Genomic DNA, 72089 nt, shown 5'->3' on the forward strand with positions numbered 1-72089 from the left:
CATCCCTCCCCAAATGTCCTTGGCCATGATACATCCTTGCCATTGTTGATAGCATGCTATTTGGCATGACTGGTCTTCTATCCCTATAGACCCACACATGATCTTTCTCTCTAGGTGCACAACCTGCTTTCACCCAATCTCTCATTTCTTCATCTCCTGCCTCATCCTGCAGCTATTTTACTTCCCCCATGTTCCCACCTCATTAGTGAACATTAAGGAACAAGAAGATATTTCTCGCTCTTTACTCCGGTTAATGGAATGATTGTTTCTTGCACAGTATTGTGCTTTGTCATTGGCGAACTTATTTCCCACAGTTACAAAATCATCACCATGACCATGAGCAGCACATTTTACAACTGCTAGTTCTTTAGGCAGCTGTATCGCCTCTAGCAGTTTTCCAACCACTTCAGCATTCTTTATGGGAGTTCCACTTGAGGTCAGGAAACCTCTTTGTAGCCATAGCTGGCCAAAATCATGGACAACTCCGAAGCCATACTGGCTGTCAGTCATCACAGTCACTCTCACACTCCTCCCAATCTTGCATGCTTTTGTCAGTGCCACCAATTCTGCCACCTGAGCGGATTTAACTCCTTTCAAAGGTGATGCTTCCACAACTTCCGAGACTTTACACACAGCATATGCAGCACTCAACACTCCTTCATCTGTTCTCAGAAAAGATCCATCCACAAACAACACATGATCACTTTCGGGCAGTGGCAGATCTCTTATGTCAGGCCTTGGCTTTGTACAGTAATCAAGTACATCCAGACAGTCATGATCAACGTCATTTCTCACTCCCACACATTCAGCATCAGGCAACGGTGTCGCTGGATTCACATTCACGCATCTCTCCAGGCTTACATTGGTTGCACCAAGAATGACTTTCTCATATTTAGTCAGCCGACTATGATACATGAACTGTGTCCGGCTCCTTGTTAAAAGGATTGCTACATCATGAGGTACAAATACCCGTACAGGGTATCCCATTATGATTCCCTCACTTTGTTCCAGACTTTTGCAGGTAGCAGCTACTGCTTTCAGGCAACCTGGTAAACCCACAGCCACTGGGTCAAGAGTTGCTGAGAAATAGGCAATTGGCCTCCTCAGACGTCCATGTTTCTGGATTAACACTGAAAGTGCACATCCATTTTTCTCTCACTACCATACAGCTCAAATTCCTTTTCATAATCAGGCATTCCTAGGGCAGGAGCTTCACATAGTCTGTCTTTTAACTCTCTAAATGCAGCCATTTCTTCTGGGTTTAGCTCTAATGGGTCTTTCACCTCACTTTTGGTCAATTTAATCAATGGTTTGGCAATCAGGGAAAAGTTACTTATCCACTGACGACAGTAACCCACCATTCCCAGGAACATTCTCACCTCTGTTTGTGTCATTGGGGCTCTCATTCCTCTAATGATTTTAATCCTATCAATGGTCACTTTTCTCAGGCCTTTCTCAATATTATGTCCCAGATACTGGACTTCTTTCTTACAGAACTGCAATTTGGCTGGAGATACCTTTAATCCTCCATCTGCCACGTGATTCAGTAATGCAATGGTGTCTATTTCACAAGCTTCACGTGTTTTTGATGCCACAAGTAGGTCATCAATATACTGGACCAAGACCGAATTTTCAGGCATCTTCAGACTTTCCAGAGATTTCTTTAGCAATTGATTAAATATTAAAGGGCTCTCTGTATACCCCTGTGGAATTCGGCACCATGCCAAAATCCGTTCTCCAAATCTAAAAGAAAATATTGGCTGGCTGTCATGATGCAATGGGACTGAAAAGAAAGCATGACACAAATCAATTACCGCATACCATTCTGCATCATGGGGAATCTGATACAAAATCACTGATGGATTTGGCACAATAGGACAACATGGCACAACAATCTTGTTAATTTTTCTCAAATCCTGTACTATTCTGAACTTTCCATTTGGTTTCTTCAGTCCCATTATTGGTGAATTACATGGGCTGCTCAATATTTCTCTTAACACCGCCTGCTGAATCATCTTTTCAATTATGGGTGTTATTCCTTCAATTATTTCAGGTGTCAATATGTATTGCGGTATGTTTGGGTAAACCACTCCCTCTTTTACAGTAATCTTTACTGGATCTAAATTTCTCAACAGACCCACATCTTCTCCAGTAAAATCCCAAACTGCTGCTTTCACTGTCTGTTTCAATTCTGGGGGTAATGCATCTGGATTAAATATTGCATATGTTCCCAAAGCCTCACATTCCCTGTTATCCATGGTCATTCTGTATAGAACATCCTCATCAGGTGTCTCAAAGGTTATTCCATCTGGAGTACAGAAAATAGTGCAATTCATCTTGCATAGCAGATCTCTGCCTAGCAAGTTCACAGGACTTGTGTCACACACCACGAATCGGTGCATGTCTGAAAATGTCCCTATTCTAACCCTTACTGGTTCAGTAAGTAGAGTTTTAATCTGTGTGTTGGACACACCAACCACTTGGATTGCTTCGTCCGAGAGAGGAAGATTCTTTATATCAGCTGACCTGACAGTTGATCTCGTGGCCCCTGTGTCAACTAGAAAAGTGACAATTTCACCATTAATTTTCCCATCTACAAAAGGCCCTGCCTGGTCTATTTCAAGAGTTGCGCCAAGTACGCACTCCTCTTCCTCTCTTCGGCACCGTCAGAAGTCTCCCTCGGAGTCGCTTCCCTCATTTTTCAGCCAGTACTGAGAAACTGCGCTTGCGCGTTTTGGTTTGATTACCTGCTCTTCATCGTAGAATCCCGACTCTTGGCTGTACTTCTGAGATCCTCTTCTCTGTGGCAAGGGTGGTTTTGGCACCTGATTCTGCTGCTTATCAGCCTTCTGCTGTTGCCGATGCTGACCACACCCCTCACTCTGCACCTGTGAATTCAATGATGGATTATCATCATTAGTAGACGGTGGATTCTTACACTCGGATTTCCAGTGCCCCAATTTTCCACAGTTGTGGCATGGGAACTTTTTCTTGGCTTCCTCGATGTTCCCCTTTCCTTTTCCTGGCCCAAACCTGGGTTTATTTCCTGGGTTATTTGCCTGTTCAACCAACTGAGCTTCTTGTCTTTCTGCAACTTTCACCTGTGCCCACATTGCCTTTTCTTTTAGCTTCCTCTGCTTTGCCTCAATCTCATCACTGAAGTATTTTGCATGTCTCAGAATCTCATCAATCTTCTTACTCTGCCAGTCTACGGTGTGCTGCCTTATCATGTCACTGATTTCTGGCCGCAAACCGTACACAAATCTATATACAAAATGGCTCAGATCCTTGTCACCCAGGTGTTCATCTCCACTGAACTGCTTAAAAGCTAGTATCAGTCTTTCATAGTAAGCATGGACTGATTCTTTCAATTCTTGATGTGTTCGATCTATTTTAACCCAGTCTGTTTCCTTGGGGGGTACTTTATTTTTCAAGAAGGCCATAACCTGCTCATATTTCTTCATTACCTCCGGATCTGGAGCTCCTGTTTTTGGATCTCTTGGGTATTCCTTAGTGGGCCAGTCTATGACTATTTTACATTCTGCCCACAGGTCTGCTGGTACAATTATATCAAACAGACTATTCAGGTCAATCCACAGTACTTTTGACAGCTTTACAAATCTGTCGACCTGTCTGTACCACTCAACGGGCTTTTCCCTTAGTCGAGGGAAATCATTTGTAAATGATAAAATATCCTGTCTGGTCCATGGGACATGTACGTACCCACCTCCTGGAATCTCTCTCATGGGGTAAGCTGTCACTGCCTTCTCTTTTTCTTTCAAGGGGAATGCCGAGTAAGTTCTATCTGCCCCATCCTCTCGCTTTCGGTACCATCTGTCTTTCCATCTTTCTACATCTCCCCATTTCTTCAGCAAAGCAATCATTTCCTTAATCTGTCCTGTTCGGCCTGCATTGTTCAGATTCTCAATGTCCTCATCTGTAAAATCCACTCTGTAAGGCTTTTGTAAAGCTTTTACCTTGTCCATGTCAATTCCCAATTCACTGGCTATTCCTTTCAACCTGACATGTATGTTCTTTGCTCTCCATGTGACACTCTTGCACAGGAAGAGGATCTCCCCTTCCTGATAATTCTTCAGCGTCTCTGTAGGGAGTGTTCCTACAATCATCTCTTCCATATCCAAAAATAGCCTAGCTACATCAATTCCCTGTGATTCCTTTTCTTTTCTTTGTAAAGTTTTCAGCCAATCATTCAAATCTTCAGCAGTTATCACAGATTTTTCTGCACCCCCTGGTTCTGTCACTCTTTGCGGTTCTAAAATTGATCCTCTGTTCCCTTCCACACATCCAGAATTCAAACTTGAGTTAGTCTGCACACTCAATTCTCCTCCACATATGGTATGTCTCCACTGATTTTCTCCTGTTCTCCACTGGGTTTCTCCTGCTCTCATTTCTGCCTGCTCCGGAGGAACAATCAATCTATTGCCCACTTATGGTACAGTGAAACCACTTTCGCCCGTCCTCTGCTTGTCAAAAATCGGCATAACTGGGCCTATTGTCACGGGCACTGTAACTGCCTCAAGATTTTTAGTCAGTTCTCTGATTTTCTCTGTCAGTTCAAAAGTAGTTCTTGCTAGTTCTCTGGTCTTTTCATCCTCAAGTTCATTCTCTCTTTCTATCTCTCTTTCTCTCTCTCTCTCTCTCTCTCTTTCTCTCTCTCTCTCTCTCTTTCTCTCTCTCTATCTCTCTCTCTTTCTCTCTCTCTATCTCCTCTGTCGTTCTTACAGGATATAATCCCTCGGTCATACTGGCATCACGCCACCTTCTCATCCGGTCATGATGGGTTTCGCGATCATACTTTCGCCCAAACATGTACCTATAGCTACCCCCACCCCTCTGCTTTTCTCGTTCATGCATTTCATCTTCCCATTCAGTCAATGCCTCAAACTGCGTTGGCCTAGGCAGAGGCTCTAGATTCATCATCTGCTCCCGTAAGTTCCTCAGTATGGCCAGATTGAATGAACCATGTTCCGGGAACGCTAACACTCCATCATCCTTTGTATACTTCACCCAGTTATCTAACCAAATACAGGTATGATACCCATACTTCGCAACCATGACGGATGCCGAGGTTCTTATCGGGGGTAGTAACTGTCCTTCCCTAGTTACTATATCTTTATCCTTGTCGAACCAGTTCTTTACTTTACTAAGCAAGGATTTCTTCTTCTTTTCCTCAGCCTGGTAGTACATTTTTCTTATTTTTCACAAGCTGTTTGCTCTTTCTACAACTGTACGATCTCTTGTCCAATTGCAGCGCGACTCACACTAACGCACCAATCCTGGAGCGTCTACATCACTGACTCAGTCCGCGAATCCCAGCGCGACTCACACTAGCGCACCAATCCTGGAGCGTCTACGTCACCCTGTATGTCTCCCAATCCTAGCGCGGCGTACACTAACACACCAATCACCGTGCTTCCACTCTTCTAACCCTCTGTCCAATCACATCGCGGTCTCCCTGACATCAGCAGTCGCTGCAGACACTTCTGCTCCTGTCTCCTGTCCTTCTCGTCTACCCCTCCTTTACAAGACTACTCGGTAGACTTTGTTTCAACTTCTACGAGTCCGTTAGTCATAACATACAAACATCTCCATTGTCTGCTTTGCTAGCCACAGAACAGCAAAGACCTTTCCCACGAGAATTCTGCCTTTCCCGAGAGCAGCGCTTACCTCTGCCCTACTACAGAATCGTTACTTCCGTTGATAAAGTAGCACATCCCTCTACTTTACCCTTCTAACAAGCACCAATTAACTGTTTTTCTCCGGAATGCTCCTAAGAGTTTCACAATTAGCTAAAATGCCTTCTCATTCACGCACTTTCACACCAGAAAATGTAGTACATTCACACAGAATTCTGTCTTTCCCGAGAACAGCGAACAGTCTGTCCTACTACAGAATTATATCACACGTTAACAAGGCAGCGCTTACCTCTGCCCTGTCCTTCTAACAAGCTCCGAGAATACCTATTACCTCTCCAGCGGTAAGCTTTAACGGAATGCCATGCGGATCCCTGAGACCTAAGACCAGAGCTTCACAGATAACCTTCGCTATCATACACACTTCTTTCACACCGAGAATACGTTTCTAATGGCAACACTCGGCGATGCTACCTCATCGAACCCAGACAATGCGACGCGCAACTTCAATTGTCACACGTTTTCCCCTGTCTGCATACAGGGCCAACAATCCTGCCTTTTTCCGAGAGCAACACTCCCTCTGCTCTACTACGGAACTGTCACCGACTCCCTACATCCCAGAAGCCGTTCACAATACATAAAACTCAACACGACTCCAACATATAGTGTTAGTACAAATTGCAATCAATAATCAACAAGCCTATATACATGCAATTTCGCCAGACCAAAGACAATAGTAAACCATCAGTCTGCTACCAAGAAACTGGTGCAGATCGGAGCTTCCGAATCCCCTCTACTTCCACGGACGGAGTGATCTCACAGTCACACACACATACACACATCATACGCTGGTGGGGCCCATTACACCAACATTCATCCTACCACTCTTATCCGTGCCATGTATAAGGGGAAACACACCTTTTTATTAACTATCCGATCTGCCTGTACTTTGAGGTCAATGGCATCTACTCTGTTGCTTGTAAATCTAGCGAGTACATTTCGAAGAATACACAAATAAATTCAATAAACATGACCAGAAATAATCACACGACACAGAGATTCAAACAGAATTATTTGTTTATCTAAAAATTGTAAGAAAAGCCAATCAAATGCAAATTAATTTCTCTCATATTTACCTATTCTGTCTAAATGTCAGATCCTAAGTCAGAACCGGTCCTCTGTAGAAGAATTAGAGTTTCCTGCCGTCATGTAGAGTCATCGTCCTCTCCGTCAGCATAGGGACCTCGGATCATCAGCTCGGGAAGAAGTGGCGCTAGACCTCTCTAGTCTGCTAATATTTATACTAAAATTTACATTCTGTAAGGTTACAATTTATAATTCAGAACGGATGAATGGCGGAAATAATGTCATCTTGGTACATTTACGCTACTGTGCGAGATTTTCTCACACTCAGATTGTCCCAAAGAATGAATAGGAAAATTGAATGTTCATGACTAATTCGATACATCCACGGATGTTTAAAAAGATAATTTGTATCCCAATGGTGGGATCAACAGTTCATAAGTTCAGTTTTCACTTTTCGCAACATCTTCATGTTCAGGGGCTCTTGGCAGCCATCCCGGATTTGTCATCATGATCATGGCTTTTCAGTTTTGTCGAGTGGGCAAGGTCACAGGCAGCGCGAAGCATCCTTGCAAAAGTTTCCATCAACTCAAATGCAGGCTGCGGGTGGTAGCCATCTTGTAGTAGGCCACATTAGTCAACTTAAGTAAAAATAAACATAAAACAGAATTACTGCACGGAAATGATTAAACAGTGTTATACCCCAGCTAATACCCTTATGTGTATGTATTTACCAAGCCATTTGCAACATCAAAAGCCATTAATGCATATTAATCTAAGCACAAACACAATAACATCACATAAGCAACATCGATTTCTGTCAGTTTGCTCACCAACTTAGTTCACTTATTATCTTAGCCATGCAATAGCATTCCCACGTGTAATTATTTTATTAATAAGGTTGGTTAGACAACATTCGACAAACTTTTAATAATTAATAATTAATCATTGGTACTTTTAATTATAACATGCGAAAATGAAACAGGTATTCGGCTTTAAAGTAAAAACCCTGCTCCATCAGAGCACCAGCCTCTAACCCACCATCCTGCCTGGAGTCCAAGATAAACCAGGGTTAACAATAAAGTCCTTTCTTTAGGTGCAGCCCATAGATGCTGCAGGTCATTTTTATGAGGTAAACAAGTCATATCACAATAGGCCATCTCTTCCTCACCTGTTGAAACCTAGCTATATTCTAAATATATCAATGGAGTACAGTTGCGCTGTGAAATATTCTCGGCAAACATAACTGAATAAGAATTACGTAAGTCTCACAATACATACTCCTGCAAACAATTGCTTTGATATTGCTGTAATGCACTGGGAAATAAGCCAGTTTCTGCCTCCAGGTGACCCCAGAACCTTAACGGTCAGACCAGGAGTCATAAGTCTCAACTTCTAAGGCAACAAAGTTGTTTACTGTCCTGACTTGGTACTATTTTTACTGACTGCAAAGGAGTTGCCACTTGCTTTTGAATATATTCATACTCTATCATCTGACCCTGACTCATATGCAGGGTTTCAAGTTCCAGGATGCCATTCTTTTTATTGTTTGAGCCCTCTTGCTGAGGGTGCTTGCCATTGGTGTTGTCTGTGCTTGCTGTTAGCTGAATCTTGGTGCTGGGAAACACGTGGATATTTCCCACCATCGTCCCCATGGAGAGCCTTGGCATTCCTAGGCCTTAGTTTCATGTGAGATTTATACATTGAAATGTCTTGTAATTTATGAACTAAAATATAGGGTCAGAATCTCAGCAACTCACAATCTGTTCTGGTGACTAAAAGTTCAGACTGGGGCAAAGTTTTCTCATAGAGATTCCTGCTCCTTCCACCTCCTGTCTTGTCAGGCCTTGTTTACCACTTCTCTACACAGTTTAGCCTCTCCACATAAATCTTATAGATGTTGAATACCCTTCCATAACGTGTTTATATCTAGAACCAATGTTCGCATTATTGTTTTCCCATTTCTGTAGGCTTTTTAAAATCTTATATATGCCATTTAAATAACTTTTACTGTTCTGTTTTGTTGCAGTGCCTACAGAGGTTTCACAGTCCTTTAGGAAATAATAGAGGATGAGGTGGGGTGCTCCTAACCACTAAATCTGTGCTTTTAAGTCACCACATCTTAAATCTCAACTACCTATAAGCTTGTTGTCTTTTGTCTTGCCCATAGTGACAATGCAATCGAGGGCAGCTCTACTTTCACAATGCGAAACCATACCTAACTCTCCAGATAAACTATTCCAGCTCCCAAGTACATCTCAGCCTACAGCCCACATCTTTTAAAGTTGCCTTTGTCTGCTGTCTGCCTATTGTATCAACCATCTATCTCCCCTCAACATTCATGATCAATACCACCATCATTGTGGAATGTTGAGTGAGACTGCCCACAATTAAAACATAAACAATGGGTTTAACATCATCAGTTCTTAAAATGTCTGACCCAATGTACGGTGTTGTCTAATAATTCATCATGCTTCTAAACTTTGATGATAAAACAGTCTGGAGTAGCAGGTCGTAGAAATGCCTTAGATCTGAAGAGAGACAAAATTAGTAATTGCTTGCCAATTGGTCAAGGCGGCCATTCATTTTGGTTGTTGTTTGACCAATTGTCTAGTCGTAGTAGCACAGTCTACTCCATTAAATCTGAGCTCACCATGTTTTTTCCTGAGGGAATTAGATGGTAGCAATGCTGCAGTCTTGAACTAGTCTTTCAAGTGGGTGGATGCATGAACTTATATAAGGGAAACATACAGGAAAGTGCAGGTCAGTGAGAGTTCACTGAGCAGCACATCTGATATGATTTTGGTGTGACCTTAAAATATGTACCGGAGTGAAGATCACATCATGTTGAATTGCGTGCTGTAGAATGTTTTGGTCTGAATTCTTGAAGGTTGCAAACAATAGGAACCAGACTTATGCCGTTCTGAAATGTTTATTTGGTTATTGAATTTATTAAGCACTTGAGATGGCAATCAGATCTCACAAAAAGAAAGGCTGGATTCACATCAAGACTATGTCAATCAGTACATTCACAACTATTTTAGTCTTCAAAACAACTGTTCAGGAATGCTACATATAGAATCTGTTTAAGCAGAAATGGAAGCTAGTGCTTTTGGCAAGGAACAAAGTAGAGAATGGAGTTTCAGTATATAGGTGCCAGCTGAGCATAGGGTTACATAAGGGAGGGTAAACAGGGAGGAGCAACTTGGACTGAATGATTTGGGAGTTGGAGCAAAGTGAACAAGAGAGATCAAAAAATGTATATGGGGCCAGAAAGCTAGGGATGTGAAAGTCCATCAATATGTTTCAAAACCGAGAATTAGAAGGAGGCTTGATGCTGGAGAAGAGAAGGATAAGGAAGTGAGATGCAGAACTAGTCGGGAAGTTTAAATAACACATTCATTGTTAAATTGAAAAATCATAAAATAGAGGCAAGAGAGTAGGCAGCTATCCCAGGAGAAGGGAGGAGGAAAAGCCCAGAAACGTAAGGCCTCCTTAAAAGCTCCTGGGTAAAAATGGGATGCTAATACCAGACACAACATTTCAAAATTCTGACTAATAATACAACCTCATTACCAGGGAATAACAAGTTTTGCACACACAGGAAATATTTGCATGTTTTCTGGCATTACCAGGCTATTCTACAGTCACTTATTCCACCTGCTGGATGCAGGCCCAAAACACAACATGGACACACCACATTTTTACAGGTAAAACTGACCCTTTTTTTTTGTAAGCACCTAGCTATGGATTTTGAAACATAGCTCTACCAGCACCAGGGGAAACCTAGCAAACCTATAAAAAATATTAAACTGGACACCCAGCAGAATCCAGGATTGTGTGACTTGTACCTCACTCATGTGGGGGTGCCAAGTGCCCATGGCAGGGAAGGGCCACAAACATAATGTGGAGACATCACAATTACCTATCACAAAACGACCTGGTTTTGCAAGGGTGGTCACCTGGGTTTTCGGCCCCGGGCTCGGCGTCCATCTAGGGAAACCTACCAAACCCAAACATTTCTGAAAACTAGAAACCCTGGGGAGTCTAGGGAGTTATGGCTTGTGTGGTTCCCTCCCCCCCACGTTTTCCTACCCAGAATCCCCTGCAAACCCAAAATGTAGTAGCTGCAAAAATCACTTTATTCTCAAATTCTATGTGGGAAAGTTATGAGACCACTGGGCTGACACAAATTTCCTACCACCCAGCATTCCCCCAGGTCACCCATTGAAAATGAGACCTCACTCATGTGGGTGGCCCAAGTACCCGCGACAGACAAGGGCCCAAAACGAATGGAGGAGACTTCCAATTACCTATCACAAAACAACCTGACTTTGCAAGGGGGGACCTGGGTTTTTGGACCCGGGCTCAGCGGCCATCTATGGAAACCTACCAAACCCACACATTTCTGAAAACTATACACCTGCGGAAGTCCAGGGAGGTATGGCTTGCGTGGATCCCCCAACATTTTCCTATCAAGGATCCCCTGCAAACCCAAAATTTAGTAGAAAAAAAGCACTTTTACCAAATTGTTTTTCTGGGATAACCATGCCGACACAAATGTCCTACCACACAGAGTTCACCTCAGTCTGCTGAGTAAAATAATACCTCAATTGTGTGGCTCTCCAATTCAGAATTGGCTAAAAAAGTATTTTTATGAAAATGTAGCGCCTAGAATTCTCTGTGCAATACCCTTAATCCCTATGTATTTGGCTCTTCCCAGTCACAGGCCCTTGCCCTACCCACACAAGTGAGGTATCATCCCCTACTTATAAAAAATAATAATAGTCCCTGGTGCCTAGTGGGCTTCCTGCCCCTGCGGGGGCAGATCAGGGGGCAGAAAGACTGTGCATTTTTTGGGGGGGAGTGGGAGCATTGACCTGTGCATCTTGGGCAGCGCCACCCCTAAATATTTTTTTTTAAAATCCCCAGTTTCTAGTGGGCTGTCTGCCCCCATCTGCATTGCAGGGGGTGGAGAAAGACAGCTTTTACCCAATTTAATATGGAGGAGCAAAGGCTCTTGCCCAAAGGGCCGCTCCACCGCATTGTGTCTAGTGGGTGGATCCCTGCTTAGGGATCGGCCACCTGGGGTGATCCCCAAGCAGGGATCCAGTAGGAAGGGGTACCATTGGAAAGGGGATTCTCCCCATTCCAACAATACCTCTCCTGGCTTTCTACGGTCTCAGGGAGCTGAGATAGCCCCCTGAGCACGTAGAAAGCAAAACTGAAATGAGGCTCTTGGCTCATTTCAGTTTTGGTTTCACTGAAATGACGTCAGCGCGACGTGGGCGCTGATCGTCATTTCAGGGAGAAAAAAACACCAGCCTATGGAGCTTGGCAAGCTCTTTCCCAGCTCCGGACGCTGTTGGGGGTGAAAGGGAATCCCTCTGGTGCCAGCACCAGAGGGATCCCTGTGCCATGTGATCGGACAGCCGGGGAACGTCTGACGCACATGAGCACAGGTGAGTCAGAGAGCCCCCGGCCATCCGACGCAAGAAGGGTTTAAGAAAGCTTCTAAAATATCTTTCCCTAGGTACTCACAAGGGGACTGTGCATGTACTAATCACCTCCAGACTGGATTATACCAACGTTCTCTATCTAGGTGTCACCCAGAATCTGTTCTCCCTACTGAAGCATCTACAAAATGCGAATGCCAGGCTCATTTTGAATATCCCCAAATGTCATTCTATAAGACAAAGGCTCAAAGAACTACACTTGCTACTGATCAGATCTAGGATAAAATTCAAAACACAGAGCTTTCCACCTGAAGGGTTCCAGCTACATACAAGGCAAGCTTAAACACTACTCTTTTGTAAGGACACACTGCTTTTCTAACCACAACCTTTTATGCATTCCCAGATTCCACAAAGTCAGATCCTGGATAGTTCTTTCTCTGTTCAGGCTCCCAGTTTCTTGAATGCTCTGCCACCCTCCCTTTGATCCATCTCTACTGAAAGCCTGTTCAAAGCACAGTGGAAAACAGAGCTGTTTGGTGAGCTGTAACTTTCCAGTCCTTTCTGACCTATGCACTTGTCTGATCCCTCCTTTTAAATCAGCACTTGCACTCTTTAAACATCTCTTTCATTCATTGTTTTGAAGGGCTATTATGCAAGAAGTATTATCAGGAAGAATTAGAGGAATATAAAACATTTATTTGGGGGTGTATGATTTCTTTTAAATACATGGTTTAGTGATTCATTGATAATGGAAAATGGGTTAAGAGAGCGCTGAGACATGGCAATTTTTGTGAGAGGTGTATGTCTTTGAAACACAAGCTAGAAGCCTTTTGTTTGGCTTGTCTGTAGATTGGCTCAGCTTTGAAGAACTTTAGCTTAAATAGTTTGAGTTTGAGTGAGCATTAGAAGGATCAGTTATTTAGTCTCAGTTACTGTCTCTTAGTGGTGTGAGTGTATTTGGTAAGGTTTCCCGGTTTATTTTGCAGGTTTCTACTTTCTCTTCTGAACAAAGAACCTGTAGGAGGTAAAAGAGGAAAGGATGGGGGAAAAGATTTAGAGGCATGGCTTTGAAGTAGTATTATCTTGTGCTTGGGGCAGCATGTGCTGGAGATTTGTGGGATGACAACTGGGTTGGGAAGTGGCTGATTCACTGCAGGACATGGCATGTGGCAAGACCAACATAGGATATAACTTTAACATGTGCGCTGCTGGATGGGTGGAGGCACTCCTGGTTTAGGTTAATTTGAAAGGGGTGAGATGATTGTTTTTTGTTTGTTTCCTCTGAGGTCTTCATGAGGTAATTGCAGTGTAATAGGCTTCAGAAGTCTGGGAATGTTTGACCAAACAGAGAAGAATGATAGTTACGAAGATTTTGAGGGACGTGTGTAGCATGTCCTGGTAGTGAATTACACCCAATTTCGTTTTTCACTACTGTAAGGCTACCTGTTCTCCATAGGCCAGAATGGGAGGTTTGGCTATTATATTCTATAGTCCTAACTGACCCATAGAATGTGGTAGAAAAAATAATTTATTATGCCTGAGCTCAGACTATTAAAATACATATTTTAGTGAAGTTTAGTTTTTATATTCTGTGTTTGAAACTACCACTTTTAGAGTATAGGTACTTTCTTGCCTAAGCCTTCCAGTGTGCTCTGCTGTTATGTGTATTGGCTGTCTGGTTTTGCAGGGACAGGGCAGGCTGAGTCAGACCTGGGTTGAATAGAGAGATCTGCATTGGAGTGTGGGGGGGTGGTGGGTAGCTCCTGGACCTGAATAGGGCTGTGTCTGGCAAGGTGAATGCTGGCTCCACCTCCCACTGTGCGTCTGATGGCAGACCCCCACTTTCTGAAAGGAAGGAGGCAGCCTGGTAAACAAAGTGCTCCAGGGTTGGGCAGAACTGGTTCTGGCTGGGTTCAGTGACTTTTAGCTTCTGAGAACAAAGACTTTTGGGGTATAAATATCTGTTCTGAAACCCCTACAATTTGTTTTGCCCCTGGATGGATCTCAAGACCAACCTCTGTCCGTGGAACTGAAGAAAAACTGCAGGAGAGGACTGTCCTTGTGCTGTGTGCTGTTCCCTGGATTGGCCTGCAGTAGTTGTCATTGGACTGGAAAGAAGAGGGAAAAGGAGCTGTAAGAGAACTTTTTAATCTTGAACCTGCAATCACCCAAGGGCTAGAGAGAGAACTAGCCTCCTGACTGAAGTCTCAGGCCCAGTAGACTTCATTTCATTGCTAAAGCATGTTAGCGAGCCGCCACAGCCGAGGAGCATCAAGAAATCCATCGCACGGCTGCCTCTGAGTGCTCGCTGCCCAAATCATCGCCCCGCACGATTGCGGCCTTGAAATCATCGCTATCGCCCGTTTGCAAGCCGCAGCAGCCGAGGAGCATCAAGAAATCCGTCGCACGGCTGCCGCTGAGTGCTCGCTGACCAAATCATCGCCCCGCAAGTTTGCGGGCCTCGAAATCATCGCTATCGCCCGTTTGCGGGCCGCCGCAGCCGAAGAGCGCTCAGAAATCCATCACGCTGCTGCCGCTGAATGCTCGCTGACCTGATCATCGTCCCGCACGTTTGCGGGCCTCGAAAACCATCGCTAAGATCTGTTTGCGAGCCACCGTGACCAAGAGCGTGAGGAAAAACATCACTATCACACCGTAGCGGCATTTTGTGGATTATTGACACCAACATCCAGGAACTGTGAGCAAAAGGGTCACGGAGACCACTGCCCTGAACTGAACTTTGCATTCCCCATTTGAACTATTTTTGCAGCATCAAGAAAGTATTATTTTTGTACAGTATTGTGGCTTCCTCGTTATTTGGTCTTGTGATAAGCCTATATATAAAGATAACTATTTTTGATAACCACCTGTGTTGTGTCCCTTTGTAGTGTTCCTCACTGTATTACTGTGGATGGTCATAGATGCTTAACACACTGCCTCTGAGATTAGCCTAACTGCTCATGCTACGTTACCACAGGGTGGAGCTGGGGTTGTCAAAGGGGTGCAACCCTTCACTCTGACTTAGAAAGAAGGGTCCCTGCTTGGACAGTGGCCATCCACTGCCAACCAGAGACCCCCATTTCTAACACTTGGTGACTCTGGGGAGAAGGAATGGCCTGGGGTTGGATTTTGAAGGTAGATGGATGTGAGGATTGAGATGTGGATGAGTGTGAAGTGAATGGATATTTCTGGGTATGTGATGGATGATATTTGATTGGATGTGGATTATGTTTTGAAGTTTGTGATGGTTGTGTGGCTGTTGTGGGTGTGGTGTCTGCCTGTCTGATGGTGGTAGTGTCTGTGGCTGGTGTTGTGCCTTTCGGCTTTTTGTTTGCTGCTATGATAGAGTATGTGACTTGTGTTGTAGGTGTGGTGACTATGTCAGGTTCCTCCGTTCTGATGACCCCAGGGCTGTGTTGATGCTCTAAAGGGGCCCACCTCTGGACAACCCCAAGTCCGGCATGTAAGTGAACACGGACTGTTGGGGTAATTGAGCGGGGGAAGGAAAGGGTGGGGACTGCAGGGAGGGAGATCTGAAAACAAGAAAAGACAAACACCATATGAGACCTGTGTCTATATAATCCGGTATGAACTGTTGACATGAAAACCAGCATTACATACTCTGTCGCGCCAGCTCACCTGAAAAGCAAAGAAGGTACGGCTTAACTTATAGGGGAGAGCAAGAGGCAGATGCAAGAGGTTTCAGGCAACTTATATAAAACAAAAGAAACAAAGACCACACATATGGGATCAGCACTTCAGTGAGGAGAACACATGGAACACGACATGTCTCAGTCTTTTCATTTGCATATACCCACTTGCGTATGAAACACTATTCTCATGCCCAGCGGGTATGGCACCACCCCTTCTTGTTGATGCTCTCTCCTATGTCTAATAACTGGAACACAAGAAAAGAAACAATAATGAGGACTGGCTGCGGGAATGTGCCTTTCTACATGCCTTGCATCTGCCAATAAATGCAGGAAACATGCATCAGATATTCCACACAAGTCAATGCACACCAAATGATGGTTTGTCTTTACTGCCTCACAAGGCAGTGAATGAACGATAGGTAATTTTGCCACATGTATTTGTCAGTTAGAGAGATCTCCAGCCACGAGGGTAAAGTCAGGGCTGAGAATCACTCGCACTCTCCAAATGGGTGAGTGGCCTTAAGATTAGGACCGCTCTTCTGCATGAGACCAGCCGGTCTCTCCAACAGAGGGGCGCGATAGCTCAAGAGTTTTGTTGCCAAGGGAAACACCCCAAACGTTCCTGTCCATGAGACCCTCTGGTTTCGGGTCTCGGTCCTCTGAGGAGCCGCAGTAAGGACCAGCTAAAACACGGCTACCTCAGTAGTTGGAAGTCTCCGGGCGTGTGTGCAGCCCTCGCGCTGCCCGATTCCGTATGCCTCCGAGCTCCTCTCTCCAAATGCGGGGTTTCTCTGTAGCATCAAGTCCGGAAGAATTATCAGCTCCGAAGGAGTCGACCTTTGCCCTTTTTACGTCCGCGACGGGCGTTGCGCGAGTCACGTTATACGTCTCTCGCAACACCCGCCGGGACTTGTAGTCTCAGAACGGATGTGTTCCGAGCTGCTGCGTATGGGGTCACGGCAGTCGGCGTGCTGGCTATCGGATCCTGACAGTCTATCTGTCTGATGGTAAAAGTGTAGGTGACTGGTATTCTATCTGTGGCTTCTGTGCATGTTGTTGTGATAGAGTCTGTGGGTGGTGTTGTGGGTGTGGTGTCTGTATGATGGTGTTAGTGTCTGTGGCTGTTGTTTTGGGTGTTACGCCTGTCTGCCTGATGATGATAGTGTCTGTGGCTGGTGTTGTGGCTGTGGTATCAGTGTGTCTTGACGTAGAAGCAATGGTGAGTGTAGTGACTGCATGTTGAGTTAGTTGGCTGTTTTTAGTCAAATTGTGTGTGTCTTTGTGTGTGCTACATGTGACTATTGATGTAGTTGAGTGATGTTAGCATGTGCTTTGGACAGGTTGTGGAAAGTGGTTGGAGAAGGGGTAGGAGGTGGGCTGGAAAAATGGTAATGTTGGAAGTCTGCTGTGAGTGTGAAAGCCAGAGCCTGAAATAATGTCTGTAAGTCAGACATGTCAGCGTGACATCCCTCCAGGTACGACACCATCAGGTTTTGATGCAATGTTTGCACCTGGACTGCATTCAGCACTGCTGTCTGACCCACACAGATCTACCTCAGAAGGTCAAAAGCCTCCACACTCAGGACAGCTAAAGAGACAGAGGCAGGGGTGAGGTGCCTGGGGTGAAGGAGTCTCTTCTCTGATTAGGGGGGTAGGCCTGACAGCTGTCTGGAGAGCAGCAGGGAAGATAGAGATGGTGGGTGGTTGGTGAATACAGATGTAGCAGACTGATGTCCAGGGTAGTCTACCACCACCACTGAATGTTCACTAGAGCCAGATGAAGATATAGATGAGTCATCCTGCAGTTCCTCTGCGACACTCCGATCATCCTGCAGGCCACTGGGTCATTCTATGTCTCTTGGTAGTATGGAACAGCGATGTCCACCTGCACCCTACCTGTCTCGTCTCTGTCTCCTTCACTGCCCTGGGTTGATGCTAAAAAAAAAATTTGAAAAATTTAAGTTGTAACAGCCTGAACACAGTACACAAACATTTCAGTACACAACACATCACTCAATGGCTGATAAATAAGATTGTCAAGCCATAACAAGTGTTGTCCTCATGATGTAAGCCTAGGCCTTTAGCTCATGACAACGGTAAACTATCTCATCTAATGGAATGCATCCATTTATACCTACACTACCCATTGTCATAAGGCCCTGCAATCAGCTTCAGCTCAGGTTTCAGTGACACACTACATTTACGCCAGATGGGGCCATCCTACAGAGACGTGGTTGTATCGCCAGAGTAACAATCTGACCATCATTGTCAAATGCAGATCATACACGGTGTGCCACTATTAATCCTTTTGAAAGCCAGATGATGTCAGTGACAGTAGGCTAGGGAGATGCACAATGCACCACATACCATTCTATGCAGACCTGGCATGACCATTTGGTGTCATTAGGCAGGGTAAATGTCAGTGGTGTAGCTAGACTTTGTGCTGTCCGTGGTGGCCGTAAGAGCAGGGGGGTGCTGGCAAACTAATCCTGGATTTGTCATCCCTCACTACGCCACTGGTAAATGTCCATTGTAGTTTAGCCTGTTACAGAACATTCCCTGTTTATATTGACTGCTGTATGACTGCGTACTTAACAACATTATTAAACATTTAAATGACATCTGAACATTTGCTGTATAGGAAGGTTTGTTGATGTGGACTCCATAAAGCAGGACTACTCATGTTGACTAGGGGAGTCTATTAACCTGAAAAATAATAGACAGCTAACACATATACCAATGTAGCTCAGACTGCTGAAGGACAAATGAGCCAAACATTTTGTAATACCACTCCCTGAGGTGCCTCACCGGCCACATAATGGACATACACAGATACACCTGTGCACATCTCTTGACTGCATACACTTCCCAAAAGTCTTCAAAGCACGTACAAGCATGTGTGTCAGTTCTTCCACATTAGACCTGTGTATTATGGATGTCAATGTTGATGTGTGACTCACCTATGCATGACTGCATGCTACAATTCATGCTGACACATACTCTATCTACCCCTTATTTTTTCACATTGTCATTATATTGATCAACATATGATATAATGTTGAAAATTGCCAGTACAACTTGGAAACCCTCTTCACCATATATGTAGTAGTGGTATATATGGCAGTGCAACCTAGGACTTCAAACATTACAGCATGTTATCAAAACATATAGGCAACCATATTATTTTATTGACAAGTGAATGTGGTGCTCAGTGCAATGCCACATTGTGATTGGTCTGAGTTTTGTTACACTGTGCTCTTCCAAGGCCTGGAGGGGTGGGCTTGTTCTCCACACAGGCTGTAATGCAGCCTTCCTGGAGGACATGCTATGTGTCCATAATTGTTTGGCTGGCCAATCACTCATGCTCACGTAGGGAGTGAAAACCACTCCTCCCCCTGCTCTGAGTGCATCCCCGCCACACAAAGACGCCGCAAATAGAAAAAATAAAATGATAATAACCTCAGGTAATTATAATTTTATTTTTCCATTTTTGTACACTGCATAAAGCAGTGGGGAAATGCTCCTCCTCCTAAGCGGAGGACCCTCCACTGGGTAGATGTGGTGAGTTCAGTATACCGCCCCACCAGACATGAGAAATCGCTACCTGCATGTAAGCTGAAGTTCAGGTGCAAGATGGTTTAGAACAAACAGCAGAAGTACATCTTGGTTGGTGTTAGAACAAGAGGGCCTGATGGTAGATGTAGTGATTTCAGTCTCCAAGCCCCCCAGACAGGAGCAATGGATACCTGCATGTGAGCTGAAGTCCAGCTTCAAGATGGATGACATGTGGTTTAGAACAAACAAGAGTAGTACATATTGGTTGGTGTTTTGACAACAGGACATATGGCATGTTTGTACAGCAGTTGCACATTACAATGGCAATTGCTGTGATGTGTGTGTTTATAAAGTGTAAATAATAGTGAGTTGTGGAGGTGCTACTTGTCAATCTCCAATCCCACAGGCTGAAGGATGAAATGCACCTTCTCCTCCCAGAAGGTGGTTCCTGGAGGCCAGCCTCTTGACCCTCTTCTTTAAGTCATGCCACCTCTTCCCCTGATGTCCTCCTTTGCTCGAACAATGGAATAGTTTTGTGGTGAGGTAGTAATGAAAAATGTCTCAGTGGATCCACTAAAACTTTATTGAGTGGTCTCAGGGAGAAAGGTTAAAAGAGAGGACTAGGGATTAAACCAAATATATAGCCCACACCTCAAACCGCTGAACTGACACCAAATTTGGCAGGGAGGTAGATGTTGATTCAATGAAGCTCCTTTTGCTGATTTGGTGTAAATCCGTTCAGTAGTTGTTGATAAATGTAAGTTTAGATTTATAGTGATATCTCTGGCCATGGATATTTTTCTACGGTTTTATGATTAATCGCGAATGTACCGGCTAATGGAAATGCTCTGATTGGCTGGGCAGAACCTGAACAGAAAGGTGCTGCCGCCATTTTATTGCACAGGAACGGTTCCAGGGGGTAAAAATGTTGGCAGAAAGCTAATATAAGGGATCAGAGTAGAGGTACTCTGACCCCACGTTGGGGAAATGAGGGTGTTGGTGACACAAGTTATATGTCCAAAATGTATTTGTTGAATCATGGCTCAATATTTGTGACGACAACGTGACAGCCAGTGCGGTCCCCGGTAAATCATTAATTAGCATTGTTATAGAGATATTGAGACTGTGATTAATGTTTTTATAGAGTTATTTATATAGTGATTCATCTACTGTGATGGTTAGCATTGATTTTATAGGTACAATATTTTTATTTGGTGGTGGCTATTAAATTCCTGCTTTTGCTTTCTGCTTTCCCACTGTAACCGCAGGGTCTCTGGTCTCTTTGCACAAACGAAAATAGGTTTCTAGAAATACACTAGAAAAACACAAATTTAAAGTGTACAGTAATACATCCCTAGTGTGTAAAATACTGTATTATGTGTGGATACATATGTTTTAGACTTTATGAAAAAGGCATGATGTTTGTGGTTAACAACGTCATCACGAAGTCCCGAATAACCACAAAAATAGGTCAAAAATATGGATTATTAAGAAACTTAGTACAAAAATATGAGTTTAAACATGATGTGTAGTGCAATATTCAGAATGGATTTTTTGCATATTATTTTTTAATGTGTTGGTGTTCATTGAATGTCAGATTTTGTTTCCAGTTTTCAGGATGTCTCCACAGGGATCATGACATCATCACTAAGGTCTCTAAAACTAAAAGAAAAAAACACTTTCGAAAAAAGTCACAATATATCGGGTACTATGGTGGCTCTGACAAGAGTTGCTGCATTGGTTGAGTGTATATGGTTCCTTTACATGAGACCAGATGCACAGTTGTAGGTGACTTAGAAACACCCTGTTGCCTTTATCTGTAAAGTGCCCTCCATCAATTCTATAAATTCCATGCATGTCAAAATGCAGATTGTTGTTTTAGATACAGCCCAAAGCGATGGTCTCTGTGAATGCAGAAACACTTTTATCAACATGTCTCCTGCCTTTGTCAATTTATGGACAGAATTGATTCAACCACTTCCATTTCTGTCTTTGACATATGCTAGAGTAAAGTTTTTTTATTAGGAATTCCAGCCCTACCCCAGCCAATGTGCCTAGGTCATTGCCACCACAGTGCACAATCATGAGGTGAGGAGCTTGGGAAAACACAATGGATTTAACTAAAGCCAGCAACTGATGAAACTTTACCCTCTCTGGCAAAACCAAGTAATATGCACATTTGTCAGCATGAAAGTGAATAACATAGGTAATGTGAGGGTTGCCCTAGCAAGAAGCCTTATTATTGGATGTTGTTTAAGAAAAGAAATGTCATACAGAAATAGACATGCTTTTGAAACTGTGGAGTAAAGCACACCTGCTGTATTTTATTGGGAAGTAGAATGTTCCTTCTAGAATGTGCTATGAACTTGTGACCTACTGGTTTCACTGGGTTGCTAGGTACACTGAGCTAAGAGTGTATTGGGGGAGGATTTTAAAGAGTCAGAATTTTTTTTTTAAGTTGAGGAGTGATGACATAATTTAAATAACGGGAAGCTTTCATTTCCAACTCAGGACTATGTAATCAACTGCTGTGTAGTATTTAATTTTTTTTTAATAATAAAGCTATATTTAGGCTTGAACTCTTGTTTTTTTTTGCAATTTCTCCGCGATCATCCGGAACACATCGCAAACATACATAGTTAGGAATTTCTTTTTGAAAGGGATAGGAAGGGATAACAGATACTAACCATTCACAAGTGGGGATAGTGTAGTCTAAAATGAAAGTCATGGTTTCATTTGCTGCTTTTTTCATAATCACAGAGTGCAAAGTGGAAGAGGTTGCCATTTCATGGTTGCATTGTATGAGAGTGGTGTACGATTATTGTGCTTAGCTTGTACAAATCCTAACAGTGTCATAACTATCCAGAAAGAGCTACAACAATAATATAATCTACAAACTGAATTCATGGTATGTACGTAACCTTTTAATCTTTTAAAAAATTTACATTAGAAACGAAGATGTATATGGGAGGTTGTTAAAAAGGTTTCACAGTGATAAGAAAATATACATATCAGATGGACTGTATTTACTAGAGGGAATGAGATTAGAAAGCTAGTGGTGAATGTTTTAAGAAGTAAGAAAAAAATAAGTGGTCCCTCTTTGTTACATTGTGTATTTTAATGGAAAATATTAGTATACCATTGTGGAAAGTTGCAAAGAAGAACGAAGAATGTTTTAAATGTCCAAACATCATGTGCTGAACAGATAAATCAAATAAAAAATAAAAAAAATAGCTTTATTTTGATATCCAATATCTTAAAAGCATTTCCATGATTACATCCTTCAATTTATATAAGCCATAAAAAGTTAGAAAAAAACATCAGTTTAAAAATATAAAATACAATCAAACATTAAATTAATCAAATTCTAATTGCCCACGATATTAGATAATATAATTGTGGCAAAAATAATCTAATCTTTGGTCAATATTTACAAAGTTAATTTCAAGCCCTTCTACACATAAAGGCCTTTTTCCCCTTTAAGTTATTCTTGGTTTGTTTACGGGGAATAAAGTGGCAGTGCAATATATCATGTGCAAATCGTAAAACTAGAAATATAAAACATAATTCATTGTAAATCTTCACGCAAAAATTTGAACCTTACAATCCAAGCACAGCCAAGATATTTGGCTACACCACAAGCAAAGAGAGTCTGCGCGTCAGCCTTTAAAATACGTAAAGCAGTGCAATATTTGCGCGCACTCAACTCTCTGCAAATGAGTTTAAGCCATCTCTATCTTGCACTTTTGTAAGCAGGGCAGGCAAACATAAGATGGGCTATGCTCTCTGTCGGTGCTTTGCAACAGGGGCACCCTAAAGGCGTCTGATGTAGGGTGCTCCATTTCGCAGTTAGCTCTCTGACCGGCAGTGATCCTACCCTGAACTGGATATAAAGCGCTCTATCATGTGCTGTTTTTATAAAATCTAGGTAAGATTCTAAAAATGTGTGTTGCTTATGGAGATAAAACTCTTCCATCACCCTCCCTGCTCTTAGGTTTTTATGCTCTTGGGCATCAACCCAGGCCCAATAGCGTCTTTTGAGATCAGCCTTACAAGGAGGGGTTTGCGTGTCCCATGCCTCCTTGAAGCCTAATGTAACAAGAGATATTTTAAGATTAACTAGCCAAGTAATTCTTTGGTTTACATCTAGAGCCATGACTTCTATAAACGCTGCAGGATAGTTGGTTAGTTAAGGGGTCCGACATAAGTGGGCCCAAAATAACAGGGGTCGTAGCCTAGCTAAATCTTTAAAAGAATGCCTACCCATGTCTTTTAACAGCGGTTTCAATGGGACACTTCTGGGTAACGTCACTAAATCTCTTAAAAACTTGTGTTCAGACCTGCAAATGCTTTCAGTATTCTCAAAACCCCACAGTTCGGCTCCATAAAGAGCTGAACAGACCGCTTTAGCTGCATAGATTGTAAGGGCAGGAGCCACAGGTCTGCTCAACGATGAGCGATGTTCTTTAATTAATATGCCCGTGACACGCTTATGGTTTAGAAGCATTTTATCAATGTGATGCCTCCATCGCATTTTATCATCTAATCTTATTCCCAAATAGTCGAACGTTGGGACTTTATCCAAGCGTATTCCATCTAAGCTAAAATTATCTCAATACGGCTGTAAGGATTAAACGCCATAAGCTTAGTCTTAGAGGTGTTCACTATCAAGCCCCTAGACTCGCAAAAGGTATAAAATCTGTTTAGGTGCTTTTGGAGCCCTACTGGTGTTTTAGAGATAAGCAATGTATCGTCTGCAAAAAGTAATGTGGGAACCCTATCTCCTGCCAGGGCTGGTGCATCGGATGGAAACTCCTGCAAATAGCTCACCACTCCGTTCATATATAGGGAGAACAGGGTGGGAGCCAGAACACAGCCCTGGCGTACTCCTCTATTTACTGGGATCCTGTTTGTTTTTGTCCCTGGGACCCCCACCTCACTTGGGCATAATTGCCTTCATGTCGACGAATCAAGATGTTCAATAATAGCGGAGGCATCCCCATTTCTTCTAATAAGTGCAATAGCCGATCACGGGGAACTAGGTCAAAGGCAGTCTTTAAATCAATAAATGCCAAATAAAGGCTGCCCTTGCCAATCAGAACCCCCTGCCAACATATTAAAAACAACCTAAAAGCTTGGTCCACCGTCCCTGTACATGCCCTAAATCCAGCTTGGTATTGGGAGAGTATATTTTGTTCCTCCACCCATTGATGGATTCTCTGTAGTAACACCCTACCAACTACTTTCTGCATAGAATCTATCAAACTAATTGGGCAGTAGTTGGCGGAATCATCCCTTGCTCCTTTTTTAAAAATAGGTACCACATCTGCCCCTTTCCATGATTCTGGTACTGCACACCCTCTTGCAATTGAATTAATTAAAAGCATAAAATAATTTGCCCAGTTGCGAGGGTCTGCAAGAAAAAGATCTCCTGGAAGGCCATCAGGTCCTGGGGCTTTTGCTGGGACTATTTTCTTTATAGCCATCTCGACTCCTTCTAGTGTGAAGAGATCAGTAGGATTTGAGATAGTATAGAGGTTTGTTTGTTTGTGTATCCCCCCTCGATGAGTAGGATCTAGTTCAGAGTAGAGGCTCTCAAAATGATTATACCAATCCTGGCATGTGATATGGTTAGGAATCACGTCAGGGTCTTTATTACCGACCCGTTTGGCTTTATTCCAAAATAGCTTAGGATCTCTGGCTATGCTTGCATCTTTTAGATCTTGCCAGTATAACTCATCCCAGTCTAGTTTCGCTTGATTAATTGCGATTTTATAGGCCTTTCTAGCTTCTCTAATTAAAAGACAGTTTTTACTTTTTATTACTAAAATAAAGGCCTTTTTTTTTGTCTGCAGTCCCCATTAATCCAAGTTTTTGACTCTTCTAATTAGTTCACCTGCGTTACTTACTATAAAGTATGCTCCTATCTGAGCTGTCATGCTATCATACAAATCTGGTATTTTCGCTAGTCCCCCTGGTTCCTCAGTGGCCTCTAGTAATAAACGAGTGTTTTCGCTCAAAGCATGACTTATGCCAGCTGTCAATGATTCTTGGGCAATAACTTTGGGCCATTTGAGGGTCATTCTGGAATTTGAGGGTACTAACTCTTTTGTGATCATAAGGGGTTCTAAAATCTGATTACGGTAAGGGAGAGAGACCCAAGGATTATCTATAGTCATACTTAATGTGTTATGGTCACTGTCTGTGGAAGGGAGAACTTCCATATCCAATATCTTTTTTCAGAACCTCACATCTACTAATATGTAGTCGATTCGTGACATCAGAAGGGGTTCTTCCATTTGCGGCCCTTAATCCAAATTCTAATGTGAGTGCATTAATCTGGATTGCAATTTGAGACAATTTTTTGATGGGGGGTATATTTAATGTTGGGACGCCCCATTTGGTATCTACTTCAGATAACCTCAGCAAATCCTCTGAGTCTAGTGGCTCAAAAGTGCAATTAAAATCACCTGCAATCGTAATACATGGGTTTGGTGCACAGTTGGCTAACTCATGTTCTAAGGACAGTACAATATTTGACGGTTTGCCCCCAGGTGTGCCTCTTATGTATACATTAAACAACTCCACAATTTTACCACATCTATGTCCCTTAATCGTGAGTCGCATGATATCTGGGTTATCACAATGATGTTCAATAATTTGGCAGCCCATATCAATCTTAATCCAGACAATGAGGCCTCCGGACAGTGACCATAACACATGACTAGTAAAGCAAGGTGATTCTGCGTTTTTTCGAAGAAGTTTATTACCACCCAAAGAAGGAATAGGTGGGGCGTTGCACAGTCTTCTACAGTTTGCAACTACTTGTGAGTAGGATTGTTTTTGCAGAGTATTAGGAGGGGGGAGTCCAGGAGGGCCTAAAGGCAAAGTAGGTTGAGCCTTAATAGAACGCTGTGAGTGGACGACGGAAGCTAGTGGCACAACACTGTCTATTTGATCTCCTAGCGGTGATATGCAATGCAAGTTGGATAAGGCACGGATGACTGGAGTATGCGATACATTATTAGAAACTAGGAGTTTGACGGTAGCCACTAACTTCTCAATTGTTGCTTTCAAGGACCCAACCTCCTCCCTAAGTAGCTGGAGAAGGGTCTGTGGGGATAGAGAACCTGTGTTATCTATCTCGTTTTGGCTCCTCTTCAAGGTTATAGTGGGATGTGAAAATTGTACATCCTCATGGGGATCAGACTCCCCAGCCAAGACTGCAAACCGATTTGTACAGGTGATTAGAGGGTCTATATGGCACGCTATGTCCTGGGCAGGAAGAATAGACAGTTGGAGAGGAGAATCAGGCGTCTGGGAAACTGACCCTGGTTGTGTTATCTCTCGACAAACAGCTGTTTCCTTACGTTGTAATTTCTGAAACATTGGTGGAACAATAGTAGGGCGTGGAGGGGTAGGGTCTTTTGAAGATGTCAAGTTAACAGGGTCGGTGGGAACCGGGTGGTCAACTCCCAATATCCCCTCATATTCTATAATAAGGTTATCGATTCTGTCCATAACACAGTTGTTATTCGTGGCTACTTTCTTGACTAGTTTCCTAGCCTTTTTCTCCTTTCCTACCCCACCAGTAGAACCACTTGCCCCCCCAGTACCATCCATTGTCTTTCTTTTGCCCATTGATGGACCAAGGTGGTTTGACTCTCTATATATATAATACAAAATAGATAAAACAGTTAAAACACACCTATCAAAACAATAATACAGGAGCCAAATTCCCACAAATGAATGCTTTACAGCAAGTCCAAGTATACTACTCTGTCATTAATCAGCACAGTACCTTGAGCGTCTTGATATATACGTCCTGATGGTCAAATGGTCAAATGACAGAGGGCTGGCCCTGCCCTGCCTCTTCCTGTCAATGACGGGCGAGGACGGGCCTGCTCTTGGCCCGCGCGCGTCCCGTGAAGAACACCGGCTCTTTTTAGCGCGAGGCAGGTCTGGTCCCTCCCTCCAGGGTGAGGAAATTCAAATTCGACCCCATCCCGTTTTGGTAACATCGTTGCGCTGTTGCCCCCACTCAGGCACCTTAAACCTCTATAGCGTTTCTTTCGTATTTTATGCTGTTGTACATATTACACGACCTCTCCTCTTCTCTTGAGCTGAACCCATCCTGAACCTCGTGAACCTCGGTTCAAAACAACCAATTCTCGAGATAAGCATCTATTGACCCTTGGTGACCGTTCTCCAGCCCCTACAGCTGTTTTACAAATCATCATCTCCAGCATGCACATGTGCCCTGTCGTAAAGTAATTTAACTAAGGAATGGCTAAGCCACCTGACCTGTCGGGTCGGGTAGAGAACACGACCTTAGGGAGAGAATTTGTATTGCCCATTATCCAGCATCTTGTACGAAGAATGTGTCCTTGTGGGCGATTTGTATTTTTATTGCACATGTAGGGGAGTTGTTGCTTTAGGGGATTCCAGCGCTACAAAAGATTGTGAGCCACAGATTGAAGTGACAGTCTCCTAAGAACCTACTTACGATGTACTTCTGGGACAACTGTACCTAGCTGCAGCTAAATAAATTGAAGTTCCTATGCTAACAGAGTGTTCCGTGTCTCTGTAACTTGGAAGGCGAACTCAGAGGATTTCAGGCATACCCTGTGCCACCTGGCTTAAGAAGCCAGGTTCTTCAAATGGTGCCCTCTGTGAGGCGGCTTCAGAGGATGTGGGTCCAGCCCGAGGATCGTGAGGAGCCCCGCCAGGAAATTCCGGAGGACGCGCACCACGTGATCAACCCCTGCATGTCGTAAGTGGACCGAAGGTTTTTACAGCGTGGCTTCTCCCTTCCGACGGCTGCGAAGACCTGCTGCCCTGACTGCCGCCACGCTTTGGCCCTCTTGGTTTTGGTATGGCGAGACGTTAGAACAGACCTCTGTTGGCGTGGGACTCATCTGGTTAAGTTAAGTATAGTGGCCACTCCTTTGTCTTTGTTTTGTTTGGTTCGACTTTTGCAAAAGCCGAAACCGAGGGGTGAGTGCAGTTTGTGTACCGTAAAGTGACTAATTAATCCCCTTGACGTTTGTAAGAAACTAGTGAGCTAGCGATGCCTGGTTTCAATAAGTTTGGTAATTGGTTTGGTTTTGATTGCAATAGGGATTCCCGACTGGAGGACTCTTGTCCAATTCCTCCGGCCGGGACTCCCACTTATGAAGTATACTCGAAACATGGTATCGGGCCCATAGCCTTTAATGAGGCGTGGGTCCGCTATACTAGGAAAGATGGTGTTTTACGGTGGCCGCAGCACGGCAGTTATCAGCTCAATATCTTAGATAATTTGGAAGACGCCCTGTTTAAACGGAAAGCCCGGCCGGCTATGTTTGACTCCTTTCGCTTATGGCGCAAGGAGGCCAAACAGAATGAAATGAAACAAGCTAAAAAAGATAGGAGAAATATGACTATTGTACAAGCTGCTCAGCAATTTAAAATTGACGAGACCAATCGTGCGATTGAGGTTTTAGATAGGCAACATCGTATGGCAGTCGATAGATGTTATCCAGTGTTGCCAACACCCCCTGCAGAGAAAAATGCGGACCCTGAGAAGAATCCTTTAATGTCCCACCTGTTGAGACTACCACCGCCCTATGCGCAAGGGACAAATGTACCTCCCGTACTGCCGCCTCCCCCGGGAGTGAATGCACCCTTATCGTTAGTACCTGCCCCACCTGTTGTTCCACCCGTCGCTCCCCAATTGGTTCCTGCACCCCCATTACAGCCTCTTCCGGTATTACCGAGCTCTCCCTTGCCTTCGGCTCCCCTTGTAAAGGCTACCCCCTCACCTGCTCCGCCTAATATTATGTCTCCTGTCCTAATGACGAATTCCCCTTCCGCTCGGAAGCGGATGATCGATACCGTTTCCGGCCTTTTGTCCCCTCTCTTTGGGACTTTGCAAACTACCCCCGTTCCTCCTCGCAGGCAAACTCATAGCCAGCTCCCCGGTCCTGACGAACAGGAAGTGCTAGACCTCCTTGCCCGACGGTGGGCCACGAAGGGCTCCCAGTATAATTTGCAGGATATTATGATTACCTTTAACCAGTGGGAAGCGCCGACACAAAGATACGTTTTTGATGTGATGTGTAATGTTTTAAGTCAAGAATGGGAAGATCTGGGGTTGGGGTCAGTTCCCCAGGGCCTGCTAGATGTACAGGCCGAGTTTGATAAAGGATCGATTGTGGGCGCTGAGGTCGAGGACGCGGTAGGGACGCTCGTCACGTTCAGAATGATGTTTGCTTGCCGGTCTTCGCCGAAACGCGATTCTTCTGTTATGCGAAAATTAAAGCACTACCCTATGAGGGAGGTTCCCCCAGTGTGGAGAGAGGAGGTCGCAGCTCAGGGAAACAATCCTCTTATACCTGCTCACTTCCAGCGTGTGTGGATGCACGTTCCTTGGAAACGTTCCAAAGTATTGGCCCTTAAGCAGTCGTTACCGGACCCCCGTAAAAATCCTGCTGGGTATTATAAAGAGTTGTCCCAAACTGTCGACGCATGTGTTATGAATTTGGCCGACATAGACATGCTCATGGGTAACGTAGTACCACAACCATTATGGGCCAGAATTCGGAAGGAAGACCACCCTGTGGAATTGGGGGGTAATTGGGCTGCCATTCTTGCCGCAGACAGACTCCAAGTGGGTGGTGCTAAACCAGAGCCGTTAGTTACGGAACTCCCACCTAGAATTATTGCCTTACTGAAAACTATGATGCCCCCTCTGCGAGTTAGTAGGGATAAACTAGCAGCTTGTAAGCAAAAAGCGGACGAAAATGTCTCTGATTTCTTCACTCGTTTTGAGGAGACGTTCATCGATCATAGTGGTCAGGATATGAGCACGGAAGGTGGCCAACGACTGTTTATGGATAAATTTGTGTCTAATTTTGTTCCGGAAATATCAAATAAATTAAAGAATTCCGAAAGTGCGTGGGCCATGTCATCTTCTGCCCAGATACTGGCCACTGCTCAGCATTATGAGAATAGGGATAAAGAGGAGAGAGAGAAACTAGATAAAAAGACGAAAGAACTGAAAACAAAAGTTCTCTTGCAACAGGCTTATCCTCCTCACCCTGCCCAACAGGAATATCAGCCGCCTCCACAATTTCAGAGACCGTTGCAGAGGTCTGGGCCTTTTATTCCCAGACCTGCGCTGGGCCAGAATGAATGCGCCTATTGTAAGGAAGACGGCCATTTAAAATATAATTGCCCAGTTTTGTTACAGCGTACGAGTGGCACCCCCGGGTCGCGAGGCCGGGGTGGTTATCAGTCAACATCGAGAGGTAGAGGGCGGGGCACACAGCCTAATAACCCACGTTCCATGCCCCCTGAAAACTCCATGAACTATTTTGATCAGCGCAATGTTCAGTCTACCAACTATTACAATGATGATTACTATACCGAGGATGAGAGCCAGAATTGCCAATCTAGTTAGGACAGCCTTGGACAAAGTAAGGGAATAGTATCAATTCCAGTGGACCAAAACGGGCCTTATGTTGATGTGGTAGCACTAGGTGTTACAGAGCCATTCCTATTAGACACTGGTGTGACAAAGAGCTCTATGATTCCCTCTAAACTCCCTGGGGCACCTTTGTCTGGCTGTACGAATGTTTCTGTGGGATTTTCTGGCGCCCCAGTTCAGAACCCAGTTTCACGCCCTTTGCCCATTTCAATAGGTCCTTACAAATTGGAGGCCCCGCTTCTTTTAACAACTGGTTGTGGTGAAAATTTGTTGGGTTTGGATTTATTGAAAAAATTGTATGCAACATTGCACTGTTCTCCTTCTGGTGTGCGTCTTACCCTAGGTAAGAAATTGACGTCATCGATGTATTTGTCCACAGACCAGCTTCCTCCTGAATTACAGTCTCTTTCTGCCACCCTCTGGGCCACGGCCCCAATGATGTGGGCCTCTTACAAATTCCACCCTATATTGTAACCATTAAGCCCAATGTTAAATTCCCTCGCATTCCACAATATAAAATTTCCAGTGACGGCGAAAAGGCTCTTTTAACTATAGTTCACGATTTGGTACAAAATGGTGTGGTCGAAGAGACTAGGGGAAATGTATGCAACAGCCCTGTTCTGCCCGTTTTTAAACGGACCGGCCCCTCCCAGCCACCTGTTTATCGTTTTGTGATTGATCTCAGAGAAGTCAATAAGATTGTAGTACCTCAATTCCCTGTTGTCCCAGACATTAATGCCATATTGACAATGGTACCTGCCTCAGCTTCCTGGTTTTCTGTCATTGACCTCAAAAATGCTTTTTTCAGCATACCTATTGCTGAGGACAGTAGGGATATTTTTGGATTCTCCTTAGCAGGCCCAAGCTTCCGGTTCAAGAGGGCTCCCCAAGGGTATTGCGAGAGCCCCTCCATTTACAGTCAAGCATTAAAATCACAGCTCGACACTATGCCTTTACCACCAGGTACGACTCTTATTCAATATGTGGATGACCTGTTGGCTGCAGCAGATTCGGAGGACACTTGTAAAAAGGCCACTGTTTCATTGTTACGCCACTTATCTGACCACCACCACAAGGTTTCACCGTCTAAATTGCAATATTGTTGCCAAGAGGTTACCTATCTAGGTCATCTCTTGTCAAAGGAGGGACGACGATTGACCCCAGAACGTATCCAAGCAATTGCCCAAATGCCTATTCCATGTACGCAAAAAGAGGTGCGTGCCTTTTTAGGTATTACCTCTTACTGTAGACAATGGATCCCCAATTTCTCCCTTCTGGCAAAACCCTTGTTGGCACTGACTCTTAAAGACACACCACACCCTTTCCCATGGTCAGCGGAATGCCAGAAAAGTTTCACTGATTTACGTACTGCCTTGTGCTCTGCTCCTGTGTTAGGTACTCCTGATTACAGTAAACCTTTCACACTCTATGTTCATGAGAAAGAAGGTTGCGCATTATCAATTTTAACGCAACGATTTGGGGACAGGCAACGTCCCTGTGCCTATTTCTCTGCCACATTAGATCCAGTGGCCAAGGCTTTACCTAGCTGTCTGAGAGCAGCAGCAGCAGCAGCAGTTTCAATTCGCCAGTCTGCCGGATTGGTATTAGATAATACCCTCATTGTCATGGTGCCACATGCAATAGACACCCTCCCAAACAGAACAAAGACGCAACACCTCACGAGTGCCCGCCTTTCGGGGTATGAACCGACACTCTTGGCTAGCCACATACACATTAAACGATGTAATGTCCTGAACCCGGCAACATTGCTGCCGATTCCAGTAGAAAATAGTACACCGGAGCAACATGATTGTTTCCTCCGCACGGAGGAAGAGACAAGAGGCAGAGTTGATTTGAAGGATACTCCACTCCCGGACCCGGATGGGACCCTATGGGTGGACGGTTCCTGTTTTAAGCTTCCCAATGGCGAAACAACTGCAGCCTATGCAGTCACTACCTTGTACACTGTTGTGGAAACAGCACGGATTATGCATAATTCAGCCCAGGCAGCTGAATTGATAGCACTGACCAGAGCGTGTGTGTTGGCTGAAGGAAAAAGGGTGAATGTGTTCACTGATAGTCAGTATGCGTTTGGAGTGGCCCATAGTTTTGGCCGCCTGTGGAAGGAAAGAGGTTTTCTCACATCCCATGGCACTAAGATACAGCATGGCCAATTGGTAAATGACCTTCTTGAATCGCTTACCTTGCCCACTCAGATAGCAATTGTAAAGTGTAGCGCACATAGGAAGATTACTGATGATGTAGGTCAAGGAAATGCTTTTGCAGACCAGATAGCGAAAGAGACAGCTAAGGACACCACTAGCCGCATGTACGTTGTGGACTCCCTAGATGGGTTGCACAAGGTGGGATGTGTGAGAATACTCTGGAGAGTGTGAAAATGATCCAGGCGGAAGCCACAGAGAAGGAATTAAGTACGTGGAAAGAAAGTATGGGAAGGTTGGATGTGACAGGGTGCTGGACAGATTTGTCAGAGCATCAACGCTGGTTGTTACCAGATGCTTACGTACTACCAATAGTGACCATGGCACATGGTCCAGCCCACATCAGCGCAAAAGGTATATGCAAACTTCTGGCCCCAGTATGGCAGAATGTGGGGATACCTAAATGCGCAGACAATCTGGTTAAACACTGTATTGTATGTTTGATGCATAATCTGGGGAAGGGAACACCAACACCGGCAGGCTTCTTTGCTCCCCCAACATACCCTTTTGAGGTATTACAAATAGATTACATTCACATGGAACGATTTTACAATTTGAAGTACGTTCTTGTTGTGGTATGTGCCTTCTCCCGATGGATAGAGGCCTATCCTCTGAAAGATAATACTGCTCTATCAACGGCGAAAGTCTTCTGAAAGGAATTTCTGCCGAGATTTGGGTTACCTAGAATTATTTGGAGTGACAACGGGAGTGAATTTGTGGGCCAGATCATGCAGAAAGTATGTGCTGGTCTTGGCATCAAGCAAAAGTTCCACGCATCAAACCATCCCCAGTCAGCAGGTTTGGTGGAATGCTATAATGGCACTCTCAAGCTTAAGTTAGCGAAAATTCAAGCCAGCGCGGGTCTGGCTTGGCCTGATGCCTTGCCCTTGGCTCTCTTATCTACCAGAACAACCACCCATTCCCGTATGGGGCTTAGTCCCTATGAGGTTGTGTTCGGACGCCCGGCAAATGTTTGGGGAGTCCCACGGCCCAAGAAATACTCCGAGATAGAGCATCCATTGTTAATTGATTATTTGTATGAACTCACCACTAAGCTACGTGTCCTTCACCAACTGGTACAAGATACTTTGCCTCAGGCTTCAACTAATCCTGGTCATACCATACGGCCGGGAGACTGGGTCTGCGTTAAAAACTTCCAGAGGTCGAAGAACTTGGAACCTCGCTGGAGAGAACCCCGCCAAGTACTTCTGACAACGCGCACTGCAGTGAAGGTCGTCGGCAAAAAGAACTGGGTACATGGGGTGCATTGCAAGAAAGTGCCCTTACCTTTGCCTTATGATCAGTGGCTTCGTAACCCAATTGGCGATTCTGAAATTGAAAGAATACCAAGATTTGAACTGTTTAGCGATGCACACCTAGACTCTGCCAGATCACAGAAAAACGACGGCGAGGCCTTCCAAGCAACCGTAGCACCGACATCGAAATTGGGCATTACTGGACCACATCTCCTTTTCCAAGAACAAACTGTACCTGGTTCCCAGAGATACGATTTGAGGCCCAGGTTGAATAGAAATTCCTCAATAGTACCTCATTGACTTTGTCTTTTATCTAGGCCTGGGCGAAGCACTACGCTACGCTCGCGTAGTTTGCGAAGTTCGCGCTACTTCGCGCTACGCGAACTGCACGTAGCACAGTGCGAACACGCGTAGCGTAGTGTTGCGTAGTGCTGCGGTCATTTTTTGCTTGCTCGCGGTCCTCAACGTCAAGTTGGCGACCGCGAGCAAGCAAAATGACATCCTGGCGAGACTTTTTCCTTGTTCGCGATCGCGAGCATGGAAAATAAACCTCCCGGCGAGATTCCCAACGCGAGAAGGTCAGGTTTCTCATTGCGAGGGGTCGCGTATGCTCACGACCGCTCGCGATGAGAAACTACCAGTTCGCGTTGAGAAAGCTGCAGCTCGAGTAAAAATCTACTCGAGCAGCAGAAAACTACAGCTCGCACTGTGCAAGATGCCATTTTCAATGATTGCACAGTGCCGGTTGCTTGTCTGCACTGTGCAATCATTGAAAACAACATCTTGCACAGTGCGAACATGTTACTTCGCAGTTCGCGAAGTGCTACGCGTAGCTCGCGTAGTGCGAACTTCACTTTGCGTAGCTTCGCGAAGTGCTACTTCGCGAACTACGCCCACCCTTAATAATATACATATATATATGCATATGCATTTATATATATGTATGTGTATACATATATACATATATATATATACACACACATATAAACATGCCATACATTTGTCATAAGTAAGACTGTTAGTGCTCTAGTTGTTCTTTAGAACACTCGGGGACATTCTGTCATTGGGCTATATTTGGGCTACATCTGGGTGATATTTGTGCTATATTTGTGCTCTTTTGTCTTTGGTGGCCTATCTTGGGAGACTTATTTGTTATGAAATTTCCTAATTTACTACAGTCTCCTCAGTAGGAAATACTTTCAGTTTTTAGTTTGATTTCATCAAGAAGGCATTCAGATGTGTCACACATTTGCCATAAATTCTGAATGTGAGCACTCTAGTTGCTCATTAAATCACTGCAGTAAAGCCACTGCTCACCAGGGAAGTCTGCTACTGGTATTGAAAGTGCATGTTTCAGTCTGCATGTCAGAATGTTTTAATGAAATAGAAGAGGATTTGAGAAGTTACCCAAAGTGTGCCCTAATTTGTCTTTTTTCAGCACGAATCATAATTTCTATGGCAAAATGAACCCCCTCATTGTGTTCCTTTTAAATTAAGCTACTCACTCTCTACTACTCACTCGCTACCACTCTCTACTACTCACTCTGTACTACTCTCTACTACTACTCTCTACTACTCACTCTACTACTCTCTACCACACACTTTCTACTACTCTACTACTCACTCGCTACTACTCTCCACTACTCTCTCTCTACTATTCCCTCTCTACTACTCACTCTACTACTATCTACTACTCACTATCTACTAATCTCTCTCTACCACTCACTCTCTACTATTCACTCTCTACTACTCAGTCTCTAATACTCACTCTCTATTACTCGCTCTCTACTACTCTCTACTTCTCACTCTCCACTTCTCACTCTCTACTACTCGCTCTCTACTACTCTCTATTACTCTCTATTACACTCTCTACTACTCACTCTCAACCACTCTCTACTACTCACTCTACTACTCTCAACTACTCTCTAGCACTCATTCTCTACTACTCTACTACTCACTCTCTACTACTCTCTACTACTCTCTCTCTACTACTCACTCTACTATTCACTCTACTACTCTCTAACACTCACTCTCTACTATTCTCTCTCTACTACTCACTCTCTACTACTCTCTACTACTCACTCTCTACTACTCACTCTCTACTACTCACTCTCTACTACTCACTCTCTACTACTCTCCGCTACTCACACTCCACTACTCACATTTAACTACTCACTCATTACTACTCTCTACTACTCACTCTACTACTCACTCTCTACTATTCTACTTCTCTCTACTACTCCCTCGACTACTAACTCTCTAATACTCTCTCTACTGCCCACTCTCTACTACTCTCTACTACTCACTCTCTACTACAAACTCTCTACTACTTGCTCTCTACAACTCGTACTCTACTACTCTCTACTACTCACTCTACTACTCACTCTCTACTACTCCCTACTACTCACTCTACTGCTCACTCTCTACTACTCTCTACTTCTCCACTACTCTTTACTACTCACACTCTACTACTCTACTACTCCCTACTACTCTCTCTCTACTACTCACTCTCTACTACTCATTCTCTACTACTCACTCTCTATTACCCTCTACTACTCACTCTCTACTACTCTCTCTCTACTACTCACTCTCTACTACTCACTCTCTACTACTCACTCTCTACTACTCACTCTCCATTACTCTCTACTACTCACTCTCTACTACTCTCTCTCTACTACTCACTCTACTACTCACTCTACTACTCACTCTCTACTACTCACTCTCTACTACTCTCTACTACTCACTTTCTACTACTCTCTACTACTGACTCTACTACTCACTCTCTACTACTCTCTCTCTGCTACTCACTCTTTACTATTCAATCTCTACTACTCTCTACTACTTACTCTCTACTACTCACTCTCAACTACTCTCTACTACTCACTCTCCATTACCCACTTTCTACTACTCTCTACTACTCCATCTCTACTACTCACTCTCTACTACTCTCTTCTACTCACTCTCTACTGCTCACTCTACTACTCTCTACTACTCACTCTCTGCTACTCTCTCTTCTACTCTCTACTCTCTATTACTCATCCTCTACTCTCTACCTCTCTACCTCCCTCTCTCTCTACTACTCTCTACCTCTACCTCTACCTTTCTACCTCTACACCTCTACATCTACACCTCTACCTCTACACCTCTCTCTACACGCACACATTTGCACATCTACATGCATATATATGCATATCCATTTATCTATATGTATGTATATTACCTACTGGCGGTCGCCAGTAGGTAGTTATAGTTAGGACCACGTTTCCATAGGAAATCCGCAACATTCTATTTTGAATAACTTTGGCGCCGGTCGACGAATCCTCGCGAATTTCTCAAAATAGGTGGGGCGCTACGCTCCGCTCCTACCCTGAAAGTCTCGGGGGGATCCGTCAAGCGGGGGCTGAGATAAAAGGGGGGTCCCAAAACGCGTTTTTCCCATGCATTTTTCCATAGGACCTTTAGAACGAGCTACAGCCTGAACGGCTGAACAGAATTACTCAAAATTTGGCAGAGAGGTAGTCCCTAGGTCAAGGAAGTGCCTTTTGTAGGTTTGGTGTAAATCTGTTCAGTAGATTCTGAGAAAATAGCCTTTAAATCAATATATATATCTGAGCCAGCTTACGGTACGCTTACCGTACGCTTACGGTAAGCGTACGGTGGCGTGCGCGAGCGCGATTCTGATTGGCTCTTAGATCTTAGTAAACATTCGAATCGGCCGAAACCAGGAAGCGGCGGCCGCCATTTTGTGTATTTCACTCTGAAAAAAAAGAGTGAAAACAAGGAAAGGGGGCAATGAGGAGAGTTACAGACCCCCTAACTATTGTAAGGGGGTCAAAGAAGGACAGAAAAGTACAAAAAAAACATTTATTGATTTTAAAAAAAATCACGGGGTACGCGTACGGTAAGCTCACGGTAAGCGTACGGTAAAAAAAATAAAAATAAATAAATGAAAATCAGATTTAAGAGTTTAGAAATTAGGGAGCTCTAAAAAGAGCTGTTGTGTTTATGGAGTCATTTTTTTAGTGGTACCTACAAGTAAGTACCGATGCAGAGTCTAAGGTTCAAGAGGAAGACTCTGTTCCCTTCATCATTGAAGTGCACACCATCTCCTCTATAAATGTCTTGCATGTCGTAACGCAAGTTGTTGTGGTAAATGGCACCCATACCATAGTCACGGAGGAAAGCAGAAACAGATTTGTTGACGTGCTTTCTTGCTTTGTCAATCTGTGGACAGAAATGATTGGACCAGTTCCATTTTTGCCTTTGGCATATGTTGGAAAACACAAAGGCAGTTTTAGGGAAAAGTGTAAACAGTTGTGCAAAGGTGTCCTTCATAAGCATTTCCAGACCTACCCCAGTCAAAGTGCCTAGGTCATTGCCACCACAGTGCACTATTATGAGGTCAGGGTGTTGGATTTGCATGAAGGATTTCACCAATGGCATCAATTGGTGCCACTTTAACCCTCTCTGACCAATCCATTTAATGTCTACATTTGGCAAAGCAAGGTCTCTCACCATATCTGTTTTCTCTGCAAACTTTTCACTCCAGAAGACATAGCTGTGCCCTACAATCCACACTGTGAACATCTTCAAAGGAGAACTGGATGCACTCAGGAGGTGTCTTTCAGTAGAATGGCAATATGAAAAGAAAGACAGTTTGGAAATGGAGGCATACATATTTTTTACAAAACAAAAAGAACTGATTGGCTGTTTCATACCATTCTAGAAAAAAAACTAGGCTGTATGTGAAAATTAATAGAAGCATGTTTTGTATTGGTACAAAAAAATGTGTAACCAAAGAACAGTACTATGGATTTGCAGTTAGGTTTGAAAAGTCAAGCACTCTTGCTCTGTGGAATTGAAACATTGTGTGTCGAACTTCTGACCTAACTGCACACAGCAGTGTTCCATGAGCTGTTGCTATGGTAGCAGGCAGAAGTCAAGTTGGGGGAAGGGTACTAGGCAGAAGTCAAGTTGGGGGCAGGGTACTTTTGGAAAAGGGTTGGTTTTCAACCAATAGAAATGTGTCATTACATTTGAAAAAAAGGGGGAAGCACTGAGATTTGAAACTTACATGTATATGTGTGGAAAAATAGAGGGAAAGTTTGCCATTATCTGGTTCTGCTGAGAGGAGAGAGGTGTACAGAACAGAGATCCTGGCTCTGATAATCTGCTGTTTGAGTGACACATTTCTTTCACAACTAACTAATTTTAAAGGTGAGTTTACAGTTTGAGAGGGGATGTATGTGGTAACTTAAGAAATGAATAATAGAAATGGGAATTGTTTTTGTTGTAGTTACACATGGTGGATTCATAATGTGTCAGTCTGTAAAAGAGATTTTCACTTGGCCCGAAAAAAAAAGAGCAGTAAGTGTGCTTTCAAATTGGCAAAGAAATTTCGTTTTGGCACTAATGTGAAAACATGACTGTGTGTGCATAGAAGAATTATAGGCAGAAATGTATTGCGTCTTGCTCTGGTGATTTCACAGTTGCAGTAGATGGAAAAGAGGAGCGAATTTTTGGGGGAAGAAGCAGAGGTTTAGCACACACCCATGTGCTTGCCATGTATAGTCATGCACAGTAATTAGAAGCGAGTGGGGTTTTCAGGTTTAAGTCTGTAATGCAAATACATTCAGCATCACTAAGGCTGGTTGCCCCTGCTGGAGTGTAGGCAGTCACAGAGAATACACACGGTGGTGGTCTGAAAAAAAAACTGCTTGGACATGTGCATTTAAATAAATTAAAAAAAAAGGTTTCAGAATGTGTCAGTCTGTAAAAGTGATTTCAAATTGAAAAAAGAGATATACACTTGCCCCCGAAAAAAAAAGAGCAGTAAGTGTGCTTTCAAATTGGCAAAGAAATTTCGTTTTGGCACTAATGTGAAAACATGACTCTGTGTGCATAGAAGAATTATAGGCAGAAATGTATTGCGTCTTGCTCTGGTGATTTCACAGTTGCAGTAGATGGAAAAGAGGAGCGAATTTTGGGGGGATGAAGCAGAGGTTTAGCACACACCCATGTGCTTGCCATGTATAGTCATGCACAGTAATTAGAAGCGAGTGGGGTTTTCAGGTTTAAGTCTGTAATGCAAAAACATTCAGCATCACTAAGGCTGGTTGCCCCTGCTGGAGTGTAGGCAGTCACAGAGAATACACACGGTGGTGGTCTGAAAAAAAAACAGCTTGGACATGTGCATTTAAATAAATTTAAAAAAAAAGGTTTCAGAATGTGTCAGTCTGTAAAAGTGATTTCAAAGTGTAAAAAGAGATTTTCACTTGGCCCGAAAAAAAAAGAGCAGTAAGTGTGCTTTCAAATTGGCAAAGAAATTTCGTTTTGGCACTAATGTGAAAACATGACTCTGTGTGCATAGAAGAATTATAGGCAGAAATGTATTGCGTCTTGCTCTGGTGATTTCACAGTTGCAGTAGATGGAAAAGAGGAGCGAATTTTTGGGGGAAGAAGCAGAGGTTTAGCACACACCCATGTGCTTGCCATGTATAGTCATGCACAGTAATTAGAAGCGAGTGGGGTTTTCAGGTTTAAGTCTGTAATGCAAATACATTCAGCATCACTAAGGCTGGTTGCCCCTGCTGGAGTGTAGGCAGTCACAGAGAATACACACGGTGGTGGTCTGAAAAAAAAACAGCTTGGACATGTGCATTTAAATAAATTTAAAAAAAAGGTTTCAGAATGTGTCAGTCTGTAAAAGTGATTTCAAAGTGTAAAAAGAGATTTTCACTTGGCCCGAAAAAAAAAGAGCAGTAAGTGTGCTTTCAAATTGGCAAAGAAATTTCGTTTTGGCACTAATGTGAAAACATGACTCTGTGTGCATAGAAGAATTATAGGCAGAAATGTATTGCGTCTTGCTCTGGTGATTTCACAGTTGCAGTAGATGGAAAAGAGGAGCGAATTTTTGGGGGAAGAAGCAGAGGTTTAGCACACACCCATGTGCTTGCCATGTATAGTCATGCACAGTAATTAGAAGCGAGTGGGGTTTTCAGGTTTAAGTCTGTAATGCAAATACATTCAGCATCACTAAGGCTGGTTGCCCCTGCTGGAGTGTAGGCAGTCACAGAGAATACACACGGTGGTGGTCTGAAAAAAAAACAGCTTGGACATGTGCATTTAAATAAATTTAAAAAAAAAGGTTTCAGAATGTGTCAGTCTGTAAAAGTGATTTCAAAGTGTAAAAAGAGATTTTCACTTGGCCCGAAAAAAAAAAGAGCAGTAAGTGTGCTTTCAAATTGGCAAAGAAATTTCGTTTTGGCACTAATGTGAAAACATGACTCTGTGTGCATAGAAGAATTATAGGCAGAAATGTATTGCGTCTTGCTCTGGTGATTTCACAGTTGCAGTAGATGGAAAAGAGGAGCGAATTTTTGGGGGAAGAAGCAGAGGTTTAGCACACACCCATGTGCTTGCCATGTATAGTCATGCACAGTAATTAGAAGCGAGTGGGGTTTTCAGGTTTAAGTCTGTAATGCAAATACATTCAGCATCACTAAGGCTGTTTGCCCCTGCTGGAGTGTAGGCAGTCACAGAGAATACACACGGTGGTGGTCTGAAAAAAAAACTGCTTGGACATGTGCATTTAAATAAATTTAAAAAAAAGGTTTCAGAATGTGTCAGTCTGTAAAAGTGATTTCAAATTGAAAAAAGAGATATACACTTGCCCCCGAAAAAAAAAGAGCAGTAAGTGTGCTTTCAAATTGGCAAAGAAATTTCGTTTTGGCACTAATGTGAAAACATGACTCTGTGTGCATAGAAGAATTATAGGCAGAAATGTATTGCGTCTTGCTCTGGTGATTTCACAGTTGCAGTAGATGGAAAAGAGGAGCGAATTTTTGGGGGAAGAAGCAGAGGTTTAGCACACACCCATGTGCTTGCCATGTATAGTCATGCACAGTAATTAGAAGCGAGTGGGGTTTTCAGGTTTAAGTCTGTAATGCAAATACATTCAGCATCACTAAGGCTGGTTGCCCCTGCTGGAGTGTAGGCAGTCACAGAGAATGCACACGGTGGTGGTCTGAAAAAAAAACTGCTTGGACATGTGCATTTAAATAAATTAAAAAAAAAGGTTTCAGAATGTGTCAGTCTGTAAAAGTGATTTCAAATTGAAAAAAGAGATATACACTTGCCCCCGAAAAAAAAAGAGCAGTAAGTGTGCTTTCAAATTGGCAAAGAAATTTCGTTTTGGCACTAATGTGAAAACATGACTCTGTGTGCATAGAAGAATTATAGGCAGAAATGTATTGCGTCTTGCTCTGGTGATTTCACAGTTGCAGTAGATGGAAAAGAGGAGCGAATTTTTGGGGGAAGAAGCAGAGGTTTAGCACACACCCATGTGCTTGCCATGTATAGTCATGCACAGTAATTAGAAGCGAGTGGGGTTTTCAGGTTTAAGTCTGTAATGCAAATACATTCAGCATCACTAAGGCTGGTTGCCCCTGCTGGAGTGTAGGCAGTCACAGAGAATACACACGGTGGTGGTCTGAAAAAAAAACAGCTTGGACATGTGCATTTAAATAAATTTAAAAAAAAAGGTTTCAGAATGTGTCAGTCTGTAAAAGTGATTTCAAAGTGTAAAAAGAGATTTTCACTTGGCCCGAAAAAAAAAGAGCAGTAAGTGTGCTTTCAAATTGGCAAAGAAATTTCGTTTTGGCACTAATGTGAAAACATGACTCTGTGTGCATAGAAGAATTATAGGCAGAAATGTATTGCGTCTTGCTCTGGTGATTTCACAGTTGCAGTAGATGGAAAAGAGGAGCGAATTTTTGGGGGAAGAAGCAGAGGTTTAGCACACACCCATGTGCTTGCCATGTATAGTCATGCACAGTAATTAGAAGCGAGTGGGGTTTTCAGGTTTAAGTCTGTAATGCAAATACATTCAGCATCACTAAGGCTGGTTGCCCCTGCTGGAGTGTAGGCAGTCACAGAGAATACACACGGTGGTGGTCTGAAAAAAAAACAGCTTGGACATGTGCATTTAAATAAATTAAAAAAAAAGGTTTCAGAATGTGTCAGTCTGTAAAAGTGATTTCAAAGTGTAAAAAGAGATTTTCACTTGGCCCGAAAAAAAAAGAGCAGTAAGTGTGCTTTCAAATTGGCAAAGAAATTTCGTTTTGGCACTAATGTGAAAACATGACTCTGTGTGCATAGAAGAATTATAGGCAGAAATGTATTGCGTCTTGCTCTGGTGATTTCACAGTTGCAGTAGATGGAAAAGAGGAGCGAATTTTTGGGGGAAGAAGCAGAGGTTTAGCACACACCCATGTGCTTGCCATGTATAGTCATGCACAGTAATTAGAAGCGAGTGGGGTTTTCAGGTTTAAGTCTGTAATGCAAATACATTCAGCATCACTAAGGCTGGTTGCCCCTGCTGGAGTGTAGGCAGTCACAGAGAATACACACGGTGGTGGTCTGAAAAAAAAACAGCTTGGACATGTGCATTTAAATAAATTTAAAAAAAAAGGTTTCAGAATGTGTCAGTCTGTAAAAGTGATTTCAAAGTGTAAAAAGAGATTTTCACTTGGCCCGAAAAAAAAAAGAGCAGTAAGTGTGCTTTCAAATTGGCAAAGAAATTTCGTTTTGGCACTAATGTGAAAACATGACTCTGTGTGCATAGAAGAATTATAGGCAGAAATGTATTGCGTCTTGCTCTGGTGATTTCACAGTTGCAGTAGATGGAAAAGAGGAGCGAATTTTTGGGGGAAGAAGCAGAGGTTTAGCACACACCCATGTGCTTGCCATGTATAGTCATGCACAGTAATTAGAAGCGAGTGGGGTTTTCAGGTTTAAGTCTGTAATGCAAATACATTCAGCATCACTAAGGCTGTTTGCCCCTGCTGGAGTGTAGGCAGTCACAGAGAATACACACGGTGGTGGTCTGAAAAAAAAACTGCTTGGACATGTGCATTTAAATAAATTTAAAAAAAAGGTTTCAGAATGTGTCAGTCTGTAAAAGTGATTTCAAATTGAAAAAAGAGATATACACTTGCCCCCGAAAAAAAAAGAGCAGTAAGTGTGCTTTCAAATTGGCAAAGAAATTTCGTTTTGGCACTAATGTGAAAACATGACTCTGTGTGCATAGAAGAATTATAGGCAGAAATGTATTGCGTCTTGCTCTGGTGATTTCACAGTTGCAGTAGATGGAAAAGAGGAGCGAATTTTTGGGGGAAGAAGCAGAGGTTTAGCACACACCCATGTGCTTGCCATGTATAGTCATGCACAGTAATTAGAAGCGAGTGGGGTTTTCAGGTTTAAGTCTGTAATGCAAATACATTCAGCATCACTAAGGCTGGTTGCCCCTGCTGGAGTGTAGGCAGTCACAGAGAATGCACACGGTGGTGGTCTGAAAAAAAAACTGCTTGGACATGTGCATTTAAATAAATTAAAAAAAAAGGTTTCAGAATGTGTCAGTCTGTAAAAGTGATTTCAAATTGAAAAAAGAGATATACACTTGCCCCCGAAAAAAAAAGAGCAGTAAGTGTGCTTTCAAATTGGCAAAGAAATTTCGTTTTGGCACTAATGTGAAAACATGACTCTGTGTGCATAGAAGAATTATAGGCAGAAATGTATTGCGTCTTGCTCTGGTGATTTCACAGTTGCAGTAGATGGAAAAGAGGAGCGAATTTTTGGGGGAAGAAGCAGAGGTTTAGCACACACCCATGTGCTTGCCATGTATAGTCATGCACAGTAATTAGAAGCGAGTGGGGTTTTCAGGTTTAAGTCTGTAATGCAAATACATTCAGCATCACTAAGGCTGGTTGCCCCTGCTGGAGTGTAGGCAGTCACAGAGAATACACACGGTGGTGGTCTGAAAAAAAAACAGCTTGGACATGTGCATTTAAATAAATTTAAAAAAAAAGGTTTCAGAATGTGTCAGTCTGTAAAAGTGATTTCAAAGTGTAAAAAGAGATTTTCACTTGGCCCGAAAAAAAAAGAGCAGTAAGTGTGCTTTCAAATTGGCAAAGAAATTTCGTTTTGGCACTAATGTGAAAACATGACTCTGTGTGCATAGAAGAATTATAGGCAGAAATGTATTGCGTCTTGCTCTGGTGATTTCACAGTTGCAGTAGATGGAAAAGAGGAGCGAATTTTTGGGGGAAGAAGCAGAGGTTTAGCACACACCCATGTGCTTGCCATGTATAGTCATGCACAGTAATTAGAAGCGAGTGGGGTTTTCAGGTTTAAGTCTGTAATGCAAATACATTCAGCATCACTAAGGCTGGTTGCCCCTGCTGGAGTGTAGGCAGTCACAGAGAATACACACGGTGGTGGTCTGAAAAAAAAACAGCTTGGTTTCATAATGTGACAGTTTGTTATACAGATTTTCACTTGCCCAAAAAAAAAGAGGAGTTTGTGTGCATTCAAATTGGCAAAGAAATTTCGTTTTGTGACTATTGTGAAAAGAAATGTAGTAATATATTTAAATACAATAAAGAATTTTTTTTTTAGTTTTTTTGCAGGTATTGCTGAAGAACAGTGAACAAAATTTAAGATGCCTACAAAATCTCGAGTTCAAAAAACGCTAAAAAAAAAACTATATTTGAGGACAACTGGAGGACCAAAGTTAGTAGAAGATGCTGATGTTGGGAAAAAGAAAAAATCTTCTGGTAAGCAAAAAAGACAATTCCTAAACAAAATATTGAAAACAAACAAAAATGTACAAAATGTCTGTTCTCGGAAAAATGTAACAAAACCTACAGAACAGCAAAAAATTGAGGATTTAGTTAATGCAAATATACCTTCTGCAATTGAAAAGTTTAACATAAACAGAAAAACAGCATTTAAAGAGATACGTAGAAAAATGTTTCAGAGAAGAGTTATGTCCAATTTGATAAAGGATATAAAGAAATATAAGCAAAAGGCTAAATATTATAAGAGAAAAAAAGAAATTGAAGCCATTGCAGCAAAGGCATTAGAATTAAAAAGGAAACTATTCATATTAATTTTGAATAGGATGCGTACATTAGATAAAATGGTTAATGTACTGAAATCACAAAGCAAAAGCAAAAGAGTAGTGAACAGAACAAATTTTTGTAAAGTGTTTTTAGAAAAGTGGATGCATAGCTCAAGTAGTGAACCTTTTTTTAATGAAGAGAGCTATTTTCAAAGTAATAGTTTGCTGCATGCAGTTGACACCAGAGGTCGTTCATACGAAGTAAAAAATGGTTGCATAATGGAGAAGGAGATAATGGTTCCAAGAGGTGAGGTACAAGTGATGGCAGATGAGGCAATGGGGAGACGTCCTAAAGCCCCAGTGTACACTTGGAATTGTAGTAGTATTTGCACTGTGCGTCAGGAATCTATTGACAGATTTCGAGAGTTTCTAAGAGAATATAGTAAAAAAAGTGTAAAACAAAAGATTAAGGTGCTTCAAAGTCTGGATCCATGCAGAGTGAGAGAGAATACTGGTTTGCAGGGTCATTCTCTTGCTTGTCTATCTAGAAAAGTGTGCAATAGTGTTTTCCATCATTTTAGGATGCTGGCTGTTCATCATACTGAAATGAGAAAGTTTGTGAGACGGTTGTATTTTGCCAAAAGTCCAGCAATAAAGTTAAATGAATTGAATAGGGCTCTGTTCCGAGGAACGGTATCAGATGTAGAGAAGGTTGTTGATGAAATTCAGTTTTGTTACTTTGGTCCTGAACAAAACAGTGCAGAGAAGGACACAGTAAATGAGGCAGAAGTGGAAGAGAATGTAGAACCTTGTGTAAGTAAGACATTTAATGATCACATAACAAAATTTGCAATAGTCTCTAATGAAAGACCAAATGTTACTTGTATTTGTTGCCGCAGAACTCATTATAGAAAACAAACTAGGAATGTTGATCTCTACAGAAAGAGTGAAAATGAAGATAATTATAAGTGGATGGATTTTGCAACATATATATTTCTTGAAAATTGTTTTGAATTGGGTGAAGATCAGCGTATTTGTAAATACTGCTACAACAAGTTAGAGGAAAATAGAATGCCGACCAGAGCTGTACATAATAATTTAGAATTGGATGCTATTCCTGCTGAACTTTCTGAATTAAATACATATGAGTCTATACTCATTCAATGTGTTCATCCGTTCCAGACCATAGTACGTATGGAGCCCAAAACTGGTAAATTACCTCCTTCAGATTTACTGAGAGGTTTAAAAGGTAGAGTGGTGTATTTGCCCTTGGATTTGAAAAAAAATATGGAAACTATTGATGCGGATACTTTGGAAACTGAACCATTAATTATTCTGGTTAATGGTGTACCTACAAAGAATAAGAAGATTTGGCAGGAGCTGGTAGATGTGCGGAAAGTACAAAGAGCAAATTTGTATTTGAAAAAAAATAACAAATGGTATGAATCAATTTATATAGTAGAAGAAGAAGAAGAAGAAGAAGATTTACAAGGAGATACAGAAACACCAAGTGGACAAATTGAAAAAGTGGACAAGTCAAAGGAAGAAGAAATTTATGAACATTTTAGCATACATCCTCTCCATTCGAAAGAAGTTATGGGAGACAATATTGATCTCTTTCAGATGAAGAAAGCAAAAGGAAATCCCGTGAGTGTATGGGAGGAGAGCTTGGAAGCTCGATGTTTTCCCCAGCTGTTTCCTAAAGGAAAAGGAGGACGATACGATGAACGTCCGGAACAGATTCCAGCTTCTGAGTATCGGACTACAAGACTATATGCTGAAGATCCCAGATTTCGACAAAGTATCCCTTATTTGTTCCATCTTTTATTTGAAAGCGACTTGTCTGCACTGTCTTATGCAGTAAATCACATTTTAAAAAGTGGAGTACATTTACAAAATGTGTCTGCTAAGGATTTTATGGAGAAAGTGCAGCACCGAGATGATCATTTGGAAACACAACTGATCAATCTGATGGCTTGTCAGCGTGGGACAAATGAATATTGGTACCGACGCCATGGTGAACTAAAATGCATGTTACGCAATTTAGGAACACCAACATGGTTCCTTACCCTAAGCTGCGCCGAGTACGCTTGGGATGATTTACTGGATTTTCTACGAGAGGCCAATTCAAACATTGAAAACATCGAATACAAGACAGCAGGAGAACTGTGCTCATTGGATCCGGTTAATGTTTGCAGATATTTCAATCATAGATTTGAGGCTATGATGTCCTTCATCTGCAATAAAAAAAATCCACCCCTTGGAGAAGTAGTGGATTTCTTTTGGAGAAAAGAGTACCAGGCAAGAGGTGCTCCTCATATTCATATGCTGCTGTGGATCAAGGATGCCCCAAAGTTTGGAACAGATACTGATGAAGCAGTGTTATCTTACATTGAAGAATATGCAACATGTGCTATACCTAAAAGCACAGAAGAGTACAAGTTAAAGGAGCAAGTTCTACGTTTCCAAAGTCATCGGTGTGGAAAATACTGTCGACGGAAATACAAGAGCAAAGAAAAATACTACACTAAATGTCGATTTGGATTTCCTAGACCTGTTCTTACAAATGGAAGAGTCAACAGTTTTATGTCAGCTGTGAGACATACTATCACAAGAAAATCACCTAAGAATACCTACAACCTTAAAAGAAAAGAAGAATCAAAAAATATAAATGACTACAACCCAGTCATTTTATCCATGTGGAACGCTAACATGGATATACAGTATGTTGCTGACAATTCCATTGCTGTTGCTCGATATGTAACGTCTTACATTACGAAATCAGAAAAAACAGAATTGAAGGAAATGTGGGAAGAGATTTCTCACGAGAAGACTGTCAGTAAGAAGCTGTACAGTTTCAGTTTGAAGATGTTATCGCATCGAGAAATTGGATCCTACGAATGTTCAGATAGATTATCTTCTGCAAGTCTCTACTCGAAGTCAAGAAGAATAATTTGGGCAAGTTTAGGCCTTGCAGCAATGAGAAATCGGGTACTGAAATCTGTTGGAGAAATTGAATATTTGGCACAGTTCGAACCTGAAAGTACAGATATATTGAAAACAAACATGTTGGACACATATTATCCCAAGAGAAGTCATCATCTGGAGAACATGTGTCTCTATGAAGTGCTGCAGAACTACATTTATTCACGGAAAGCTGCAGAAGACATCAATAATGGAAAATATAAAGTCGTTGGTGAAGAAGGATGTTTGGTGAAGCAAACCAAAGGAAGTTTGATAAATCACCGGAAGCTGAGTTGCGACACTACCGACAAGAAAGAATTTTACTACTTGGCTCTTTTACAGTTGTTTAAACCATGGCGTTCAGAGGATGAACTACTGGGAGAATTCCAGAGCTATGAAGATTCTTTTAATGCTTGCAAAGACAGCATACAATGCAGTACATTCTCAACTTATCTGCAAATGTTAAATGAAGAAATTGAACAGGAAACTACAATTGCAGCAGAAATTGCTAGAGACAGTTCTCAGGACAGCCAAAGTTCAGGAACATACAGTCAAGATCCCCTAGGACAACCAATCGTTGAAAATGAAGCATCAATAGCCATGAATGAAGTGGAAACGGCTATGAATCAAGCTCAAGAAGAATTTATAGACTTAGAAAATTTGGAAAGACAACTGAATCAAGAGCAGCAACAAATTTATGAAGAGATCAAAAACAAAATTGATCACGGATTTCTACATGAAAAAAAAGAGTGCTCATGCACATCATTTCATCCAATCAGGATGTATGTAAGCGGACAAGCTGGCACTGGAAAAAGTTTCCTAATTAAAGTCATCAGAAGCTACCTAAAGCAAAAAACAGATTCTACTTTGTCTTGTGTGGTTACTGCTCCAACTGGGTTAGCAGCATATAACATAAAAGGAATCACCTTACATCGTTTGCTAATGTTACCAGTGGAGCATGAGAACAAAATACAATTCAACAAGCTAACTGGAGAAGCATGCTTGGAAGTTTCAAGAGTATTGAAGAAGATGCAAGTTCTCATTATTGATGAGGTGAGCATGGTATCAAACTTAATGCTTGCCTTTGTGCATTTAAGAATGCAGCAAATTTTGAAGACAGACTATGACGTGTTATTTGGTGGAAAACACGTCATAGTTTTTGGGGATCTTTTGCAACTTACTCCGGTTAAAGGACAACCAGTGTTTAATACTGTGACACATGAAGACACGAAGAAGTCATTGGGAAGCATTGGAAATACAAATATTTGGTCCTTCTTTGAGTACAAGGAACTTACAACTAATATGAGGCAAGCAAACGATGAAGAATATGGAAGTATTCTGAAAGATATCAGGATTGGACTACTCACAGAAGTTGGGAAAAAAGCATTACAGAGTCGGCTGTTACATAACTTATTTCCAAAGGAAGAAATAGTTGCAGAGAAAATATACAAGAATATTGCAGAAAACAAAAGTGTCATCTGCTTAATGCCAACTCTACGTGAATGCTCAATATTTAATGAGGAGCTTTTGAAATTGGAAAAGGAAGAGATCAGGAAATTGGAAGCAGTGGACAAAATTGAGGATGGAAGAATTACTGTCACAGTAACAGGCAAACTGAAAAATAAATTGGACTCACTAGAGAAGAACATCTCCAAAACAGCAGGATTAGAAAAAAATCTATATGTTTGCATGAACTGTAGAGTGTTTTTAAGGAGAAATTTGGATGTTGAAAAAGGCTTAGTAAATGGAGCGATGGGAAGAGTTGTGGGTTTTATTAATTATCAGAAAAAAGATGGAATTGAATGGTTAAAAATAAAATTTGATCAGATAGAGGAAGTTAAAGACATTTGTCGTTGTTCAGTTCGTTTCATGCTTGTGAAAGACTTATATGTACGTAGGAAGCAGTTTCCGTTTTCTCTAGCATATGCTGTAACTATTCACAAGTCTCAAGGATTGACTGTAGATTGTGCATTTGTGAACATTGGATCTAGTGTGTTCAAAGAAGGTATGGCATATGTTGCTTTGTCACGAGTCAAAACATTATCAGGTTTATTCATGATAGACTTCGATGACTCAAAAGTTAGTGCTGATACAAACTGTGTAAAGGAGTATAATAGATTAAGAAGAAGCTATGCTCCTCATTTAGGTCAGTATCCTGTGTTGGAGAAACGTGTAGTTTCTCGTAAAAGGAGAAATGAGAATATCTGTAATGAAGATGTAGAGAAGAGGAAAAAAAAGAGGAGTGATGTAATTGCAAGCAAAAAGAATAAGGAAAATGAAGAACAGGTTGTAGGATGTCATTTTGAAAATAGCTCTGGTGTCAACTGCTACGCAAATGTAGTGCTGAATGTTGCTTTTTATCTGGAAAGTTTGCAAGAGCAGATAATAATAAATCAGGGAAAAAGATTCTGTTCAGAGCTCAGTCTCCTTTTTCAAAAGCTGAGTAAAGATAAAACTCAAATAGAAAGTGCTACTGATATTAGAAAACTTTTAGATGTATGTTCAGGACGAACACAGTTTTCTCAAAATGAACAGCAAGATGCTCACGAATTTTTGATGTATTTTCTTCAGGTAGTGGAAGAAGAAGGAGTTCCCATTGACATTTTTTTTGGTCTCTCTTATAAATGGGAACATAGTTGTGATAATTGTTATAATATAAGTGGTTCTATTGTTGATAATGAAAGGTTTATTTATTTGACATTGCCAGAGAGTAAAACAGTCACTTTTGCAAACTTAGTTAAAGATGCTAATCATAGCATGAAATGTGGTGAGTGTAATTCTGACATGTTATCAACATTAATTTTAAGGGAATACGGACAGTATGTAATTTTAATGATGCAACGATGTAGAGCTGATGGATCAAAATTGGATACTTTAATAAAGAAGTTTACAGGACAGCAATTATCAATTTCAGGAAAAACTTTTGTAACTGTTGCAATAATTTTCCATGATGGACCTACTGTTACTTCTGGACATTACACAGTTTATCTAAAATGTGAAAAAGGATGGACACTGTGTAATGATTCCCAATTGATTTTCAAACAACGTTTGCCTTTTGATTTAGCAAATTCCTATCTAATCTTCCTGAAACCTAAATTTTAGAGAGACTTGGCAAGATCTGGACAAAATAATTTTACCATTTTACAGGATTACCATTGCAATTTTGTAGAAAAAAGATTTTTAAAATTATCATTTGGCCTAAAGGAAAGATAACCAATTGTAATGTGGACTTTTTAAATTTTTAATGCAATTTTGAAAAACCAATAATTTAGAGATTATCGGTAACTTCTGCACATTTTAAATTTTGGAATGTTATTGGACTGCCACTGGAAATTTTTTCAAAAATGATTTCAAAAATTACTATTTGGCCATGTGGAAAAGTAAGCAATTCTATTGTGGACTAAATAAATTATTCGAAAAATTTTCGTGAACCAAAATGTTACAGAGAATCGGTGAGATCTGGACAGATTAAACTTTAGAATTTTAATGGTTTTCCCTTGGAAATTTATTCCAGGGAAAGAATAAAAAATACTATTTGGCCTAAAGGAAATAAAATCAGATGTATTTTGGAGTTATTTGAGATATATTATTGTGAATGTACTTCTGAAACAAAAATATCAGACGGTATTTTAAAGAAAAAAGTATTGTTTTTAGATGACATTTTTTAAGAATAATATGCATTTCTGTAATGATAAGTTTAAGTGAGAAGAGATTCTGGGCTTTTTTAATACAATCTTTGAGATTGTTATTTTTTTTTGCCCGCTGTAAAATGATGAATGCAATTGCTTTCACAATTTATAGTGAAATGCAATATATTCTGAAAACAGCAAAAATAAGGCAAAAATATTTTTTGGAAAAAAATGTAAATATGTGTACTGTATTATAAAATGTTTTAAAAATATTAATACTTTTTTCTTTTTTTTCAGATCGATATAGAAAATTTTCGTAAACTACAACCATTTTAAAAACTATTTTTTAAAAAAACAAATGAATAAATATTTTTTTCAGTGAGTATGGTAAGTCAATAGTAATAATTGTAGTCTTTCAAGGACCTTGTAATGTGAAAAATGATTTTTAGTGTTTTTTTTAAAAAATAAAAAAAAAGGTACGCGTACGGTACGCGTACGGTAAAAAAAAAAAAAAGTTTTTTAAAAAAAATGTAAAAAAAAGATGAAAGATAAGGTTGGCTCTTAAAAGAACCGTTGTGTTCATGCAGGGACAGAGGAAAGGAACCATGGGAAAATCATTCAAAGCTACAAATGTGCTGATCTATTTTGTTATTCACTAGGGAAACACTGGTCTCCCTATAACAAATTAGAGCTTTACAAAATGTGCAATGAATATCAACCTTCCGAAATCGAGGGTTCATTTCCAGAGGGCCAGCAAAAGGAGATTCTCCCCCCACAGATGAAGGGCTCACCTGAGCTGCAGAAGAAGGAGTAAGCTCTGCAGGTGATGGTCCAGGCTGAGCTGCTGTGGATGTACTGGCTCGTCTTTCTGAAGAGTTACCTCCAAAAAGTTGAGCATGTGTCCTTTTGTGTACATCCTTGAGGTGCCTCATCATGGTGTGATTCCCAAAGGAATACTTCCTGTCAGGATTACCTCTAGAAAGTACACGCTTACACAGCTTGCAAGTAACTAAGGGTGCATTCACCTTTTGCTGGCCTTCTGGAAAAGTAAAATAATCCCAAACATAAGAAGGTTTTACTTTCCTCGCTCTCTGCCTCAAGACAGTGCTGCTGGTGCTAGCCTCACTCTCAGAAGAGCTCTGCTGTTCTGCCATCGTATCCCAAAGACAAACCAGCTCCTTCTCCCAAGGGATCACAAGCAGAAATGAGGGGAATGGGTGTGGTGTAGGAGAGTTCTAGAACTGAAAGTAGTTTCAACCAATCAAAAGTTGTGTTTCAAGATCACATGACCTACCGTACGCTTACGGTACGCTTACGGTGCGCTTACGGCAAAAAGTACGCGTGCGCGTAAAAAAGACACGCGCTTGCGCACATGCGCATAACAGTCATTTCCCGGCACTTCCGCGTAACGTGCGCGTGTTGCGTAAGCGCGCACGCGTCCCACGCGCAGTACGCGCGGCTACGCAAAGTGCGTAACTATACGCAAGCAGCGTAGATAGATTACGGACGTTGCGTAAACCGTACGCTTACCGTGAGCTTACGGTACGCGTACTATAAAAAAAAAAAAAAAAAAAAAAAAAATCTGGAAATAAATTTTACATGTTTATTTTAAAAAATATATATAAAAAAAATATTTAAGGATTTTAAAAATTAAAGCATAGTCTTTATAAAAGATAAGAAAATTAAAATAAAAATATGTTTGAAAAAAATGAAGAATATAAAAAAAAAATAGCATTTAAAAAACCTTGCAAATTCACTGAAAAAACCATGGGTTTCACACACGTTATAGTTAGGAATTAGCATTTAAAAAACCTTGCAAATTCACTGAAAAAACCATGGGTTTCACACACGTTATAGTTAGGAATTAGCATTTAAAAAACCTTAGAAATTCACTGAAAAAACCATAGGTTTCACACACGTTATAGTTAGGAATTAGCATTTAAAAAACCTTAGAAATTTAGTGAAAAAACCATAGGTTTCACACATGTTATAGTTAGCTGGACATTTTACTCGTAAAAAACCAATGAAATTGCCCCGTTATAGTTAGTTCAGCTAACTATAACTCGCGCGCCCGCAATGCACTGCTGATGACGTCACATATTACATCACTCATGACATGGTCAGTGACATCACTCATGACATCACTGATGACATCTCAAATGACATCACTGATGACATCACTGATGACATCATCCAGTGAATGTGTGTTATTCTGAAAATTAAATATGTTTTATATATGTATATCTCATGGTCGATGGAAGAATAAATGGGTATATAAGTGTCTAAATGGATGATTTGTTTTTGAAAAATTGATTGTGTAACTGACTGATTAAGTGTATCATAGTGAATACATGGCTTAGTGAGTAATGTTTAAATATGTAAATATCTGTATCAGTCTCTCACTTTGTGTATAAGTGGCTGCATGGGTTGGTGAGTAGCTACATGGGTGCCTATTTAGGTTATTAGTTGTTTTTTTGAGTATCAGTCTGAGTGTCTGCATGGTTCGGTGGGGGGTATTACGTAGTGCATCGGTGCATGAATGAGTGACTCACTGTTTGTATGTGTTGAACACAGCATGTGTGCAGGACTGTATGGGTGGATGAGTGTGTGTATGGGTGTGTTAGTGAGTGAATGACTGTCTCAATAGTGTCTTCAGGAGTAACTACATACGTTTTAAACTAGTATATGTGACTATTGGTGTATATATGTGAGTATATGTGAAAGTGAGAGATTGAAAGAGTTCCTGTATGAATAAGTATGTGTTTCTATAAGTGATTGTTTAAAAGACTAAGTATGTGTAAGTTTCCGTAGAAGTAAGTGTGGTGGTGTGTGTATAACTGTATATGCAAGTAAATGTATGTTTGATTCTTTATTAGCATGAGTGACTATGTGTGTGAGTAACTCTATGGATGAGTGGCATTGTGTAACAGGATGTATAGATGTATGAGTACATATGATGAGTGAGTACATGTATGAGTGACTGTATAGGACTGTTGGTGAATGAGTGGATGTGTATGTGGATCTTAGAATTACTGAAGAGGTTGTTGTAACTGGTATTGGTATGTCCATTGTTTTGAAATTTTTAGTCTCTATTTTTGAATGTGTGTATCAAAGCTTATATTAAGGTGAGAGGAGGTCTGCCACTCTATCACAAGGATGATGTCATCAGTGAGGTCATCAGTGATGTCATTTGAGATGTCATCAGTGATGTCATGAGTGATGTCACTGACCATGTCATGAGTGATGTAATATGTGACGTCATCAGCAGTGCATTGCGGGCGCGCGAGTTATAGTTAGCTGAACTAACTATAACGGGGCAATTTCATTGGTTTTTTACGAGTAAAATGTCCAGCTAACTATAACATGTGTGAAACCTATGGTTTTTTCACTAAATTTCTAAGGTTTTTTAAATGCTAATTCCTAACTATAACGTGTGTGAAACCTATGGTTTTTTCAGTGAATTTCTAAGGTTTTTTAAATGCTAATTCCTAACTATAACGTGTGTGAAACCCATGGTTTTTTCAGTGAATTTGCAAGGTTTTTTAAATGCTAATTCCTAACTATAACGTGTGTGAAACCCATGGTTTTTTCAGTGAATATATATATGGATAAATATATAAACATATATATCATCTGCATATCTATATAAATACAAATATAAATGCATGCATACATATACATATATGCATACATATGCATGTTATGTACATCAAAGTTTGAAAAACACTAATGAAAGCAAAGGTAAAAAGCCACCTAATTACAAACAGAATTGCTTTACCTTCAACGAGGGCTAGACCTATTGCATGTTCAATGCTTGTTTACTGTGGTTCCATCAAGAAGGCATTCAAATGTGTCACACATTTGCCATACATTCTGAATGTTAGCACTCTAGTTCCTCATTAGATCACTGTAGTAAATCTAATGCTCACCAGGGAAGTCTGCTGCCGATATTGAAAGTGCATGTTTCAGTCTGCATGTCAGAATGTTTTAATGAAATAGAAGAGGATTTGAGAAGTCACTCAAAATGTGCCCTCATTTACTTTCTTCAGCATTAATCATAATTTCTATGGCAAAATGAACCCCCTCATTGTGTTCCTTTTTAAATGAAATGTTTTAAGTGTTACCAGTTTATTCCAATCAAGATGGCTTCAGGTGTGCCATACTTTTGTCATAATGAAGACAGTAAGCGCTCTAGTTGTTTTTAAGAACACTCTGGGACATTCTGTCATTGGGCTATACTTGGGCTACATCTGGGTGATATTTGGGCTACATTTGGGCTCTTTTGTCTCTGGTGGCCATCTTGGGAGACTTATTTGTTATGAAGTTTCCTAATTTCCTCATTTACTGCAGTCTCCTCAGTAGGAAATACTTTCAGTCTGCAGCACTAATCATACTTTCTATGGCAAAATGAATCCCCTCATTTTGTTCCTTTTTAAATTAAATGTGTTAAGAGTTACCACTTTATTCCAATCAAGATGGCTTCAGGTGTGCCATATGTTTGTCATAGGTAGGACTGTTAGCGCTCTATTTGTTCTTTAGAACCCTCTGGAAAGCTGCAGTAGAACACAAAGGAATCAACTGATAGTCTCTGCCCTTGTTGGATGTACATGTTTTACTGAGAATGTCAGACTTTATTCTCACATGACTAAGACAGATAAAGTGAATTTACAGAAAATCTGCTCTCAATTTAGCTTATAGATCACCTTTCAAACCTCTGTGGGAAAAGCATGAGAAAATAGTTTTCTCTCAAACATGATTCATGATATCATAGCAGAATGCTTTTTCACATGGTAAAATCAGCCTTAGAAAATACCACAATTCCTAAAAATGAGTATGGTACCATCAACAAATGATTTATAATGTAACTAAAGTCTTCAAACCTTCAATTAACTGCAATGCTTTTTAATGACGTGCTATCATGTATATTGGTCCCAAGATGGCTGCCAACACTTCTTGGATGAAGTGCTGACAGCCAATCAGATCTCACGATGAGATGTGTGGTTAGGCTCCACCCAGATATATCTATGATTTTACTTTAGATTTTTTCAGGAACTACTGAATGTATTTACACCATTAACCAAAAGGTACAGGTGTGAACCAAGGGCTACCTTTTTGCCAAAGTTGGTGTAATTCCGTTCAGCAATTCAGGCTGTAGCTGTGATCAAAGGTTTCTTTGGAAAATTGCATGGGGAAAACACGTTTTGGGACCCCCCTTTTTTCTCGGCCCCCGCTTCATGAATCACCTCGAGACTTTCAGGATAGGAGTGGAAGAGAGCAACTCACCAGTTTTGAAAATGTTGTGAAGATTCGTCAACCGGCGCCAAAGTTATTCCAAATAGAAGGTTGTTGATTTCCTATGAATAATAGGTCCTAACTATAACTACCTACTGGCAACTGCTAGTAGGTAATATATATATATATATATTCACTAAAAAAACCATAGGTTTCATGCACGTTATAGTTAGGAATTGGCATTTAAAAAACCTTTGAAATTCACTGAAAAAATAAAGGTTTCAGGGGCGTTATAGTTAGGAATTGGCATTTAAAAAACCTTAGAAATTCACTGAAAAGACCATAGGTTTCAGGGGCGTTATAGTTAGCTGAACATTTCCCTCATACAAAACCCTAGAAATTACCCTGTTATAGTTAGTTCAGCTAACTATAACTCGCGCCCCCGCAATGCACTGCTGATGATGTCACATATTACATCACTCATGACATGGTCAGTGACATCACTCATGACATCGCTGATGACATCTCAAATGACATCACTGATCAATCAATCAATCAATCAAGATATTTGTAAAGCGCGCTACTCACCCGGAGAGTCTCAAGGGAAGGGGGCCCGCTACTGCTCGAACAGCCAGGTCTTGAGATGCTTCCTGAAGGAGAGGTGGTCTTGGGTAAGACGGAGGTGGATGGGGAGGGAGTTCCATGTCTTGGCTGCCAGATAGGAGAAGGATCTTCCTCCCATGGTGGCTCTTCGAATGCGTGGAACGGCGGTGAGTGCGTGGCTGGACGATCGTAGCTGGCGGGTGGGAGTGTAGAAGGTCAGGCGGTTGTTGAGGTACCTGGGGCCCAGGTCGTGGAGGGCTTTGTGTGCATGGGTGAGGAGTCGGAACGTGATTCTCTTGCTGACGGGGATCCAGTGAAGGTCTTTCAGGTGTCCAGAGATGTGGCTGTGTCGGGGGATGTCCAGGATGAGTCGTGCGGAGGCGTTCTGGATGCATTGGAGTTTTTTCTGTAGTTTGGCTGTGGTTTCGGTGTAGAGGGTGTTACCGTAGTCCAAACGGCTGGTGATGAGTGCCTGGGTGACCGTCTTCCTGGTTTCGGTGGGGATCCATCGGAAGATCTTACGGAGCATGCGTAGGATGTTGAAGCATGATGATGAGACGGCGTTGACTTGTCTGGTCATCGAGAGGGAGTAGTCCAGGATGAAGCCCAGGTTGCGTGCGTGGTCCATTGGTTTGGGTGCGCTGCCCAGGGCAGGGGGCCACCAGGAATTGTTCCAGGCAGAGGGTGATGGTCCAAGGATGAGGACTTCCGTCTTGTCTGAGTTCAGTTTCAAGCGGCTATTCGTCTTCCAATCGGCTACGTCTTTCATCCCTTCGTGTAGGTTGGTTCTGGCAGTGGCTGGGTCGTTGGTGAGGGAGAGGATCAGCTGGGTGTCGTCGGCGTAGGAGATGATGTTGATGTTGTGTTGGCATGTGATGGCTGCGAGGGGGCTCATGTAGACGTTGAAGACGGTGGGGCTGAGTGATGATCCTTGTGGTACGCCGCAGATGACTTCGGTGGCCTCGGATCTGCTGATGACATCACTGATGACGTCATCCAGCAAGTATGTGTTTCTGTAAAGTTTTAATATGTTTACTATATATAGGGAAAGGCCTGTTGAAGAATGAGTGGGTGTACAAGTGTGTGAATGGATGATTTTCTAGGTGCATAACTGACTCTATAAGTGAGTCATTAAATGTATCTTACTGCAGACTAGTGACTAAACTGTGTGAATGTCTGTATGTGTCTGTGTGTTGGTGTATAAGAGGCTGCATGGTTTTGTGAATAGCTATATGAGTGTCTATATGGGTTATTGATTGGTTGTCTGAGTATCTGTATGGGTGCCTGAGTGTTTGTGTGGGTAGGGTGTGTGTGATTCTTTGCATAGATGTGTGAGTGGGTGATTCTATGGGTGCATGGTTTTAAGAGTGCAACTATGATGGACTGTATGGTTGGGGGAGTGTATGTATGGGTGTGTTAGTTATTGAATGTATATCTCAGTTGTATATGTGTCAGTAACTACATATGTGAAATGCAGTGTATATGTGTGTAAGAGTATATAACTATCTGTATGTGAGAGTGTGTGATTGCGGGAGTGGCTGCATGGATGAGTGTGTGCTTGTATCAGTAATTTTATGAGAGAGTCAGAATTTGTTAGTATTTTTATGAGTAAGTGAACTTGAGTGTGTTTAACTGTATAGGTGAGTAAATTGGACTGTGATTAATTATTTGCATGACTGACTAGGTGTGTCAGTACCTCAATGGATGATTGGTGGTGTGTGAGTGTCTATATAGGTGTATAAATGCATATAATAGTCCTGTACGGAGTGACTGTAAGTATGAGTGACTGTACAAGTGAGTGAGTAGAGATGTATGTAGACCTAAGATTCAATGAGTGGGTATGTAGTTATTGGTATTGGAGTATCTATGGTTTTCAAAATGGCCGTCTGCTATTTTGAGCCGGTGTATCAAAGGTTAAATTAGGTGTGAGAAGATGCACTAATGTATCACATGGATGACGTCATCAGTGATGTCATCAGTGATGTCATTTGAGATGTCATCAGTGATGTCATCAGTGATGTCACTGACCATGTCATGAGTGATGTAATATGTGACGTCATCAGCAGTGCATTGCAGGGGTGCAAGTTATAGTTAGCTGAATTAACTATGACAGGGGAATTTCTAGGGTTTTGTATGAGGGAAATGTCCAGCTAACTATAATGCCCCTGAAACCTATGTTTTTTTTAGTGAATTTCTAATATTTTTTAAATGCCAATTCCTAACTATAACGCCAATGAAACCTTTATTTTTTTCAGAGAATTTCAAAGGTTTTTTAAATGCCAATTCCTAACTATAACGTGCATGAAACCTATGGTTTTTTCAGTGAATTTCAAAGGTTTTTTAAATGCCAATTCCTAACTATAACGTGCATGAAACCTATGGTTTTTTAAATGCTAATTCTTATCTTTAACTTATCTCTAAAGATATCATGTTTAATGATTTTCATTGGATTTCTATATTTTTCAATTTTCATTAATTATGTTTTTTTGAAATTCTTTTTTATCACCATTTTTTAAATGTATTTTTTTAATTAATTCTTTTAAAAATTAAAATATATTGTTTGTTTTTATTGGCTTTTTCAAACATATTTTTTTATATTTTTTAAAATATTTCTTTAACTATATGTTCAAAACTTTATTTTACATATTTTTTTTCCATATTTTTGGATCCACGCACCCTAAGCGCACCGTTCTCGATCCCTACGCGTGAGCATCCGCGCATGGTATGCGTTGGGTACGTGTTTAGTGCGCGATTGCAATGTGAACGATAGGTGACTCCCAGCCTATACGCACACGTTCGATGTACGTAACGCGACGTTTCCGCGCTTCCGCGATGCGTCATCTGCGTCTATGACGCGGTAGGTGTGCGGATCCCGCGAAATATTTAACATTTAAAAAAACATATATATATGTATTTCATGTGAATATTCATTGAAGACAAACTTTAAACTAGTCTTAAAACTAATATATTTTTACATCTAATCCTATCATTTTTTTTATTTCAATTTTGCGGAAGTGCTGGGTGCGTGCTTCGTAAGCGCAGGGTGCGCGGATCCCATGTGACCTGCAAAAAAAGAGATTTGATTCTTTCATTACACTTCCTGTTTTAACTATTGAAAGACCCCACTCAATTCAATCATTCTTCTTTGACCTTCTTTGGAGGAGCATCTATTTGCAGAGAAGAAGATTTTTTAGACTAAGTTTACACTTAGCTCTAACTTTTTTGAACTAAAAATGGCTTCAGGGCAGCAGGCATCACCTGCATCTCCTCATACAACTGAGGATGAATTTTTGGAGGAGGCACCACGCAAAGAACGTTTTTCTTCAGTGGTGTGGAAATTGTTTACTTTTCCCGAGGGGCAGAATAAGACCAATGCCACCTTGGTCACATGCAAGATTTGCAAAAGAGTGCTGTCGCGAGGGGATCCTAACAAGAAATACTCGTGAGGCACGGCTAGTATGATGAAGCACCTAAGGACTCTTCATCCAAACAATCTTGCACGACAAGAGTGCAAACGGATGAGAAACACTCCTGCTCCAGTGCCTTCCACCTCATCGCAGCCAAGCACTTCAAGAATGCATCCATCAGCCCAAAACTTGGACATCCATCCTCAATTTCAATTTCTAAAAGTGCTGTGCACTAAGTGCAATGTGAGCAGTCGATCGATCTGATCTGCCGCCGGCAAGAAAGTCACATTTGATAGGTTTTTTTTGTTCCCTGAAGTTCATTGTTTGGTTCCTCCTGTTTTGTTTTTTGTTTATTGTTTTTCGAGAAAAACCAAAAAAATCACAAAATTGTTAGAAAACCCCCCAAAAAAATTTGAAAGAGGAAAGAAGAAAAAAAAAGTTCTTGTAAGAACTAACTTTCCTGCTTTAAAAAAATGCTACATTTCTTTGTTAGTGTGTGAAAGTTTAGATGAATGTATGTATAGTACGTAGTTGACTGAATGAATGCATCAGTAGTGTATGGAGAATGTATAACTGCAGCACTATGAGGAAGTGCTGCAGCATCACACAGTAACCTCCTTAACTGCAGTGTGCTGTAGTACTTCCGAAGCACAGGGATGCAACATATGTACATAAATATGTTGCAAATCTATGCTTCTCTCTGCTCGGCTGCTTAAACTGCAGCCATGTGGTGACACAGGCACACTTGCACCATAGTGCAGGGATATCTGTGTCATGTGCTGTTTGTTTTTCTGCAGGAAGACACACCTTCCTGCACAAAAACAATGAGAAAATGCATTTTTCTCCTTCAATGTATGCTGAACATTTCAGCATGCATTGAAGATATAAAAATGTGGAGAAATGAAAACCATTCTCCTTGTTGTGCTTTCCTACACCAATTTTAGAATGGTGCACCATTCACACACATATCGAGATTTATGATTTATGATAAATCTAGACATGTGTCTTGTTCTATGAGTATTCAGTGCAATCATGCACAACAACTACTTATAGAACACCCGTTCAATGCAAAGTGGTGTGCATAATGAGGTTGGATTTACATGGAGTATAAAAAGTGCACAGAGTGCTTTTTTCTCTCTTTGTAAATATGAAAGAGTGTCTTGCACAATAACTATGTTACAAAAAGTGACATTTTTCCGTTTTAAAATTCCTTGCAAATGATAGAAGGTAAGCACAGAGTTTTGTCTGCAAAGATGTTTAAAGAAGAATGATTGAAATGTTTGCAGTCCTTTAATAGGCACAATGGGAAATATTATGAACCCTCAAATCTCTTTTTTTGCAGGTCACATTATATCTGATTATGGTCAGATTTCAAAACTACATAGGTATAAACAGAGTGTTTTTCAAAACGTGTTTCAACTTTGTAGCTTCTTGCAGACCTCCTCATTCTGCATATTGAGACCTAGTTAAACTTACTTTCACAGTGATAGGAATAAAAAATGGTATACTTTTTTTTCAGATTTTCATTGCAATCTAAATTCATATAAATTGCTCGTGTTAAAATTTGGATCTGTGAAAGAAAAGAAAAAAAAATTATTACATGTAATAATACATTTTTTACAACGCAGCATAATTTCCTCAAAGTAATTTGTTTGTCTTTTTTGCTGTTCTCAGAATATATTGAATTCCACTCGAAATAGTGATTTCAATCGTACTCATCACTTATACAGCGGGCAAAAAAAACCACAATCAATAAGATTGTTTTTTCTTTTTTTTTTTTTTGTCCTCATCTGCCACTCAGGTTTCAACATGTAATCTTGTAGGTTTAAACACATTGTGCTGCCTCAGTTACTATAACTGGTTTGCGCAGTAATGGAATGGAAAAACTCAGCAACAGCAACAATGTTTCAACCAGCAATGATCGCTAATATAAAACCAAACAGAAATTGCTAGAACCCAGCCAAGGTACTAATGATAGCAGCAAGAGACAACTGTCCCTCAGAATGGGATTAATGGCTTAATCATTGGACCTGGGGAAAAAAAAAAAAAAAAAACCCCAGACACTCAATGGTCCCAATTCTGAAGATGCCAGAAGGATCTTACATCTGGGTTACTGGTTCTAGCCAGGTCCAACTTAGAGACCAGCAGAGTAGAAGCATACCAGTCATTAATAGAAGGAGATGAAGAGTCCTTCCACTTCTTGCATATCTCCCTCCTGGCAAGCAGTATGGCATAAAAAATAAGCTTTTTTGCCAAGGAAGGGACACCTTGATAGCAACCAAATATTACTGATGTAAGGTCCAAGGTGATGTTAACAGCAACAGAAAGTGAAAGAGTCTTACTGATGGCTTCCCAAAATGGGGACAAATGCGGACACTCAAAGAACATGTGAATGTCAGAAGCAGACACCAAACCACATTTCGCGCAAGCCACACTACTCCCCTCGGTAAATTTAGAGAGACGAAGGAGTGAATAATATGCTCGATGAATGGTGAAAAGAGGGTTCCTGCGTAACCATGCAGGTTTGACATTTCCACAAAGTAATTTGTTTGTCTTTTTTGCTGTTCTCAGAATATATTGAATTTCACTAGAAATAGTGATTTCGATCGTACTCATCACTTAACAGCGGGCAAAAAAAAAACAATCAGAAGATTGTTAAAAAAACAACAACATGTTATTCTCAGTAAAATACCAGAAAATACAAATCACACATATATGAAATGCTTACAGCTTACAAAATGTTATAACTGTAAATATTGCTGCTTTAAAATATTCACCGAATCAATGACCACCAAAAAGTCCATAATTCAAAAATATACCTTTCCTTGAGGCCAAATGGTATTTTTGCACTCCTTCTTTATGTAAATTGTCCAATGGTAGTCCTATTAAATTATAATAATAAATTCCTCAGAGAGTGAATTATCTTCCTAAAACTTTGACTTTAAAAATATTAGGTAGGGATTTTGTAATTCTCTAGGCAAACATTGTTTAAAAACCAACTGGGAATCATTACAAAGTGTCCAGCGTTTCTCACATTGAACATAGGCAGTGTAATGTCCAGATGTGGTGGAAGGACCATCATGGAAAATTATTGCAATTGCTACAAAAGTCCTTCCTGATATTGATAGTTGTGCTGCTACAAATTGCTTTATTAAAGTATCCAATTTTCTTCCGTCAGCCGTACAACGGTGCATCATTACAATTATGTATTTTCCATAGTTTGTTAAGAATAATGTGGATAACATTTCTGATTTACATTGGCTACACTCCATGTTTTGATTTGCATCTTTGACTAATTTATTGAAAGCCACTGATTTACAGTCTGGTAATGTTAAGTACAGAAATCTCTCAGTGTCTACATTGGTGCTACATGTATACATGCAATTTTCACAATAATATTCCCATTTGCAAGAAAGGCCAAAAATATTTTCTATTTCTACACCTTCATTTTCAAAAATGGTAAGCATATACATTAAAAATTCCTGAGCATCTTGTTGGATATTTTGTGTAAATTGTGTAGAACCAGAACACACATCCAAAAGACTACGAACATCTGAAACAGATTGTATTTTACTTCTATCTGTTGTCAATTTTTCATAAACAGAATGCAACAGAGAACAAAATCTTTTTTCACGATTCTGCATAATTTGTTCTTGCAAACCTTCCAGATAAAAAACAACATTGACCACTACATTAGCATAGCAGTTGACACCAGAACTATTTTCAAACTGATAACCAACAATCTCTTCAACAGTGTCCAATTTCTTTTTAACTGCAATCACAACATTATCTTGTTCTTTTCCCTTCTTGACACCTTCAGAACAGATTTTCTCTAACCTTCTTTTTCGACCAACCACATGCTTTTCAAATACAGGATATTGACCTAAATTTGGAGCACACACCCTTCTTAACCTATTATACTCTTTTACAAAGTTTGCATCTGCAGTAACCTTTGTTTCATCAAAATCAATCAAAAACAAACCAGATAATGTTCTGACTCGCGACAAAGCAACATATGCCATACCCTCTTTAAATACAGTAGATCCAATGTTCACCAATGCACTGTCTACACTTAATCCTTGAGATTTATGAATCGTCACTGCATATGCCAGCGAAAATGGAAATTGTTTCCTACGGACATATAAACCTTTAACAAGCAAAAAACGAACTGAACAACGACCAATTTCTTTAACTTCATCAATCTGATCAAATTTCACAAATTCCACCACTTTACCCATTGCACCATTAACTAAACCTTTCTATACATCCAAATTACGCCTTAAAATTACCAGACAGTTTACACACGCATATAGTGTCTTTTCTAAACCAGCAGTGTTGGACTTTGCCCTTTTCCCTGAATTTTTTCGCTTTTTATGGGAAACCACATGTTATGTGAATGCATGTTAATTGCAAATATTGAATGCGGTGCAATGGTGTACGCAGACTGAGTTTCCCTATTTAAACATGTAACTTTTAAAATGGATGCCATGGCTGTGTGGTTGTGCCGCCTGACTGAGCTGGGTTACCAGTCTAGTTGTTATTTCCCAGCAACCCCAGCTTTTGGAGGGAAGCCTGGCATCCAGGGTGCTCTACCCCTCCCCCTGTGCCAGTTAGAACCGGTTTTCCCCAGATGCTTCTGGAAGCTCTGGCACTGTCTGGAGGCGGAGCTGAGCTACCATGTGCTCAGTCAGAGCGTGGACCTGAGAGAGAGGGGACCTGCTGCCAGGGGGTACCGTCACATGGGCCTGTGTGCTGGGCCCTGAGCTTGTCTGCACCCCTCTGCTGTCCACAGGGCCAGGGAAAGTCATAGCTAGGGCACCACTGGACCAGGGGAACCTCTATTGGAGTATAGGCATTTGGAGCTAGGAGGAGACTACACTACTGTGGCTGACTGAGCTGAGGCTCTGCTGTCCCCAAGCTAGCTGAGAAATCCTGCCTGCCTGTCTGACCTTGCCCATGGGAGGGGAACCAGGGAGACCAACTCCCGAGTGCCTACTGCTCTGCTGACTAGTGCTGGAGGAAGGAGAGCGCTAGATTGGACTGGCCTGTGCTCCCTGCCTGAAACCTAGCGCCTCGTGGGACCCTGTCTGCATGCCCTGCGTAAGGTGAGCGCTATATTTAGTAGGCGCCACACTTGGATGGACGGGATCCTGCCTGCTGTCTAGTGCTTGGTGAGTGTGGGCGCTATGTACTGATGGCCCAGGAGAGGAAGACCACTACCTTTTGCCCCTTAAAGCTGGTGGGGCTGCCTAGCACCTGGGAAGCGCTATACTTGATGACCCAGTGGCGCTGTGTGGCCAGGAGGAACTGTTTTGTGCTTGGAGGCTTCGCGGGAGCCAGCCCCGCAAGGTTATTGCCCTGGGGTTTATTGTAATAGCGGGTGCCCACCCCGCGTTATTGCCCCATCGTCTGCTGAGGAAGCGGTTGCCCACCCCACATGAATGCCGTCTTGAGCGGGTTCCCACCCTGCGTGATTACTGCCCTTTGCCCAATTGAAACAGCGGGAGCCTTCCCCGTGTTTCTGCCACCTGGGTACTTTACTTTTACAGCGGGTGCCCATGCCGCTTAAGGGCAGCGCTTTACTGACTGTCGCGGGTGCCCACCCCACGTTCCAGCCTAATTAGGAAACCAGCAGGTGCCCACCCCGCTGGTGTATTGCCAATATGAGCGGGAGCCTACCCCGCGCTTTACGACTGCCCGGAATTACCGCCGCTGCCTGGGTGGCGGACGAGGAGCGGGCCGCCGCTCTGCCGGCGCCTACCCGGAAGGGGAAGAAGTGATCCGGAGGCCAGGTGGGAGCCTACCCTGCGCTGGCCCCGCCCCCGAGACTCAACGGAGACTTCGCTCCATGGTGGGGGCTCTCCGGAGGCAGAGGAGAGCCCTGAGTGCTGCCAGAGTACGGGCGGGGCTCTCACATGTGAGGAGAGCCCCTCGAGCCTCATGTACAAGTCCCGGGTCCCAGGAGGGGGCCCGGGTGAAGGACGAGGAGCCGTCGGGAAGGTGCTGCTGTCTGTGGGGCTCTCCGTGCGCTGAGGAGAGCCCCGGGTGCTGCTGAAGTTGTCTGGAGCCTCGTGGGCTCCATGCTGCAGCCCCTGGTCCCAGAAGGGGGCCTGGGCGAAGCCGAGGAAGGTGCTGTCATTGGCAGGGCTCCGCGAGAACGGAGGACAGCCCTGCATGCGTGGAGAACCTGCCGGAGCCCTCCAGTGAAGGCGAGAGAAGCCCCGGGCTGCTGGTGAGTGGGGCTCCGTCTTCTGGTGGTGGTGGGGGAAAGTGTCGGGGCACATTGCCGGTGCCCGTCCCCTCGGTTGGTTCCTATGAGGGGACCCCAGAGCCCATGCTGACTTGTGCGCCTCGGCGCAACTGTAACAGAGGAGGGCCCCTCATGCCCAGGGCCACAGACTGCACCCTCTGCGCCGCAGAAGAGGGCAGCTGTCATGAGAGCAGGAAATTGGCTTGAGTCTTGCTGGGCATTAGTTTCTGACTTCTCAGCCCCAGAGGTGGGGGCTTCCACGTACCAGTGTTGCTTTGGGGGCTCCAACATGACTGTACTGACCTGATTTAACACCGCTGCCCCGCCGGACAGTGGGCAGTGGCAATGGCGGCAGCACAAGACTGACTTGCCACCTGGAGCCGGGTTATTTTTGAAGCCAGGTTGTGCCTCTGCCCCAGGATAATGCCCCTTGGCTCACAGGTTTAGGCCCATGGTGACAGTGATGATTATGCCTAATGTGCAGGCCTAAGATCTTGTTACGCCTGGTGAGATGCATCTTGTTTTTATGCAATGCTGTTGTTATCCTATGCCTAATGCGTTTATCCTAATGTTGTGCCACATGCTCCCAGGTCACTGTCTAAGGCTTTTACCCTTATCGCAATGGGGCGGAGGTCACGCATAATGTACCTAGGTGTTATGGACCTATGCTGTTGGTGTTCTGCCTCATGAGTTCTGCCCAATGGTATTCTCTTACAGCTTTCCGGCCTCAGGGGTCACTCATATCGTTTATGCATATGGTGAGGCTATGATGTTTTATTGCAGGTGTTCCGGACTAACGCCTAATGTTATGCCCTGATGTGTTTTATTGCAGGATTGAGGCCGATGGACTGTACCTTTATTCCTCACGTACATTTATGCTATCTGTATGTCGCAATGGTTCCGGCAGGGGCCCGATTGGCCCTGCCATGTATAATTCCCCCCTGTAAATTTTGACCGGGCGCCAGTTGGCGCAGTATAGAGATTACTAAAATTACCTTGTGTTTCTATAATACAACAGTTATTCTTACACAAACCCATGTAGCGTCTCTTTTTTTAGTGGGCCTGGTGTGTCGCCTGTGTGTACTGCGTGGATGCTTTGCACATTTCCTCCGGAGTTTAGCCCACCTGCTCTGCACCACGCTACCCGTTTCCAACAAGCAGTGTTAGATATTTTTTTTTCTAAACAATCCAGTTTTGATCTCAATTTTCCCGTCAAAATAATAGTGATTCCTTCATGCAGTATTTTAGTGATGGCTTCCATTTTGACAATTTCTTCATTTTCCAGTTTCAATAATTCTTCATTGAATATGGAACACTCGTGCAGTGTTGGCATTAAGCAAATCACTGACTTATTTTTAGCAATTTCCACGTACACTTTTGCATGAACTGCATTTTCATTTGGAAAGACATTGCAAAGTAAACAACTCTCCAAAGCTTGTTTGCCTTGTTTTGAAAGAATTCCAATTCTTATATCTCGAAGAATACTTCTATATTCAGCATCATTTGCCTGTTGCATATTTGTTGTCAATTCTTTGTATTCAAAATTACTCCAAATGTTCACATTACCAACACTCCCAAGAGACTTTCTGGTATCTTCATGGGCAAGTGTTTTAAATACCGGTTGTCCTTTTGCAGTAGATCTCCAAAAACTATGACGTGTTTTCCTCCAAATAACACATCATACTCTGTTTTAAGAATTTGCTGCATTCTTAAATGCACAAAGGCAAGCATCAAGTTTGAGACCATGCTCACCTCATCAATAATGAAAAGTTTCATTTTCTTCAGGACTCTTGAAACTTCACAACAAGCTTCTCCAGATAGCTTGTGGTATTCCAATTTGTTCTCATGCTCTACTGGCAGCATTAGTAAACGATGTAAAGTAATTCCTTTTATGTTATGTGCTGCCAACCCAGTTGGAGCAGTGACAACACAAGACAAATGCGAATCAGTTGTTTTCTGCAGATAACTTGTAATTACTTTAATTAAGAAACTTTTTCCTGTTCCAGCTTCACCACTCACATACATTCGGATAGGTTGAAATGATGTACATGAGTACCCTCTCTTTTCATGAAGTAATCCATGGTCAATCTGCTCTTTCACATGCTGATATATTTGTTCCTGTTCAACATTTAGTTGTTCTTCCAAGTTTCCTAACTGTATTGCATCTTCTTGAGCTTTATACATTGCTGTTTCCACCCCATTCATTGCAATCGCTGCTTCATTTTCAACAATTGGTTGTCCTAGTGGACCTTGACTCAGTGCAGCAGAACTTTGACTGTCTTGAGAACTGTATCTAGCAATCTCAGCTGCAATTGTAGCTTCTTGATCAATTTCATCATTCAACATTTTGACATCATTTGCGAAAGCACTGCCTTGTATGCTATCTTTAGAAGCATTAAATGAATCTTCATAGCTGGGAAAATCTCCAAGTAATTCCAGTTCTGAACGCCATGGTTTGAACATTTGCAAAAGGGCTAAATAGTAAAATTCCCTTTTGTCAGCAGTGTCGCAACTCAGTTTCCTGTGATTATTTAAATTTCCTTTCCTTTGTTTCACAGACATCCTTCGGAACCAATCACTCCATATTTTCCATCGTTGATGTTCTCTGTAGTATTCCGTTTAAAAGTGTAGTTTTGAAGCACTTCATAGAGACACATGTTCTCAAGATGATGACTTCTATTTGGATAGTATGTGTCCAACATATTCGTTTTCAAAATATCTGTACTTTCTGGTTCATTTTCTGCTAAATATTCAGTTTCTTGAACAGATTTCAGTACCCGATTTCGCATCAAGCAAGACCTAGACTCACGCAAATGATTCTTCTACTTTTGGAATATAGACTTGCTGATGATGACCGATCTGAACATTCATATGCTCCAATTTCACGATGCGATAACACCTTCAAACTGAAACTGTATAATTTCTTACTTAGAGTCGTCTCGTGAGAAATCTCTTCCCTCATTTCTTTCAATTCAGTCTGTTCTGATTTAGTAATGTAAGACGTTACATATCAAGCAACAGCAAAGGAATTGTCCGCAACATACTAAATATCCATGTTAGCGTTCCACATGGATAAAATAACTGGATTGTAGTCATTTATGTATTTTGATCCTTCGCTTCTTCTTAAGTTGCAGGTGTTTTTTGGAGACTTTCTTGTCATGGTATGTCGCATAGCTGACATAAAACTGTTCACTCTTCCTTTGGATAATAAATGACGTGGAAATCCAAAACAACATTTGGTGTAGAACTTATCCTTTGACTTGTACTTTCGTCGACAGTATTTTCCACACCTGTGGCTTTGAAATCGTAAGACTTGTTGTTTTAAGTGTTTCTCTTCTCTGCTATTTGGAAGAGCACATGTAGCATAATCTTCAATGAAAGACAAAACAGTTTCATCTGAATCTGTTCCAAACTTGGGGGCGTCCTTGACCCATAATAACATATGTATGTGAGGAGCACCTCTTGCTTGATACTCTTTTCTCCAAAAGAAATCCACAACTTCTCCAAGAGGAGGATTCTTTTTATTGCAGGTGAAAGACATCATAGCTTCAAATCTATGATTGAAATATCTGCATACATTGACAGGATCCAAAGAGCACAATTCTCCTGGTGTCTTGAATTCAATATTTTTTATATTGGAATTTGCCTCTCAAAGAAATTCAAGTAAATCATCCCAAGCATACTCAGCACAACTTAGTGTAACAAACCATGTAGGAGTTCCCAAGATCTGTAGCATACATTTCAGTTCTCCAT

General features: G+C 41.8%; 1 long non-coding RNA gene across 1 annotated transcript; it reads left to right on the forward strand.

Annotated features, from left to right (window-relative positions):
• Window positions 1-38396: 38396 nt before the first annotated feature.
• On the forward strand, window positions 38397-53231 carry LOC146863714 (uncharacterized). Its single transcript, XR_014976557.1, has 3 exons — window positions 38397-39566; window positions 45807-45964; window positions 53142-53231. It is a non-coding gene; the product is annotated as an uncharacterized LOC146863714 (long non-coding RNA).
• Window positions 53232-72089: the final 18858 nt, after the last annotated feature.

Source organism: Triturus cristatus, chromosome 2_1 (genome assembly GCF_964204655.1).
Source record: "Triturus cristatus chromosome 2_1, aTriCri1.1, whole genome shotgun sequence".
In the NCBI taxonomy this organism is placed as follows: domain Eukaryota; kingdom Metazoa; phylum Chordata; class Amphibia; order Caudata; family Salamandridae; genus Triturus; species Triturus cristatus.